This window comes from Mytilus californianus, unplaced genomic scaffold (assembly GCF_021869535.1).
Source record: "Mytilus californianus isolate M0D057914Y unplaced genomic scaffold, xbMytCali1.0.p SCAF_4, whole genome shotgun sequence".
In the NCBI taxonomy this organism is placed as follows: Eukaryota; Metazoa; Mollusca; class Bivalvia; order Mytilida; family Mytilidae; genus Mytilus; species Mytilus californianus.
Window position 1 is genome coordinate 50,242,103 of NW_026262690.1, and position 67,981 is coordinate 50,310,083.

At 33.7% G+C, this 67,981-nt stretch overlaps 1 protein-coding gene across 1 annotated transcript; it reads right to left on the reverse strand.

Moving 5' to 3' along the window:
* Nucleotides 1-4,660: 4,660 nt before the first annotated feature.
* LOC127698384 (WD repeat and HMG-box DNA-binding protein 1-like) lies at nt 4,661-58,296 on the reverse strand. The gene is made up of 27 exons (XM_052201818.1): nt 58,177-58,296; nt 52,850-52,961; nt 48,858-49,009; nt 47,589-47,697; nt 46,670-46,767; nt 45,322-45,370; nt 43,898-43,990; nt 43,214-43,320; nt 41,957-42,041; nt 41,014-41,061; nt 39,473-39,650; nt 35,151-35,320; nt 30,011-30,195; nt 29,593-29,674; nt 28,820-28,985; nt 26,770-26,887; nt 24,418-24,526; nt 22,795-22,856; nt 22,056-22,170; nt 19,458-19,589; nt 18,570-18,790; nt 17,126-17,202; nt 11,190-11,272; nt 9,905-10,039; nt 8,400-8,485; nt 7,702-7,837; nt 4,661-6,737 (listed from the first exon to the last, which is right to left on the reverse strand). Exons 1-27 carry the CDS (start codon nt 58,248-58,250, stop codon nt 6,561-6,563), a joined length of 3,159 nt encoding a protein of 1,052 aa, XP_052057778.1. The 5' UTR covers nt 58,251-58,296; the 3' UTR covers nt 4,661-6,560.
* Nucleotides 58,297-67,981: the final 9,685 nt, after the last annotated feature.

Genomic DNA, 67,981 nt, shown 5'->3' on the forward strand with positions numbered 1-67,981 from the left:
AAAATTATTAATCAATGCTTATACTAAACCTCGATTGAGTTATTAATAATGATAACCTTGGAAATAAATTTCATTATGGTCTGAAGCAAAACATGTGCAAGAGCCCTCACAATGTTGATTTTCAATATTGCTTAATTTTTCAAAAAAGGCTAAACTCGTTCCAAAATATTTGATCTGGGCTCATTTTCTAACTTGTCAAAGATATTGCTGATTTCACATAAACATTGAAGCTTCAAACGTTAATTTGAAATGTAGAAGGAAATTTGGATACAATGTTGTTACTTTTTTATTTACATTTTCAAGGAGCATCAATTTCCCCAGAATTTATCTACCAAAGCTTATTTTCAAGCTCATCTTAGATATTGCTGTTGTCGCCCTTAAATATAAATTTCATGTAACTCTGATAAGGAATGTAGATGCAAGAGAGCTTACAATGCAACCTTTGACATAAATTTCATTAAAATCTAATGAGAACATTTTTGGGCTGGAGAACATTTACAATGTTAGACAGACATCAGCATGTCCATATCCCCCTACTTCACTCTGTAAAATCAAAATGATATTAGCCCTAATGTACTTTTTGGTGCTGAAGACAATTTGAAACATTATTGCAAATTTTATGTGTTTTTTGTTTAAATTTACTTAAATCATCCTTAATCAATATGACTTGATCTGTATCTGAAAGACAATACAAATCTTAACTTCTGTAACTGATTAAATTGTTCAGCTAAAATTATTGATTTAAGTGATTTCAAAAGATTGTCTCATAATTTTCCATTTTTCAAGCCATTAAATCTTAAATAAGTGATCCTGAAAGTAGTACCTTAGAATCCAATTCAGGAATTATACATATCACCTGGAAGTAAGTCATTTGCAATATTGGAATGAACAAGTCATGAGGAAAAACTTTGTTTTGATCAATAACGTTTTGATAAACTGACTTAGCAGTTACAACAATTGATAGGCCGAGGAAAAGATTTTGAAGAAATTTTCATAACAACATATGTGTCGGAGGTTAAACCCAATGTATTTACACGAAATATAATAGCCACATGCGCTACATCATCTTGTTTATTTTTTTTGTCACAATGAGTGACTGAGCAAGCAAGAATTTCCATCCCGGTAAGAACTTTAAATGGTCAAATAGCATACATGAAAGAAAACTAGAGGCTCTCAAGAGCCTGTGTCGCTCACCTGACTCTACTTTGGTTTTAGAAATCATGTGAAGATGGATAAAAATCATAACAGATACCCAAATAATGATTGAGGCCAAATTTGGTTTACTATTGGTCCCGTTATTTAATCAAATATTCTGGTGGCCCTCTTGAACAGTAAATCGGCAACAAAGTAGCAACACTTGGTCAACACCTCATAAGGAACATTCATGCCAAGTTTGGTTTCAATCCATTCAGTGGTACTCTAAAAGAAGACATTTGTATGTATTTCCCATAGGGTCCTATGTTAAACTAAGTCCCCCCTTGGCAGCCATCTTGGATGATGGATCGGCTGCACAGTACCAACACTTGGTCAGCACCTCATAAGGAACATTCATGCCATGTTTGGTTTCGTTCAATTCAGTGGTTCTCTAAAAGAAGACATTTGTATGTATTTCCCATTATAGGTCCTATGTTAAACTAAGTCCCCCTCTAGCGGCCATCTTGAATGATGGATCGGCTGCAAAGAAACAACACTTGGTCAACACCTCATAAGGAACATTCATGCCATGTTTGGTTCCATTCCATTCAGTGGTTCTCTAAAAGAAGACATTTGTATGTATTTCCCATAGGGTCCTATGTTAAACTAAGTTCCCCGCTGGCGGCCATCTTGGTTGATGGATTGACAGCAAAGTAACAACACTTGGTCAACACCTCATAAGTTACATTCATGCCATGTTTGGTTTCATTCCATTCAGTGGTTCTCTAAAAGAAGACATTTGTATGTATTTCCCAAAGGGTCCTATTTTAAACTAAGTCCCCCGCTGGTGCCATCTTGGATGATGGACCAACTGCAAGGTAACAAAATTTGGTCACCACCTCATAAAGAACATTCATGCCATGTTTGGTTTCATTCCATTCAGTGGTTCTCTAAAAGAAGACATTTGTATGTATTTCCCATAGGGTCCTATGTTAAACTAAGTCACCCACTGGCGGCCATCTTGGATTATGGATCGGCTGCAAAGTAACAACACTTGGTCAACACTTCATAAGGAACATTCATGCCATGTTTGGTTTCATTCCATTCACTGGTTCTCTAAAAGAAGACATTTGTATGTATTTCCCATAGGGTCCTATGTTAAACTAAGTCACCCGCTGTCAGCCATCTTGGATGATGGACCGACTGCAAAGTAACAACACTTGGTCAGCACCTCATAGAACTATTCATGCCATGTTTGGTTTCATTCAATTCACTGGTTCTCTAAAAGAAGACATTTGTATGTATTTCCCATAGGGTCCTATGTTAAACTAAGTCCCCCGCTGGCGGCCATCTTGGATGATGGACCGACTGCAAAGTAACAACACTTGGTCAGCACCTCACAAGGAATATTCATGCCATGTTTTGTTTCATTCCATTCAGTGGTTCTCTAAAAGAAGACATTTGTATGTATTTCCCATAGGGTCCTATGTTAAACTAAGTCCCCCGCTGGCAGCCATCTTGGATAATGGACCGACTGCAAAGAAACAACACTTGGTCAACACCTCATAAGGACTATTCATGCCATGTTTGGTTCCATTCCATTCAGTGGTTCTCTAAAAGAAGACATTTGTATGTATTTCCCATAGGGTCCTATGTTAAACTAAGTTCCCCGCTGGCGGCCATCTTGGTTGATGGATTGACAGCAAAGTAACAACACTTGGTCAACACCTCATAAGGAACATTCATGCCATGTTTAGTTCCATTCCATTCAGTGGTTCTCTAAAAGAAGACATTTGTATGTATTTCCCAAAGGGTCCTATTTTAAACTAAGTCCCCCGCTGGCACCATCTTGGATGATGGACCAACTGCAAGGTAACAACATTTGGTCACCACCTCATAAGGAACATTCATGCCATGTTTGGTTTCATTCCATTCAGTGGTTCTCTAAAAGAAGACATTTGTATGTATTTCCCATAAGGTCCTATGTTAAACGAAGTCCCCCGCTGGCGGCCATCTTGGATGATGGATAGGCTACAAAGTAACAACACTTGGTCAGCACCTCATAAGGAACATTCATGCCATGTTTGGTTTCATTCCATTCAGTGGTTCTCTAGAAGAAGTTCAAAATGTAAAAAGTTAACGACGGACGATGACGACGACGGACGACGGACGCCAAGTGATGAGAAAAGCTCACTTGGCCCTTTGGGCCAGGTGAGCTAAACTAGAGGCTCTAAAGAGCCTGTGTCGCTCACCTTGGTCTATGTGCATATTAAACAAAGGAACTAGATGGATTCATGACAAAATTGTGTTTTGGTGATGGTGATGGTGATGTGTTTGTAGATCTTACTTTACTGAACATTCTTGCTCCTTACTATTATCTCTATCTATAATGAACTTGGCCGGTAGTTACAGTGGAAAATATTTTGTAAAAATTTTCAAAAATTTACAAAATTTATGAAAATTGTAAAAAATTGACTATAAAGGGCAATAACTCCTTAAGGGGTCAATTGAAAATTTTGGTCATGTTGACTTATTTGTAGATCTAACTTTGCTGTACATTATTGCTGTTTACGTTTATCTCTATCTATAATAATATTCAAGATAATAACCAAAAGCTGCAAAATTTTCTTAAAATTACCAATTCAGGGGCAGCAACCCAACAACGTGTTGCCTGATTGGTCTGAAAATTTCAGGGCAGATAGATCTTGACCTAATGAACAATTTTATCATCATCAGATTTGCTCTAAATGCTTCGGTTTCAGAGATATGAGCCAAAAACTGCATTTTACCCTATGTACTATTTTTTAGCCATGTCGGCAATCTTGGTTCGCGGATGGGGTCATAGGACACATTTTTTAAACTAGATACCCTAATGATGATTGTGGACAAGTTTGGTTAAATTTGTCTTAGTAGTTTCAGAGGAGAAGATTTTTGTAAAAAATGATAAAAATTTACGAAAAATGGTTAAAAATTGACTATAAAGGGCAATAACTCCTTAAGGGGTCAACTGACCATTTTGGTCAAGTTGACTTATTTGTAGATCTTACTTTGCTGAACATTATTGCTGTTTACAGTTTATCTCTATCTATAATAATATTCAAGATAATAACCAAAAACGGCAAAATTTCCTTAAAATTACCAATTCAGGGGCAGCAACCCAACAATGGGTTGTCCGATTCATCTGAAAATTTCAGGGCAGATAGATCTTGACCTAATGAACAATTTTATCATCATCAGATTTGCTCTTAATGCTTTGGTTTCAGAGATATGAGCCAAAAACTGCATTTTACCCTATGTACTATTTTTTAGCCATGTTGGCCATCTTGGTTCGCGGGCAGGGTCATCGGACACATTTTTTAAACTAGATACCCTAATGATGATTGTGGACAAGTTTGGTTAAATTTGTCTTAGTAGTTTCAGAGGAGAAGATTTTTGTAAAAGATTACAAAAATTTACGAAAAATGGTTAAAAATTGACTATAAAGGGCAATAACTCCTTAAGGGGTCAACTGACCATTTTGGTCAAGTTGACTTATTTGTAGATCTTACTTTGCTGAACATTATTGCTGTTTACAGTTTATCTCTATCTATAATAATATTCAAGATAATAACCAAAAACAGCAAAATTTCCTTAAAATTACCAATTCAGGGGCAGCAACCCAACAACGGGTTGTCCGATTCATCTGAAAATTTCAGGGCAGATAGATCTTAACCTGATGAACATTTTTACCCAGTCAGATTTGCTCTAAATGCTTTAGTTTCAGAGATATAAGCCAAAAACTGCATTTTTACCCCTATGTTCTATTTTTAGCCATGTCAGCCATGTTGGTTGGCAGGTGGGGTCATCGGACACATTTTTTAAACTAGATACTTGAATGATGATTGTGTTTAAGTTTGGGTGCATTTGGCCCAGTAGTTTCAGAGGAGAAGATTTTTGTAAAAGTTTACGGACGACGGACGCCAAGTGATGAGAAAAGCTCACTTGACCTTTCAGGTCAGGTGAGCTAAAAATAGGATTCAAATGAATGTTTATTTTGTTAGCACATCTGATAGTACATGTATTGCAGCAATTTAAATAAATATATGCAGTAACACTGTCTGAACTTTACTCTACAGGATCTAGAATTCAATCTATAAAATTGAACATTTCTATAAAACATACTGTGGATTCATTTATTTTCGTGGGTACCAATTTTCGTGGATTGAGGAAAACTTGCATATTCGTGGATATTTAAATTCGTGGTTTTGGCAAAGTCTGCATACATTCCTAAAGAAAATTTGTAATTCGTTGAACATTTAAATTCGTGGTTCCCCTGTACCCACGAAATCCACGAAAATTAGTATCCAACGAATATTAATGAATCCACAGTATTCAATTTTGTTTTCATCAAAAAATGCCTCCAGTTCCCAAGGGTAATAGCCTTGACAGATTTAACAGAAGAATACTTACTTTAAATATATAAATGTAATCTTAAAAATATGTAATATAACAATATTCAAAAATAAATAATATATCAACATAGCAAAAATTGCAATTAATCTTTTGTCAATTCTTTGATGCAACAATAGTAGACATACTGATACAGCTTGCCTGTATAATTGATCATGACATATTATGTTGAAAGTCTAATTGATCACAGTTATCCTGTATGCCCATGTTTAAAAAATATGTACTGTGAGCATTTCCTCATAAAGTATAACACTGTCTAAAGCTTGGTGCCATGTATCAATAAGCTATGACATGTAGTTGCTATGATGATTGTTGGTTGCTTAACGTCCAGTCGCATAGTGACCAGATAAAAATAACTGACTATCCATATTATGTCTAACTTAAAATGGGGAATAAAAAACAATGCATGTGAATCAATGAACCATGAAAAAGATATCAAGGACAGGTGACACCTGTCAAACAGAAATTTAATTATACAATGATTCTATAAAACAAATACAGTTGAACTTAGTAACTGAAAAACTAACATAAGCAGAAAAAATAAATAGTGTTCAATGAACAATGAACCATGGGTCAAATCCTATCAAACCTACACATACAACTTATTCATAGTAATTGAAAATACAAATTAATTATAAAAATTTCAAATTAATCAAAGAACATGAAAATGGAGTTTTAAAACATATAACAAATAATTCTACAGGTTATATTATCAACAGAAAAGATAACCAAAACAACAAATAATCCAAGATTTAATGACATTTGTATAAAAGATATAGCTTATCAAAATTACGACCTTCTGAAATAAATAAAGCTTAAATCAAAGAATTAATGACATGGACACATATCTCATTTTCAGCCACATTAGTGTGGAAAAAAAATGACACACAAATACGGCTGCAAAGTATTATATTAGACAGTTTTGTACACAAATTTGTTTTATAATTTTTGTTAAAAAATCAGCTTTTATTCAAAAATCATTCTTTACTGAATGCAAACCCAGCTAGTTTAGTGTTAGAGTTTGATGATAAAGGCTTTGAGATTTCTTTTTTCTTTTTTGAAGCAGAGTCTGAATCTTCATCTCTTTTTCTCTTTTTATTGTCTGTGTTTTCTGTGTTCTCAGATTTTAACTGTTTTGCTTTCTGCAACCATTCCTATATTAGACAGGAAAGAACAATGGATTAATAGTATTAATTATTAATCAATGAAAATTACCTGAAACCATGTAACATTTAAAATCTTCTATATTTTGCAGTGGAACCATTCTGTAGAATCTTAACTTGTAAACAAATCACACCATACAATCCACCTTTTCGTTTGAAACCTGACACTACAATCATGCACCCTGTTGTAACAAAGCACAAGCAGTGATGGGAGGCACTAAAATTAATTAATTGTAAGTGGTTGCATTTTCCTTAGAATTTGCAAGAATTATAAGTAAAATGAAAAACTTTATATTATGGATTGTTGGGAGTCTAAAAAAAGTCTCCCTTGAGTTAAATTTTTTAATACAGGTCTGTTACACAGTGTGTTTATTTATAAAATATTACTTCAATGCCTGAAAAATATCAACTTTTTTGTTCAGGCTTAGAAACTTGTAACCAATGAGGTTTACCAAGCCCTTCAAAGTTTTCTTGTCGATAAAAATAAAGCTTATATTTTCTTTTGAAACTGATCTTAGTGTTTTTATACTCAAGCTAATGATGGCTATAATGATAGCAATTAAAATACTAAAACAGAAATAAAACTTATTTTCCATCCCAAAATGTGAAGAAATGTGACAGGACATGAAATTGACATTGCACAGAATATATCACTTTGTTATAATTTTTACAAAATTTGGACCAAAAAGAAATAAAATGTATTTTATGCTTAACTTTCTGCAATCAGGATTTATTGTATCTACTTTAACATGCACCCATGTGTAGCTTCCTCAACTTTTATATATTCTGATATTTGACATCAAGTACTTCTTCTCAGTTTAAATTTTTAAAGGCAAGTTATCTTTCCTGAAATAATTCAGGGAAAACTGCTTTAAGGTGCTATATTCCTAAATGTATTAAACTTGATTTTCTGCTTTAAATTGAAAAATCACAACAAAAAAAGTTTTGAAGCTACCTGTCTCTGCTCTTTTGATAATTCTCTAAATCTTTCGGTTGCTACTTGAGTTAGGTCTTCTTCAGACAAGTCTGGGAACTCATCTAATAATTCTGTCTTATTATCCTCATACCACAAATCAAATGCTGATGCTGTTCTATAAAAATATGAAAGACATATACAATAATCTCATAATCATGTGAAAGTTTCAAACCTTTTATGGGGTATAATCCCCATTAATCTCATTTCTCCACGTTTGTTCTGAAAGACAGCAACTATTCATAATATCTTATCTGCATAAATTTTCAATTTTGTCATTTCCCTCATTTTAAATTTACAAAATTTCCTAAAATGCTCTACAAAACTACCAAATTAAATATCAAGAAATAAGATAAAAAGTGCATCACTACACATTGTATAAAGTAATCCTGTCAAACTATTTAAAAATATGATTTGGCATTGAAAAAGTACGTTTGAAGAAATATCATTTATTGATACAAGAAACTAAAATCTTCCAAATATTTATTTTGGTATCACTACTTTAAAACTCAAATCATTCATTTAAATTTTGCCATGTGAAGTATGTTCAAGACCTAGATATAAGAAAACATGAATAGCTAAGAGAATCTAGTATACAATGTATCTTTCAATGATGATGTTAATATTTTACTTTGTATTTAGAACAGTGGCAGTTTTGCACATTTTTTAATATATCTTACTTTGTACTTGGAGCTGTAGGAGTTTTAGACATTTCTTCTTTTTCAGATTTCTTTGCTGTTAACAGCTTTTGTTGTGAAGATGAACTCTTAAAAAAAAAAGATTTTTTATTAGCATAATGTATTATTACTATTTCTACAATACTATCTTTTTTCCTTAATTTTTATCAACCAACAGGATAAATTATTGCTCAAATGCCCAATTTGAATAAAAATGGAAACGGTTCCTATTACAGCCAACAGATAAAATTGAGAATGTAAATGGCGAATGTGTCAAAGAGACAACAACCCGACCATAGAGCAGACAACAGCTGAAGGCCACCAATGGGTCTTCAATAAAGCGAGAAACTCCCGCACCCGGAGGCGTCCTTCAGCTGGCCCCTAAACAAATAAGTATACTAGTTGAGTGATAATGGAGTCATACTAAACTCCAAATTATACACAGGAAACTAAAATTAAAAATGATACAAGACTAACAAAGGCCAGAGGCTCCTGACTTGGGACAGGCGCAAAAATGCAGCGGGGTTATACATGTTTGATGAGATCTCAACCCTCCCCCTATACCTCTAGCCAATGTAGAAAAAACAAACGCACAACAGTACGCACAGTAAAACTCAGTATAAGAGAAGTCAGAGTCCGATGCCAGAATAGGAAACAAAAGAAAATAAACAAAATGACAATAATACATAAATAACAACAGACTACTAGCAGTTACTGACATGTCAGCTCCAGATCTCAATTAAACTGATTGAAAGATTATGTCTTCATCATATGAATATCAGGCACAATCCCTCCTGTTAGGGGTTTAGTATTATACCGTCATAAAATATATGAGAAGAACATAACCCGTGTCATGCCAACAACTGGTTTTAGAATAAATGTGTTAATTCCGATGCAAAGACCCTATAAGTGAATCAATATTAAAGCATTATTACAGGGTCATTATGAAACAACAAAAAATTCAAAATGACTAACCGTTTTCACAGATCACTCTACTCAAATAACTGTGATTTCATAATGGCCCTATTATATGTCCCTCCTATTGCCCAGGTCTGTAATAATTGTCTGAGGGAGTCTGTAATTGTCCGAGTTAATGTCCAGGATCATTACAGTTTCCAAGGCCATTAATACTGACCTTGGACATATAACAGGGTCATTATGAAAACACCTATTAATTATTACTATAATAATATATGTAATTTTTATGAGATACTGTTTTTAATGCCAACAAAGAAAGGTTTAAGGTCCTCTACAAGCTCATATGAATAGCCTTTGACAAGTTCTTATTTTGAAATATTTCTAATCAGACAACATTAGGTGTAAATGAAGGCAATACAATGTAACGACCTATGTATGTGTATATGAAGTGCTCATTGTAGTGCCATTTTCTTACTGCAATATTTTTTCAATAGTAAAAAATTCATAATTTCTGTAAAAGCTACTCAATGTTAAAACTTACTCAGATATCTTTATCCCCCCCCCCTTTTTTTAAACTATTAAGAGCAAACCTTTTTCAGTACAGGTTTAGAATTTTTTATGATGACTTGCGGAGCAACTTTCTCTGGTTTCTTTTTACTCATAGCATCAAAGACTTGTGTTCCTCTACTGCTTCCTCCAGTTGACTTCTGTTGAGATGATGAAACCTATAAGAGATAACAAGTATAACACTGTTATTAATGATAGGCGCTTTTAAACATCAGCAATATAATTCCTTAGCACTTTTTGGTTAAAAGTGTGTCTTCCCAAGATTTATTCTTTACTTTTCTGCTTAGGACTGTTCCAGAATTAAACATATGTATGGGGTACATGGAAGGCACTTTTTTTAGGCCCTACCTACCCATACAATTTTTATTATACTTATAACTCTATAAAAGTTCTAAGGAAAATGCAACCACCCACAAATAATTATTTTGATTGCAACCCTACCATGGTCAGTTTTGGAACAGCCCTACTCAAAACAATGGATTTAAAATTCAAATTTGCTGCTTTCATGTAAGCTGTTTTTGGAGTAAGAGCAAAAAACTGGTAAGCTGAAAATAAAAAAAATGTCCTGGTAGGGTAATAAGTTTTGTTGCAGACTGTTAGATAGCTTATCTAATCAAAGTGCACAAGAGTATTGAAAAGTAAAGATTGCTTTCATTTGCAATATGACCTTAAAATTAATCATTGCATACATATTTAGGCAATATTTTGAATTTGAGTTATCCTCCTTAGATAGATTCATACACCATACAATACTTCTGTAAATTTCAAATTCTTGACAAGTATGATTATACACATACACATTATTTCATAACTTAAATATCTGAGCATATATAATTAATAATTACTTGACATGGACATGGATAGGATCTAAAGAATGTTCACCTCACTGCACTTTGTTCTTTCAGCTCTCAAAGGTAGAGATGAGGCATGGAAAATATACCTATCAAGTCAGTGATAATACGGTTTTGATTGCATTTCATTCTTTACCCAAAAATCTGGCTGAGCTTGTTGGTCTACTACTAAGCTGATTGTGTCAAATTCTGCATACAAGAGTTAGGAAAGATGGAATTTCCTTAAACACTTGAATTTGTGGTTCATTAAAACCAACAAAAATTAGTACCCCTCAATAATAGTGAATCCACAGTAACTGAATACCAGAAATAAACTAAATTGGGGTATCAAATTATCACTGATTTCTGTTAATTTCATATATACTGGTCACTGTTTTTTTTATAATAGATCAATTAAACTATAAAATACATATAGGATTCTAAGAATGTTTAGAAATATTATATTTTCAAATATGACCTTGAAAGGATTTGATCTTCCTTGAGACAAAAATGAAGGTCTTGCAGGTTTTTCTTCTCTCTCTTTAATGTTCAACATCGGACCTGAAAATAAAAATGATAATATCTGTATATGAAGAAATCTTTTCCCTCTATCTATTCTAAATCATAAATGACATTAACAACCAAACTTCTTGTTTATAGAACTACAGCCGAACCTGTATTAAGCAGTCACTTTTCGGAAGTATCAAAAGTGACCATTCAAGAGAGGTGACCTTTAAAATGAGGTTCCGAAAAAAATTCTTATTCCAACATCACCTATGGTCAGGATCAGGCCAAATTGTTTTAGTGTTATCCATCTGTAGAGTTATGGTTCTTGCGTCAGTGAATTAAAAACTAGAGGCTCTCAAGAGCCTGTGTCGCTCACCTAATTCTACTTTGGTTTTGGAAATCATGTAAAAATAGATTAAAATCATAACAGATACCCTAATAATGAGTGAGGCCAAATTTGGTTCAATATTGGTCCTGTAATTTAATAAAAAAATCCTGGTGGCCATCTTGAACAGTAAATCGGCAACAAAGTAGCAACACTTAATCAGCACCTCATAAGAAACATTTATGCCATGTTTTGGTTTCATTCCATTCAGTGCACCTCTAGAAGAAGCATTTGTATGTATTTCCCATAGGGTCTTATGTTAAAGGAAGTCCCCCCATTGGCGGCCATCATGGATGAAGGATCAGCTTCAAAGTAACAAAACTTAGTCAGCACCTCATAAGGAACATTCATGCCATGTTTGGTTTCAATCCATTCAGTATGTGGTTCTCTAAAAGAAGACATTTGTATGTATTGTCCATAGGGTCCTTTGTTAAACATTGTCCCCATCTGGCGGCCATCTTAGATTATGGATCGGCTTCATAGTAACAACACTTGGTCAGCACCTCATAAGGAACATTCATGCCATGTTTGGTTTCATTGCATTCAGTGGTTCTCTAAAAGAAGACATTTGTATGTATTTCTCATAGGGTCCTATGTTACACTAAGTCCCCCGCTGGCTGCCATCTTGGATGATGGATCAGCTTCAAAGTAACAACACTTGGTCAGCACCTCATAAGGAACATTCTTGCCATGTTTGGTTTCATTCCATTCAGTGGTTCTCTAAAAGAAGACGTTTGTATGTATTTCCCATAGGGTCCCATGTTAAACTAAGTCCCCTGTTGGCGGCCATCTTGGATTATGGATCAGCTTCATAGTAACAACACTTGGTCAGCACCTCATAAGAAACATTCATGCCATGTTTGGTTTCATTCCATGCAGTGGTTCTCTAAAAGAAGACATTTGTATGTATTTCCCATAGGGTCCCATGTTAAACTAAGTCCCCCGCTGGCGGCCATCTTGGATTATGGATCAGCTTCAAAGTAACAACACTCAGTCAGCACCTCATAAGAAACATTCATGCCATGTTTGGTTTCATTCCATTCAGTGGTTCTCTAAAAGAAGACATTTGTATGTATTTCCTATAGGGTCCAATGTTAAACTAAGCCCCCTGCTGGCGGCCATCTTGGATTATGGATCGGCTTCAAAGTAACAACACTCGGTCAGCACCTCATAAGAAACATTCATGCCATGTTTGGTTTCATTCCATTCAGTGGTTCTCTAAAAGAAGACATTTGTATGTATTTCCTATAGGGTCCAATGTTAAACTAAGCCCCCTGCTGGCGGCCATCTTGGATTATGGATCAGCTTCATAGTAACAACACTTGGTCAGCACCTCATAAGGAACATTCATGCCATGTTTGGTTTCATTCCATTCAGTGGTTCTCTAAAAGAAGACATTTGTATGTATTTCCCGTAGGGTCCTATGTTAAACTAAGTCCCCCGCTGGCGGCCATCTTGGATTATGGATCGGCTTCAAAGTAACAACACTCGGTCAGCACCTCATAAGAAACATTCATGCCATGTTTGGTTTCATTCCATTCAGTGGTTCTCTAAAAGAAGACATTTGTATGTATTTCCCATAGGGTCCAATGTTAAACTAAGTCCCCTGTTGGCGGCCATCTTGGATTATGGATCAGCTTCATAGTAACAACACTTGGTCAGCACCTCATAAGGAACATTCATGCCATGTTTGGTTTCATTCCATTCAGTGGTTCTCTAAAAGAAGACATTTGTATGTATTTCTCATAGGGTCCCATGTTAAACTAAGTCCCCTGCAGGCGGCCATCTTGGATTATGGATCGGCTTCAAAGTAACAACACTCGGTCAGCACCTCATAAGAAACATTCATGCCATGTTTGGTTTCATTCCATTCAGTGGTTCTCTAAAAGAAGACATTTGTATGTATTTCCCATAGGGTCCTATGTTAAACTAAGTCCCCTGCTGGCGGCCATCTTGGATTATGGATCAGCTTCATAGTAACAACACTTGGTCAGCACCTCATAAGAAACATTCATGCCATGTTTGGTTTCATTCCATGCAGTGGTTCTCTAAAAGAAGACATTTGTATGTATTTCCCATAGGGTCCCATGTTAAACTAAGTCCCCTGCTGGCGGCCATCTTGGATTATGGATCAGCTTCAAAGTAACAACACTCGGTCAGCACCTCATAAGGAACATTCATGCCATGTTTGGTTTCATTCCATTCAGTGGTTCTCTAAAAGAAGACATTTGTATGTATTTCCCATAGGGTCCAATGTTAAACTAAGTCCCCCGCTGGCGGCCATCTTGGATTATGGATCGGCTTCAAAGTAACAACACTCGGTCAGCACCTCATAAGAAACATTCATGCCATGTTTGGTTTCATTCCATTCAGTGGTTCTCTAAAAGAAGACATTTGTATGTATTTCCTATAGGGTCCAATGTTAAACTAAGTCCCCTGCTGGCGGCCATCTTGGATTATGGATCAGCTTCATAGTAACAACACTTGGTCAGCACCTCATAAGGAACATTCATGCCATGTTTGGTTTCATTCCATTCAGTGGTTCTCTAAAAGAAGACATTTGTATGTATTTCCCGTAGGGTCCTATGTTAAACTAAGTCCCCCGCTGGCGGCCATCTTGGATTATGGATCGGCTTCAAAGTAACAACACTCGGTCAGCACCTCATAAGAAACATTCATGCCATGTTTGGTTTCATTCCATTCAGTGGTTCTCTAAAAGAAGACATTTGTATGTATTTCCCATAGGGTCCAATGTTAAACTAAGTCCCCTGCTGGTGGCCATCTTGGATTATGGATCAGCTTCATAGTAACAACACTTGGTCAGCACCTCATAAGGAACATTCATGCCATGTTTGGTTTCATTCCATTCAGTGGTTCTCTAAAAGAAGACATTTGTATGTATTTCCCATAGGGTCCCATGTTAAACTAAGTCCCCCGCTGGCGGCCATCTTGGATTATGGATCAGCTTCAAAGTAACAACACTCGGTCAGCACCTCATAAGGAACATTCATGCCATGTTTGGTTTCATTCCATTCAGTGGTTCTCTAAAAGAAGACATTTGTATGTATTTCCCATAGGGTCCTATGTTAAACTAAGTCCCCCGCTGGCGGCCATCTTGGATTATGGATCAGCTTAAAAGTAACAACACTCGGTCAGCACCTCATAAGAAACATTCATGCCATGTTTGGTTTCATTCTATTCAGTGGTTCTCTAAAAGAAGACATTTGTATGTATTTCCCATAGGGTCCTATGTTAAACTAAGTCCCCCGCTGGCGGCCATCTTGGATGATGGATCCGCTACAAAGTAACAACACTTGGTCAGCACCTCATAAGGAACATTCATGCCATGTTTGGTTTCATTCCATTCAGTGGTTCTCTAGAAGAAGTTCAAAATGTAAAAAGTTTACGCCGACGACGGACGACGGACACCAAGTGATGAGAAAAGCTCACTTGGCCCTTCGGGCCAGGTGAGCTAAAAATGGCAGATTCCAGCTGTAAATTTGAAGAAAACATTTGAAATATTTTAATATTCTTGGAGAAATAAGTCGGTGACATGGTTTTCAATGGAAACAGAAGGGAGTAGGACACGAGGAATTCATGAATTCACCTCATATTGCTCAATCTCGGTTGCAAACAGATTTCGATACTGAAGACATTTATTTTTTGTCATGATTATTTCGGTAGTTGAAAAATTAAAATGACCTTTGTTAAAAGTTGAAATGGAGATTTCGTGCTACAAATAGGTGACCGCTGATTTGAGTTAAATTATATAGAGAAAACGTTTGAGAGGGTATGAAAGTGGCCGTTGGAGGCAGGTGACCGCTGAAACGAGGTGACCGTTATTGCAGGGTTGACTGTATGTTTAACTATTTACGAGGAATATAGAGATGAAATATTAATTAACTATGGTGCTTTTCTAAAGAATGTACTTCAAAGGCAAAACCAAACCAAGGTAGGTTATGGTGACTTAATATCTGGAGGATGAAATATGAAGATATGTTGTGAAGTTCACCTTTGACCTCAAAATTAATTTTGGTAAAAAGTTGGACATGGGTTCAAAATATAATATTTGGAAACTATGTCTCTAAATTTCAGTCTATCAATAGCTGCTGTGATCTAAACTTTTGACCCTAATTCAGTTGCAGTCTACCTCAGCCAATTGGGGCATTGTCCAACCTAGTTTCGTAAAGATATTGTCAACAACTCAAAGGATTTTGTTCAGCAACTGTAATGTTGATGTCAGGATACCCAGATGCCATTTATCATACTATATTCCTAGTTTGAATTCATCGCAACTCAGCCCAAATAAATATCATTATACTTATCTTAATGAAGAGTAAAAACCTTTTTACAAACATTTGAAGGTTTGAAAGAGTTTGGCAATCTTAAATTGCTAATAAATTTTCCTTTTTATATTTTTTAGTTTTAGTTTTTGCACTGCCTTTATGTTTAGGAAAAATCGTTTCTATGTAGGACTGGACTTATATTAATAATCTTTGAGAATATTCTTCAAATGTGTATATTGTCCTGAACATGCAGGAAATATTTGGAACTAGGCATTAAACAACAAACAATCAATCAAATAGGTATATAAAGTGAGACTTAAAACTTCATTGTATACAAACAAATTCTACAACGTTTGAAGGCTCAAGAATGAAAATTGTAAGATAATACCTTTAGACAAAATGAATACCTTTCAAAAAAAAATATGCAAAAAAATGAAATAAGTTTCACTATTTGGAAAATCTGCAATAATTCTCCAAATGTGTACACAAAGTGATATTCATTGTGGCAAGTTTAAACACTCTCTATTATGAAAACTGTTGCAGGAGTTAATTACACCAAAGTTCTCCCGGCATGTGCACCCAACTAATATTTCACACCATGCTGCACAGTGGACAGAGTTCAACTTGACCAATAAACAGCTGCGCCATGAGTGCATGATACGCCCGTCGCTTTTTCAAAGAATGAAGTTCAATAACTCCTAGCTGTCATATCAGAAATTTATAAAAAACTAAAGGGAGGTTGTTTTAATAGATATAAACCAGTCACCAAAGTTTCATGAAAACTGCTCAAAGCACTTTTGAGTTATTGTCCGAAAACTGGAAAATCACCCCTTTTTATAAATAAAATCCCATAACTCGGAAACATAAAATCTAAAATTTATAAAAATCTTAAGGGAGCTTATGTCAATAGGTATAAACAATTCACTGAAGTTTCATGAAAACTGCTCAAAGCCTTTATGAGTTATTGTCCGAAAACTGTAAAATACCCCCTTTTTAATGAAAAAAAAACATAACTCGGAAACTTAAAATCTAAAATTCATAAAAATTGAAAGGGAGCTCAAGTCAATAGATATAAACAATTCACCAAAGTTTCATATAAATTGGATTAAGCGTTTTTGAGTTATTGTCCGACATGTTGACAACTGACGGACGGACAGACGGATGGACGGACAACAGTATACCATAATAGGTCCTGTTAATGGGCATATAAAAATTACTTAAAAATATAAAATATACCAGATATGGCAGGCTCTTCCTCTTCATCTTGTGTATTACCATTGGTATGTGACCATTCTGTTTCAACATGGTTATGTCTACAATAATCAACACATAAACAACAATTTGAAGCATTAATTTGTTTCTTTAAAAATAAAAGATTGTGTCCATGGGACACAGATGCCCTCGCTTGTAAATATACAGCTAATTCAGCATTTTTTTAATTTATAAAGGGTTATAAGTTTCATAACATTTGGTAAAAGCAAAGCATACAAATTACAAGTGAAACTGCAAGCTACTGCTCACTGATGATACCCCGCCGCAACTGGATAATTTTAATAGTGTAAAAATATGCAAGTTCTCAGTAAACAGGAAGTTGTTGAGTGATGAATCTGAAAACACATCACACACTATAGCTGACTTATATAAACCCTGAAACCAAATTTCAGAAATCCTTATGATGTATTTCCTGAGAAAGATGCAAGGAAAAATATTCATGGGAAGGATGGACGGACGAACAGAGAGGTAAAATAGTATACCCCACTTTTTTAAAGCGGGGTTATAATAAGTTAAAGGAAAGGAATTAAAATTGTAGCTTGAAAAAGTGTGTTGCCATTGAATTTTAGTGTGTCAAATGTTTTACAGTAAATGTAATTAATCATGATAACAATACAAGAACAGCCTATATAATTTAATAAATGCTATATTATTATATATATTAGTGTTGTCAAATAGAAGTTTTGCCCAACCAGCTACTTGGATAATCTTTCGACCGATTAACCGGTTAGGAGATAGTAAAGTTGATGTTAAAAAGCCTGATCTACAGTACTCTACAAATGCAAGGTTTTTGGTACGATTAATTGAAGTTTATCCTTGGGCATTATAAGGCTTGGCTTTGAGCATTCCTGGTTAAGTTTTACTTTTAATAATCCAATACTACCATTTTTGAGTCAGTACTTCGTTTAAAGTATGAAAATGTCTTTGAAAATAGAGATGGCATATTTGAATGTAGGTCTACACAATATTAAATCAAAGTGAAATTATTCAGCTTATAACTGTTCAAAATACATGTATGCTAATTATGTTTACTTAAGGTTTTGCCCAAAGCTGATAGACAAGTTGTCTTTGTGCTAATTAATTTTGTAATGTTTTCTAGATTAACAATGGTAATCAAAATACTGGACAATTGATCTATCTAATTTAGTAGCAAGACGATCATTTTAAAATTCAACAAAATGCATTATTGATTTTAATACACTTTAATATCAAATCTATTTAAATGGAAAATAGTCCAGTTAACCGGTTAGCTTTTTGGGTATTCCATATTTGGTCCTTCTGACGGTTAACTGGTTAACCTTTGACAACACTAATATATATCAATTCAAATATACCCCCTTCCAAACAAATGACTCCATTAAACTAAAATTTCTATGTGAATATCTAATTATTATAAAATATTCCTCACTGATTGTACATTTCTGTTCTGAAATCTTCTTGCTCTTCTTCGATGTCTTCTTCTTGTGCTGTTTCCTCAGACTTTCTCATTGCCAACTCACTGATTCTCTCTGCCAATTGTATGTGTTTAAGTCGACTTGCATATTTAATGGCTAACTGTAGAGTGTGCTCGTCTGGCATCATCTCACATACTTCCAATGCTCGGAATTCTCGCTCTGATCTGGCTGACAGCTAAAATCAAAATTATTTATGATTATTATACTATAGTATGAAGAATAGCAAATAAACTGCTCTTTCCATCACACACAACTATTTATTTGTATTTGACATGACAATAGGGTTTTCAGTCCTGTTTTTATCGTATGTTCTCCCTTGTAATTTTTGTTGATCCACTGATCGAGAAAAAAATTTGAAGGGTTGAGTACAAAAAAAAAAGCTTCTTTAACTCTGCGATTTGCTAATGTATCTGTTTCACTTCTTTGTCAGTGGTTGTCTAAGCATTTTCTGTCTCTGTTGGTGGTAATGGCAATTCTTTTATAATCTTTTAAATAATACTAAATATGACTGTACTTTTCACAAGTCAGGGGATATTTAAAGCTTGATATATGTTATAGACTCTTGTCAAATTTTGAAGACAGTATGGTGTCCTCTTAATTTTTTTGCATTGTTTTGATGCTATGCTCCACAACTCCTTTTATTCATAAGCTTAAAGAATGATTCCTCATGTCATTATTTCTATATTGACCAACTAAAAGTAAATGATTCAATGAAGGCTGCTTGAGTGGAGTATGTTTCACATCTCACTATTGGTTAGAAAATTGCTGGAAAATAAATATTTGTGCCAATATTAATAAAATAAGTTCCATTCACAATACATGTACACCACTGAATTACTTACAGCAAACAATTTCATTAGAGCCTCTTGTGAAGGTTTTAATGCTTCATGTTTCAATCCACCATCAAACTCAAATCCCTGTGATGTCCAGTGGTCAAAATGGTTGGCAAATAGATGAGTTCTGAAGAAGGTTTCCTTTAAAAAAAAAATTAGATATATAACTATCAATTAAATCTTCTGGCAAGTAAACAATATATATATACATATGTCATGGCATCTGTTTGATGTGTTCTCATTCTTATCAGTGTTGTATGTAATTATAATATTTAAAGGAACAGGCAGTAATAATGGAAAAATATATATGCAGTTTTTAAAACGATGTGTTAATTTTCTCAAACACTACAAACAGTATTAACAGATTATTTCTTTACATATAACATGCTATGCACACAGAAGCTAAATAATCATTAAAAAGAATGACTTCAGCTGTTTAAATACAGCAAACAATGAGATATATACTGCACAAATGGCAATAGAATAAACTGTTGACACAGAGATATGTCTTGCCTATCGGCATAAAATAAAACTAGAGGCTCTAAAGAGCCTGTGTCGCTCACCTTGGTCTATGTGCATATTAAACAAAGGACACAGATGGATTCATGACAAAGTTGTGTTTTGGTGATGGTGATGTGTTTGTAGATCTTACTTTACTGAACATTCTTGTTCCTTACTATTATCTCTATCTATAATGAACTTGGCCCAGTAGTTACAGTGGAAAATATTTTGTAAAAATTTACAAAAATTTACAAAATACATGAAAATTGTAAAAAATTTACTATAAAGGGCAATAACTCCTTAAGGGGTCAATTGACAATTTTGGTCATGTTGACTTATTTGTAGATCTTACTTTGCTGTACATTATTGCTGTTTACAGTTTATCTCTATCTATAATAATATTCTAGATACTAACCAAAAGCTGCAAAATTTTCTTAAAATTACCAATTCAGGGGCAGCAACCCAACAACGTGTTGCCTGATTGGTCTAAAAATTTCAGGGCAGATAGATCTTGACCTGATAAACAATTTTACCCCATGTCAGATTTGCTCTAAATGCTTTGGTTTCAGAGATATAAGCCAAAATCTACATTTTACCCCTATGTTCTATTTTTAGCCATGGCGGCCATCTTGGTTGGTTGGTCGGGTCACCGGACACATTTTTTAAACTAGATACCCCAATGATGATTGTGGCCAAGTTTGGTCAAATTTGGCCCAGTAGTTTCAGAGGAGAAGATTTTTGTAAAAGTTTACGGACGACGGACGCCAAGTGATGAGAAAAGCTCACTTGGCCCTTTGGGCCAGGTGAGCTAAAAAAGAAACAATCTGATGGACAGCAACATTGCTAATTAATTCCAAGTCGCTGGACCAACTAGTGGGTAGGATCTCGAAATGGTTGACAAACTGAGATGTACAGACAGTAATGTAACTTTATAGAAAAATATTGTCTATTGAAGTAATTCCTATCAAACTGACTTAATCAGAAAACTTAACATTGAAAATCGTTAATTGATTGAAAGACCCTGGACAATAACCTAGGGGGCAGGGCCTTGAAGTAGTCGTTAAACTGATATGTACTGATAGTAATGCAACTTTATAAAAAATATCATTGATCTATCGCAAGTAGTTCATATCAAATTAACTTAAGCAGAAAACTTTATCATTGAAAACTGCTAATTAATTGAAAGTCACTGAACCATGGCCTAGGGGGCAGGGCCTCAAAATAGTCTTCAAACTGATATGTACTGATAGTAATGCAACTTTACACAAAATATCATTTATCTATCACCAGTAGTTCCTATCAATCTAACTTAAGCAGAAAACTTAACATTTAAAATGGCTAATTAATTCAAAGTCACTGGACCATGGCCTAGGGGGCAGGGCCTCAAAATTGTTGTCAAACTGGTATGTACTGATAGTAATACATCTTCGTAAAAAATATCAATGATCTATCACAAGTAGTTCCTATCAAACTAACTTAAGCAGAAAACTTAACAATAGTTGACGCAGTTGCTGCAGCCAGCGATGTAACAGCAATCCCTATGTCTCACTTTTTTGCCACTTCCGTTCTTACACAAAGACTTAATTCATACCATACTTATTACACCACTGTCCAATGGTGGAATGCTCACAAACATGTTTAACCCCACCACATACTCAATGTGCCTGTCCAAAGTAAGGAGCCTGTAATTCAGTGTTTGCCGTTGGTTCATGTCTGTCATATTTGTTTGCCAAATTGAATTGTTTGGCTGTTATTATTTTTTCGTTTGAATTGTTTGACATTTTTCATGTCAGGGTCTTTTATAGCCAACTATACAGTATGGGTTTTTCTTGTTGTTGAAGACCTTAAAATGACCTATAATTGCTTTCATTCTCGTAACTTGAACTCTGGTGAATAGATGTCTCATTGGCAATCATACCACATCTCCTTATTCTTACGTTGTAATTGTTGTGTGTTACATTTTTACATAGAACACATGTTGCTATGTGCTACAAGTTTACATATTTTTGTGTTACCATTTTACTCACATGGTTTTGCATGTTACACATTTTCTAGACAACACTTTGCAAAGAACTTTTTTTTATTACAAAATTGAATACAACTTACTTCATATTGACTTTTTTCTGTATGCATTTCACACAATGGTAACTGGAAAGGTAGAACTGAGACTGCAGGACGAGGTAGAGTAGGTGGGTATCTAGATCCTTTACATGGTATACATCTACAATAAATCAGGATACTGCAATAATAGTTTTTCAAGGATGTTATAACTTTCACCAAACATACATCTGTTATCCCCATCTGGAAATTTCTATTTCAATTATGCAATAAATGGTGTCAATGATGACTCAAAACTTCAATAAATATGTGATGAATGAATTTCTATAATATGGCTGTTGATCAATGAGCTGTGATAAGTATTTTTATTTTAATACTGTGGATTCATCTATATTCGTGGGCATCAATTTTCATGGATTGGGTAAACAATGCATATTCGTGGATATTGGATTTCGTGGTTTTGCTAAAGTCTGTATACTATCATTTAAAATATTTGCACTTTGTTGAAAATTTAAATTCATGGTTCACTTTTTACCACAAAATCAACGAATCATAATGAATCCACAGTATATTTGATATAAAAATTGTCTGTCTTTGTTCCTAACTTACTTCAGAGACAATTGTGAAGCCTCATTGTGATATTATTTCACTTAAGATTACTGAAGGTATAATACCAGGACTCCACTTCAATGACAATCATCATTACCTGTTGGATGTGTGGCAGTCCATTAATAAACTATTTAATTGAATGAAGTCTTATAGTAATAATTTCATCAATGAGACCAACCTGAGCTGTTGTGGATTTTCATTAACTCCTACGATCCAGTAGTGATCTGACTTGCCTTTTGTCTGAAAATACAAAATTCCAATAAAATTAGTACACTAATTATTTGAGTATTTCCCATTCAGAACAAAGATAAACCATTTATCTTGCTGGATCTGCATGTTAAATTTGCTGCAGGACGTTAAGCTTTCTTAAATAAGTCAAAACCAATTACCCTAATTCCCAGATACAGCATTAATAAATTACTAATACATCATTTTCTATTTGCTATAATCATTAAACTTTTGCTTGAGATTTGGGCGAAAAGTAACATAAACTGCATTGCAATCAGTCTAATCTTACTTTTATCCATATCGTGTATGTAAGCAAACAACAAGAGCACGTCTCACTACATATGGATAATTAAAAATGTATGTAACTTTTATACTTTGTGAGCTATAGCTAACTGATTATTTTATATAGTTGTGTTCGTTATAGGTCTGTTTTGTTTTTGATGCTTTTTAACATGTTTAATGGTTGTCTACATAATGTTAAGTCTTGGGCATATCTGGGTCAATATCCATTATGTGCCTCAAAGTGAAAAACTAAATTATAATATGTAATAAAAAATTCAAGTGCATTGATATTGGAATTGATGCCATTTTAAACTGATTTTAACCATTTGTACTGTTTTGAAGAGTAGAGAACCATTGAAAAACTATGATTATTAAATTAAACTGAATTTCAGGAGACTTTTGGTTTGAAAATAGGGTTTTTTAAGCTCAAAAAGCTGAATAAAATAAGTCCCTTCTTGGTTTGCAAAAATTGTATATCCAACGTATATCCAATTTATAAAGTCTAAAATAAACAATTTACAATGCATTGGCTCGATAATATGTATCAGCATTTCGTGTGTATTTTAGTCTAGACGCCATCTAATTAACCATCAAGGTGACCTCCCAAGACTGCCAACGGTCATATAATCCGATGTAAACATATATATAGATATAAATAGATAGCGAACTCGTTAATCATCATGTTTTCCTGTATAAGAATGAGTTTTTGTGGATATAATCAGTCAATCAAATGGTTTACCCCTGTTTCACTTTCAATGTTGACATTCTTTTCCTTTTATTAACTGAACACGCCTAATTCATGTGTAACCCAACTCTAGCTAAGGGGTTAAATTGAAGGTCACATGAATACGGATTCAATGAGGTCCAATTATTCACTTGCAAATGAATAATTCATCAGCAAAGTTTCTTTGCTTATTTTGATAAAATTGAACCAAAACTGGCTTCTAAAAGTGAATTATTTTTCACTTTTTCACTTTCATTAAAGATTGAAAAAAAAAAAAAATCAAATTTAATTTTTTTCATATCTCATAGCTAATGCCCCTTTAATAAGCTATCATAAATATCCAAGTTTACAATATGGGCAAAGGAATTGAAGAAAATTTTGCTTTTACCGCCTACCTGAAAATTGAGCATATTGAAGAATGCTGAAGAATGAAGTGCCATGCACACTAGAAACAGTAGCAGACATTTAGTACATAGTTGATTACTATTTCCATCTTACAACCATACAAACTATAATTATATTGCTATAGTTTTTTGTATATAAAATCAATGTTTCTGCTTTACTTACATGTGACTTTGTGTTGGCAACCTGTATCCAGTTGGGTCCAAAATTTCTGTTGAACATTCTAACAATACCTAATGAGTCCATATGAAAAGGAGTTCCCTCTGCAGAAAATCTGAAAATAAATTTAACTTATGAAACACACACACAAAAACCTATGAGAAATTAGAACTCTATATAACAAGTTTACACCCCACAAGCATCTACAAACTCAGAACAAAATGTCCCTTCATTGTTCTTTCCATAGTACTGAACATTTGTAGTAATTTTTACCATTTTATAGCTTAAATATTATACTACAGAAATTTCTTGGATAATCAAATGAATTCATTGATTAATAAGGATATGAGATGTACGTATGCTAATACAATTGCATACCAAATATTCTTGTCTGACCATTAGTGGTTAATCTTAAACTGACCTAATACAACCTTGATCAAATTGTGGATGCTGCCACTGGAAACAACACGCATAAGTCTCACCTCTGTTACTTGTCGAGGTGGACAAAAAAATAAAAGTACTTTCAAGAGAAGGACCATTTACCGTTTATAATGATACTTTGCCCATCCTTGAAAAAGTTGACAGTAAAGAAACAGGTAGAGAGGTTTGAAATTTATAAATAGAAAACAGACATATAAGTAACAGTTTTTGCAAATATAAGAGCTTACTTTGAAGCATTTTTAGTTGAATCTCAGTAAACAAGTGAAACTGCGAGCTACTGCTCACTGATGATACTCCGTCGCAACTGGATAATTTTAATAGTGTAAAAATATGTAAGTGTTTGGTAAACAGGAAGTTGTTGAGTGATGAATCTGAAAACGCATCACACGGTATAGCTGACTTATATAAACCCTGAAACCAAATTTCAGAAATCCTTATGATGTAGTTCCTGAGAAAGATGCGACAAAAAATATTCATGGGACGGATGGACAGACTGACATATGGATGGACAGACAGAGGTAAAACAGTATACCCCCACTTTTTTAAAGCAGGGGTATAAAAAGCTATCCTGAATTAAACAGGGTGGGTTCCACAGGTTCAGGCAAACATATCTGGTAAGCATATGTTAAATAGTGAAAATATGAACTGACAGTCTGATGGACAGATATGAGAAGTGAAAATATAACTTCAATATCAGTCCAGAACTAATCTGGAACTCATTAAAAAGGTAAGTATATCTCTTACATGATGGTATTGGTAAGCAATTGTTTCATTCTATTTCAAAGCATAATATAAGATAACATAATTGTTGACAATTTCCTGACAAGTTAAATTCAATAACTCAAGAAAAACAAATCTACACATTTCTAAATAATGCTAAACAACTGTGAAATGTCTTTTGCATTTCAAAACATACTGTAGGAGAGATGGTGCATGCAAATAATTATCGACAGACAAAATGAAAACCATAGGGCTTCTGCATCTTTGATGTGGGTCCTAAATGAGTCTCCCCATCCACTAATAATAAGTCTTACCAAAACCATATCCATGTTAATTTTGGAGAAAAGGGAAGATGCTCACCATTTGCAGTGTCACTTACTTCGTCGATGCAAGACTTGACTTTTAAGGTTCACCATCTTAAAAGTATTTCCAATCAAGGAAGAGTTTAAAGAGACATGTGTACAGGTTCATAATTAATGATTCTTGACCCTTACATGCCAGAATTGACTAGAATTGACTGAGAAAGAGGTTCTTTTTTAAGGTGATGCTTATCCCATCCATGCCAGAGTTGTCTACACAGGGATAGGCTTATTCAATATGATACTTACCCCATCCATGCTAGGGTTGACTTTGGAGACAGAGGGATAGGCTCTTATTCAATGCGATACTTACACTATCCATGCTAGAATTGACTTTGGAGACAAGAGGGAGAGGCTGTTATTCAATATAATACTTACCCCATCCATACTCGAGTTGTCTTTGGAGACAGAGCCAAAGACAGAGGGAGAGGCTCTTATTTAATATGATACTTATCCCATCCATGCTAAAGTTGACTTTGGAGACAGAGGGAGAGGCTCTTATTTAATATGATACTTACCCCATCCATGCTAAAGTTGACTTTGGAGACAGAGGGATAGGCTCTTATTTAATATGATACTTATCCCATCCATGCTAAAGTTGACTTTGGAGACAGAGGGAGAGGCTCTTATTTAATACGATACTTACCCCATCCATGCTAAAGTTGACTTTGGAGACAGAGAGAGAGGCTCTTATTCAATGCAATACACACACTATCCATGCTAGAGTTGACTTTGGAGACAGAAGGAGAGGCTGTTATTCAATATGATACTTATCCCATCCATGCTCGAGTTGACTTTGGAGACAGAGGGAGAGGCTCTTATTTAATATGATACTTACCCCATCCATGCTAGAGTTGACTTTGGAGACAGAGGAAGAGGTTTACCATTAAGAATGTTACGTCTTTTCCCCTCAACAGTCATTAATATTGTACCAAGACACTGGTCTCCTGGAATAGCTGCAAAAAAATAATATGATGAAATGTACTTAAGAAATTCTTATTCACTCGAGTATGGTTAGTATTGTCTGTTGTACTATATATTTGCTAGTATTTCCTGTTATCCTTTTTATGTATCTAATATCAGAAAATGTTATATGCATTGCAGTCATGACCTCCTATTTATCATAAGTGACATAAATATTGGAATTTAAGAGAGTATATAAGTACACACACATTTGTTCAGCAGGGGTAGGTAGGCAGAAATCATGAAGTCAATAATGAAAGAAATATGTTTATGAGATTATAACCTTATTTAATATGAAACCATAGAATCTTGTGGCATGTGGTCACTCCAATAACTTTCCAGAAACCCAAATTCAAACCTTTGTTGTCTTGTTTCTTCAAAGTATCACAAGATTTTCATCTAAGCCTTTTCAAGTTATCGCATGGTCAAGATATCTAAATTTGAAAAGATTTCATCAAAGTGTTTTCAAGTTATTGCACGGACAACACTCTAAGTATCACTTTTGGCTACTTAAAGGTCTACAACTCAACAACAATAAATGCTTAAATTGGGAAAATTGAACTTGACCTTTATTTAGTCACAGGAAACAATATATCTAAATATGAAAAGATTTCGTCAAAGCGTTTTCAAGTTATTACACGGACACTGTTTGGCAGCCACCTGCCAGGCCTACCGCCCACCGTACATTACCAGAATAATAACCGAAATTTTCCTTTGGAAATCTGGTTAATAAAAGAAATATGTGTCCACGGGAAACAGATGCTCCTGCTTTAAAATATAAGACAAATTCAGCAATATTTCCATTTATTAAGGGACATAAATAAAGAACGAGGAAAGTAACACCTGCCAAATTAGAAATTTATCTGTTTTTGGTGGTTATAAGCATTGTGTATAAGTTTCATAACATTTGTTTAAGGTAAACTGAAGTTAGAGAACGGAAACCAATTACAGACAAGAGCAAATCTTAATGCCCCTGTCGCCTAGCAGCGGGGACATAGAAATAATTAAAGAACCTTAGTGAGCGCGCTCACATACCCCACATCCCCACATTGTCATTGGAGAAATAAAATATGTGTAAGAAAAAAAAATTGAATCATAATTTCCTGTCAATATGCACATCTACATAGTATGTCCTTATTATTTACAAAGTTTTATGAAATTATGTTGTGTGGTTTCAGAGGAGTTGCGATGACAAACTGTTGCAGAAGTACATTGAAGCAAATAAGTTCAAAGGGACGTAACTCCTAGAAAAAAAATTGAATCATAATTTCCTGTCGATATGCACATCTACATAGTATGTCCTTATTATCTAAAAAGGTTTCATGAAATTCTGTTGTGTGGTATCAGAGGAGTTGCGATGACAAACTGTTGCAGTAGTTCATTAAAGTAAATAAGTTCAAAGGGGCGTAACTCCTAGAAAAAAAATTGAATCGCAATTTCCTGTCGATATGCACAACTACATAGTATGTCCTTATTATCTAAAAAGGTTTCATGAAATTCTGTTGTGTGGTTTGAGAGAAGTTGCGATGACAAGAAACAGGACTGACGGATGGACGGAGAAGACGGACGGGTCAAAAACATTATACCTGTTGCATGGGGTATAAAAAGCCTGAAATAATGGACAAAATGACAGAATATGTGGGTAAATTATAAACAAACAAAGTTAGTGAAAGAGACAATTCTTGGTGGAATCCATGCACAAAGGTCACATTGTTCCTTAGAATTGAAATCAAATACAAAAATAAACCAGTAAATGAAATTTGAAGTATAGGTCAGAGTGAACTTATTTGGGTAGGAGGTTGTTCAACTCCAATAAACTCAGCCTAAAACCCAAGTGGTATGTCCTAATAATTGAGAAGTGAACTCTATATAGTCACTTGAGCATGCAAGTCAAGACTCTATAATTAAGTAATAATTTAATATACCTAATCCTTTGTGATACACCACCATCAACTGATTGGTATGAGCAGTAATACATACAACAGGACCTGGTATACTAAACATCTCTTTCTGAACTCCTGCTATTGTAAACAGTCGTACATTTCTGGCATATGTTGCTACAGCAATCCAATCTTCCCCTATTGTAACTGCCTGCATTTAAAAAAAAAATCTTACTTGTACAATTTAGAAAAGCTGCTTCAGAATAGAGGTTGTGGCATAAATGCATACTGAATGATTTCAGATATATTTGCATGTACAGTAAATGAATTCTACACACTTCTGACAGTGTTTTCTCTCCATATCTTTTTTTAATTTCCTTTTAAAGGTTTAAAGATTTTTTTCTCTCAATATTCATAATCTCACAACCCAAAAGCATGTAAATTCAGTTATCTGTTTTAACTTATAGTTTATTTTATCGTTCACCAGGTAGTGTTCATTTTGTTTTCATATGTATCGGTCAGTCCTGTCCAGTATATCACTGCAATAACACTGAATAAAACTTTAAACCTTTTTTTCAAGGTGCCACTTGATTTAAAACAATTGAATGCTTTTATCTAATGGGCTGTACCTGTACCACCAAAACTCAACACAATTGAGTTGTAAAGCTTCTGGTCAGTTTGAACATCATTACGTTCAGAAAAAGAAAAAGTTTTATCATGAGTTATAAAGATTAATTAACAACTTTTGTAATCAATATTCTTTATCCTTTACTTTTAATAAGCTGTCATCAGTTTCTGTTTAATTACTATTCACCAACCTGTATATCTTCAGAATCTGGCATTTGTATTGACCATTCTTTACAGCTATCCCAGGAACCAAAATGTAAACATGTAAGTTTGCTGAAAAACAATGTATATCATTTCAAAAAAATTTACTTTTTCTGTACTTTCAGCGTTGTGTGTTAATGAGGGTAGCCCTATTTAGTACGCGGAAATCATAAGATAATACCAATATAAACAGTTTGGAGTCTTGCATTTTCCATTTTGTTTCTTTTCCTTACATTTTGTTTAAAATAAAATAAAATAGTTTTGGGTTTAAAAGATTGTGCAAAGTTTTTCAGGAACAAAAATTAGATTGTGTTACATTTGTGTTTTATAGGAAAACACTAAAATTGAGAACTATCTCTATGGTTAAAATCAGACCTTTTTACATGTTTTTATCATTGATCAACTAACCTTGGATTATCTGCATCACTTTCACTGGCTAGAATGACAGCTTCTGATGACATATCAGCCATGGTATAATTACTTGTATTTGTCACATGCATGGCATGATGTATTGCTGTATCATGAAATTCAATGTCAATAGAATTCTCTTCATCTGTATTGTACTGTTTTATAACACCAATAAAATTCCAGATCTAAAAAGAAATATACCATGTAAAAGAAGGATTCTTGCATATCTTTATTCATATTTCTTGTTAACAAAGGCAAATTCTCCAATTAATGGTTCTGTGCGTCTTGCAGCCTTTTTAGGAATTGCTTGGGCATGGGACGTCAGAGGGCAGTCCATAGAGACTTGGAAATTACCAACTAAGTCTTGAGGCAGCAAGTTTCTTTCTCAAAATATAATAGATCCATTTTATAGTAGAATAATCACACATAATTTTATTCTTTATTCATTTTACTCCATAAATAGGTAACTCCTACTGACACTCTGTAGCACAAACGAAAAACTCAATTTCCTAAACCCACCCTTTTCAGCAAAATACTTTCACTTTGAACAAGATATTGAGATCTTGTTTTATTTTCTCACATTATATGTAATTATGAATGCTATTTTATGCAAATAGCTTGACATGCTCTACATTTGCACAGGATGGATTGGATGAAGAGTCAAATTTCAGGGATTCAAAGGAAAAATGTTTCTGTTTGTGCTACAGGGTGTTAGTATATGTAAAAAGGTTATATATTTGTGGATTGAAATATATATGGAATCAAAGAATGTTTGATTAATCTACTTGAAAATAGATATATTATAATTTCGCCCAAAATCTGGGCCGGCAATTTCCATGTCGTTCTTAATTGACTGCATTCAGACTTCAAACAGTCTCAGCAAGTCCTAAAAAGGCTATAAGACCTCAGAGCAATCTTGGTCTATGGTTTTACATATAAAGAGAGAGAGTCTGTATTGCTCAATCAAATTTTCAAGGGTTGAAGGTTTTATTATTCTTTTTCCTTATAATTTTAATAATGGCAACAATCTTGGTTGGTCAGCAGTGATCTTGGACACTACCAAATCATTATTTCAACAATTTTTTTTTGTTCCAACATACTAAACTAGAGGCTCTCAAGAGCCTGTGTCGCTCACCTGATTCTACTTTGGTTTTGGAAATCATGTAAAAATAGATTAAAATCATAACAGATGCCCTAATAATGAGTGAGGCCAAATTTGGTTTAATATTGGTCCTGTAATTTAATAAAAAATCCTGGTGGCCATCTTGAACAGTAAATCGGCAACAAAGTAGCAACACTTAATCAGCACCTCATAAGAAACATTTATGCCATGTTTTGGTTTCATTCCATTCAGTGCACCTCTAGAAGAAGCATTTTATGTATTTCCCATAGGGTCTTATGTTAAAGGAAGTCCCCCCATTGGCGGCCATCATGGATGAAGGATCAGCTTCAAAGTAACAAAACTTAGTCAGCACCTCATAAGGAACATTCATGCCATGTTTGGTTTCAATCCATTCGGTATGTGGTTCTCTAAAAGAAGACATTTGTATGTATTGTCCATAGGGTCCTTTGTTAAACATTGTCCCCATCTGGCAGCCATCATGGATGAAGGATCAGCTTCAAAGTAACAACACTTTGTCTGAGCACCTCAAAAGGAACATGCATGCCATGTTTGGTTTCATTCCATTCAATGGTTCTCTAAAAGAAAACATTTGTACGTATTTCTCATAGGGTCCTATGTTAAACTAAGTCCTACGCTGGCGGCCATCTTAGATTATGGATCGGCTTCATAGTAACAACACTTGGTCAGCACCTCATAAGGAACATTCATGCCATGTTTGGTTTCATTGCATTCAGTGGTTCTCTAAAAGAAGGCATTTGTATGTATTTCCCATAGAGTCCTATGTTAAACTAAGTCCCCCGCTGGCTGCCATCTTGGATGATGGATCAGCTTCAAAGTAACAACACTTGGTCAGCACCTCATAAGGAACATTCTTGCCATGTTTGGTTTCATTCCATTCAGTGGTTCTCTAAAAGAAGACATTTGTATGTATTTCCCATAGGGTCCCATGTTAAACTAAGTCCCCTGCTGGCAGCCATCTTGGATTATGGATCGGCTTCAAAGTAACAACACTCGGTCAGCACCTCATAAGAAACATTCATGCCATGTTTGGTTTCATTCCATTCAGTGGTTCTCTGAAAGAAGACATTTGTATGTATTTCCCATAGGGTCCAATGTTAAACTAAGTCCCCTGCTGGCGGCCATCTTGGATTATGGATCAGCTTCATAGTAACAACACTTGGTCAACACCTCATAAGGAACATTCATACCATGTTTGGTTTCATTCCATTCAGTGGTTCTCTAAAAGAAGACTTTTGTATGTATTTCCTATAGGGTCCCATGTTAAACTAAGTCCCCCGCTGGCGGCCATCTTGGATTATGGATTGGCTTCAAAGTAACAACACTCAGTCAGCACCTCATAAGGAACATTCATACCATGTTTGGTTTCATTCCATTCATTGGTTCTCTAAAAGAAGACATTGGTATGTATTTCCCATAGGCTCCTATGTTAAACTAAGTCCCCCGCTGGCGGCCATCTTGGATTATGGATCAGCTTCAAAGAAACAACACTCGGTCAGCACCTCATAAGGAACATTCATACCATGTTTGGTTTCATTCCATTCAGTGGTTCTCTAAAAGAAGACATTTGTATGTATTTCCCATAGGGTCCTATGTTAAACTAAGTCCCCCGCTGGCGGCCATCTTGGATTATGGATCAGCTTCAAAGTAACAACACTCGCTCAGCACCTCATAAGAAACATTCATGCCATGTTTGGTTTCATTCCATTCAGTGGTTCTCTAAAAGAAAACATTTGTATGTATTTCCCATAGGGTCCAATGTTAAACTAAGTCCCCTGCTGGCGGCCATCTTGGATTATGGATCAGCTTCATAGTAACAACACTTGGTCAGCACCTCATAAGGAACATTCATGCCATGTTTGGTTTCATTCCATTCAGTGGTTCTCTAAAAGAAGACATTTGTATGTATTTCCCATAGGGTCCCATGTTAAACTAAGTCCCCCGCTGGCGGCCATCTTGGATTATGGATCGGCTTCAAAGTAACAACACTTGGTCAGCACCTCATAAGGAACATTCATGCCATGTTTGGTTTTATTCCATTCAGTGGTTCTCTAAAAGAAGACATTTGTATGTATTTCCCATAGGGTCCAATGTTAAACTAAGTCCCCTGCTGGCGGCCATCTTGGATTATGGATCAGCTTCATAGTAACAACACTTGGTCAGCACCTCATAAGGAACATTCATGCCATGTTTGGTTTCATTCCATTCAGTGGTTCTCTAAAAGAAGACATTTGTATGTATTTCCCATAGGGTCCCATGTTAAACTAAGTCCCCCGCTGGCGGCCATCTTGGATTATGGATCGGCTTCAAAGTAACAACACTTGGTCAGCACCTCATAAGGAACATTCATGCCATGTTTGGTTTTATTCCATTCAGTGGTTCTCTAAAAGAAGACATTTGTATGTATTTCCCATAGGGTCATATGTTAAACTAAGTCCCCCGCTGGCGGCCATCTTGGATTATGGATCGGCTTCAAAGTAACAACACTCGGTCAGCACCTCATAAAAAACATTCATGCCATGTTTGGTTTCATTCCATTCAGTGGTTCTCTAAAAGAAGGCATTTGTATGTATTTCCCATAGGGTCCCATGTTAAACTAAGTCCCCCGCTGGCGGCCATCTTGGATTATGGATCGTCTTCAAAGTAACAACACTCTGTCAGCACCTCATAAGGAACATTCATGCCATGTTTGGTTTCATTCCATTCAGTGGTTCTCTAAAAGAAGACATTTGTATGTATTTCCCATAGGGTCCTATGTTAAACTAAGTCCCCCGCTGGCGGCCATCTTGGATTATGGATCAGCTTCAAAGTAACAACACTCGGTCAGCACCTCATAAAAAACATTCATGCCATGTTTGGTTTCATTCCATTCAGTGGTTCTCTAAAAGAAGACATTTGTATGTATTTCCCATAGGGTCCTATGTTAAACTAAGTCCCCCGCTGGCGGCCATCTTGGATGATGGATCCGCTACAAAGTAACAACACTTGGTCAGCACCTCATAAGGAACATTCATGCCATGTTTGGTTTCATTCCATTCAGTGGTTCTCTAGAAGAAGTTCAAAATGTAAAAAGTTAACGCCGACGACGGACGCCAAGTGATGAGAAAAGCTCACTTGGCCCTTCGGGCCAGGTGAGCTAAAAAGCATCAATCTCGTTCCATCTAACATCACACTGAAAAGGACAGAGTTACCAGGTTGGTTAGCACTCAATTCTCCTGATATGAATTTTAAAACTACACAATTTTTAGAGACACTTCAAGTTACTTTGGAGAAGTTGAAGAATATGAAAACTAAAAACCTTATCATTCTTCGTGATCTATGGCCACTGTCAGGAATAGCACAAGCTCTCTTCAATCCTATTCAACTTCTTAAGGTAAGGAAACAAATCGAATTGCTCTATACCTAATTTTTCAGGATCTTATATAGCTTAAACAGTTTTTAAATTTCAAAAGATTTGGTCAAGCTGGTGCAATAATCATCTTATGGTGTAACAGATAGAAAAACAAGCAGACATGTACATCACTTTATATCCCTCTCATTTGTGGTCGGGCTATACCGGTTATAATTATGGAGCCACACAGAAGCTGGATGACAAGTCACAATAAATATCCTTCAGTTTGGTGAGCTAATAAATCATTTTGTGAATTTTCTTGCTATTCATTCTGACATCTATGAGACGCTGATTATATTATTATATTTAAGGTTTTTCCGTAATATTTCAGGACCTCCATTTTTTTTAATACAGGATATCCATAAATCATTGAGGACCTCCATAAAAATTCATGGATATTAAAAAATTAAATTTTGAAGGTATTGAAATATATAATTATGGAGCTCCATAAACATTAAAGACATCATGAAATATTTATGGACAATAAAGCAATTTTGATCAATCATTCGTGGAGGTCCTGAAATCAAATTATGAAATAAAATAATTTTGACTAAATCTGTGTCTCATAGACATCAATACTGAAGAAAATCCTTGTTAGTTTCATATACCATGTATCTGCTTGAAAGATGAACAGGTGTTGATCCAGACTGAAATGATCCTTGCATTGGAGTGGGTTTAAAGCCTTCCACATGTACAACAGGTTTAGGTAGTGTAAATGGTTCTGATACTGCACTTGAAGCATCATCATCATCTGAACCAGCCTTTCTTGAATCTTCATCTGCCAAAAAAAAGGAAAACATGTTGGTGTGTTAGGTTTTTAATTCAGGAGTGCTGTACATGTCTATAACAAATCAATGGAGAATATCTCCATATGAAATGATTGGATTTATATTTTAATCCATTTAAATACATTTGAGGTAGTTCATCGATTTAAATTATTTTCAATATAAAATCAAGGTTTTATACTCTGGTGGAGAGTTGTCTCATTGCAATCATACCACATATTCTTTTTATTAACCCCCTACCGACGAAGTCGAAGGGGACTTTAGGGTTGCACTCAGGGCTTCCAAAAAATATTTGAGCAAGCCGGACATTTTTGTCTTATCCCAATTTAATCCCTTAAAACTTAGTAACAAAAGGCAACCATAGTAATCAGTTGGGCATCATATGGATTATGATTGACACAAAAAGGTATTTGACTTGATTTTTTATATAAATTCAATGTTCTGACATTAACTGTTAAATTGACAGTGCACCATTTGCAGTGTGCAACATCAGAGTATTAATATCTGTCTAAGACTCTTTATTTGCGCAAAAATACGCTGTCAATAACTAAACTTTCGTTTTTAAAAAGTACTTTTCCTATTACCGGATGTTGACTTGATAATGGTAAAACACGGACCAGAGACGGATACGTAAAATCCGTGTACGTTTACAAAGCACGATTGAGTTTAAAAATAGGTCTTTCCACTTTTTTCTACAGGAAAAGACTCGAAAAGAATGTTAGATATAGGTATCAATGAAATTTTTAGCATTTTTGAAAATTCGGATGCATAATTTTATCTCATACCTGCGCACATGCGCAAGAGTGTACTACTAGTTCAAACAATGTGGTTCTGACGATTTTTCCTTTATTTCTTCCTTTTTAAATTTTCATCAAATCATATTTATGTACGTTTTCTGGTAATCAGAATCTTGTTGACTAAATTAATTAGATACAAACCGCTGAAATTTAAGAAAATAACTTTCAATACTAAACCGATCTATCTCCGGTACATAATAGTTTACCTGTCACCTGAACAGGTAACATCAGCTGTCAGAGAACTAATTAATCTTGATTGTAATGAGAGGGTATTATAGTAGGGTTTGTTTTGATAGTAATTATTAACCATGTCACTTATATGACCAGAAATGTGTGGCTGTTTAAGGGAAAAGGTCAGATAAAAAGATCGCATAAAGTTCAATTTTTTTCTGAATTATATTAAAATGTCTGGTTTTTTTCTAAACTATATCAAAATGACCGTTTCAGCCTTGGCACAACAAGTCATTTATATAATTAACGGACTTGTCCGTAAAATATGACGGTTTCGGAAGCCCTGGTTGCACTCTGTCCGTCTTGTCTGTCCATCCGTCAGTCCGGCAAATCAGTTTTCCACACTTTTTTCTTCGTGCTTGAAGACATTGATTTGATATTTGGTGTATTGTTTTATCATGACAAGTTACAGTTCAAGTTCGAATTTTGTTCGGGTCTGACGATTTTGTGCCGAGTAAAGGTCCTTGAACTTAGAAAATTCACTCAAATAATCAGTTTTTCACACTTTTTTTTGTTATGCTTGAAGATATTGATTTGATGATTGGTATATAGTTTTATCATGATAAGTTACAGATCAAGTTCGAATTTTGGTCCGGTCTAATGATTTTATGCAGAGTTATGGTCCTTGGACTTAGGGGACTATGTATTGCCAGGCAATACTCACAGAATACTTGTTATTTTGACTTTTTCTTAATTACACTTGAGTATAAAAGCAATAAAAATCGGAACTTGTTCACTCTGATTTCAAGTAATCAATCAAAAGGTCATTTATCATATGTCGTCCGACCACGGCAATTAGGGCAACACCCTCTAATAAAATGCTTCGCTGAGCACAGCCTGATACGACCGCTGAGGTTGAACCCTGAACAGTTGGTGCAAGTTTGGACACAATATTCAAGCTTGATACTGTCTGAATTTGGATTGTGATCAAATTTTTGACATAATATAGGTTTCTGACACAAAATAAATGTGAAAAATCTTAAAAATTTGAAATGGGTTGAAATATTTGTATTAATTTTCAATTGAAGATTTCTTGCAATTGCACAATACTGTGCAATTGGATATTTCTTGCTAATCTGCAATACTGTGCAATTGAAGATTTCTTGCTATTGCGCAATAATGTGCAATTGAAGATTTCTTGTTATTGCACAATACTGTGCAATTGAAGATTTCTTGATATTGTGCAATATTATGCTATTGCGCAATACTACTGTGGATTCATTTTTATTCGTGGTATACCAATTTTTCGTGGGTTTCGTGGGTCACACAGAACCACGAATTTAAGAATTCAACGAAGAATAATCCGAAGAAATGTGTATGGAGTCGGATGTTTATTTCCGGTTATGTTATGCAGTTCTAGTATAGTGTTGATTAGCGATAAACATTGTAACATAACACGTGTTTTTATTGAAAGAAGATACAAGTATTTTGATTAAATCAATAATAAATATATCGAATATCAGTGATAATTTACTTTTTAAAATTGATTAAAACTATTCATGGAAAAAACTGCCAGTTGTTAATTACTGTGTCATAGTTTGGTTTACTGGTGATTAAAAATCAATAGGATTAAGTACGGGAATATATTGCCCGTAGGTAATATTGTTTATGACAGGAACATTTATTTTCACACCTTTTATCATAGAGTTTTGAATGCCTTATAAAATTCCGACAAGAATTTATAAATTGTAAAACAAACAAATAATGAGTTGTCTCTGTCCATTATTGTAATAGAAGTTTTCAATAAACACTTTAACCTAGAATGACCAAGCGAGGATTTTGACAATTCAAAACTTTTTCAATGAATTCCTTCTTTTTTGTTTGTTTTATTATTATTGATCAATCCAAGGAGGTTATATGATCTCCTAAATCAAAAAGAAATCCACGAATTACGTATCTGTTTGATTTTTTTTGTAATCAGCGATCCACGAATTTACGTATACCACGAAACGTCTTTTTTTCTCTATCCACGAAAATTGATACCCACGAAAATAAATGAATCCACAGTATGCAATTGAAGATTTCTTGCTATTGCACAAAACTATGCAATTGAAGATTTCCTGCTATTGCGCAATAGTGTGCTGTTGCACAATAGTTCTGACATATAATAATTTACACGTCATGTTTGGTGTGTATCTCCTGCCATATCAGTATTTTTTTGCTTTTAAATATAAATCAGAAATAATAAATGCAAAAATGGACAATTTTAAGAAAAAAAACCCAAAAAATTATGAAACCCCCCCCCCCCCCCCCCCTCCCCCTTAATATTTTTTTACCCCCCTTTTAGTAATTACCCCCAAACTCAATCCCAGATTTCCCTTTGTGGTATGGTACCTACCAGTACAATTTCAAAAAGATCAATACACTTAAACACAATTTATTGTCTGGAAACTAGAAAAATTCTTGTTTTTTACCTCTATTTAGCCCCTAATTCCTGAACGTTTGGGGCAATAACCCCCAATCTCAATCCCAGCCTTTAATTTGTGGTATGGTACCTTGCAGTACAATTTCAGAGAGATCCATACACATAAACACAAGTTATTGTCTGGAAACTAGAAAAATGCTTGTTTTTGGCCCATTTTTAAGCCCCTTATTCCAGAACATTTAGGGCAATTACCCCCAAACTCAATCCCAGCCTTCCTTTTGTGATATGGAACCTTGTGGTACAATTTCAGAAAGATCCATACACTAACACACAAGTTATTGTCCGGAAACAACAAAAATGCTTGTTTTTGGCCCCTAATTCCTAAACTGTTGGTAACATAACCCCCAATATCAATCCCAACCTTCCTTTTGTGGTATTGAACCTTCTGGTAAAATCTCATAGAGATCCATTCACTTGAACTAAAGTTATTGTCAGGAAACCAAACTTGTCTTCGGATGACAACATCATACCAATATACGACGCAAAAAAAATTTTTTGCGGTCGTATAAAAATCAAGTTATAAAAGATTTTTAAACAGTCATTGAACCATCAAAATAAGATCAAGAACACTTGGCATATGCCAAACAGAAACCAGACCAGACTGAATAACTAGATTTTCAACTTCAGATATATGAAGTTGTATGTAATTTTGAGTATACATTCATCACTAAAAGACAAGATAGGCTATATACCATCTAAATCAGGAAGTGGTTTAGCTTTAGATATTGGTGTATCTACATCACTGTCATTGTCTTCATCCATTGGCTGGTCATCATCTGCCAACTTTTCATTGGTTGCTTGAATGAGAAAGTCATCATCTTCATCTTCAAATATTCCCATGGTTTCTTTTGCTCTTGTTTCAGACATGGTCTGGTAGTTTGTAAATAAACAATAAACAAAGTTGCAGCAACTGGTTTGATAAATAAAAGTACCATCGGCATTGCAAACTCAAATAATTGGGCAAGCTAAAAATACCTATTTTATTTGATAATTCAGAAACAGGATCAAAAATAAATTCTACTCACACCAAACAGCTTTTTTTATATTTTTCAAAGAATGTTTTAGAAACTGTTGTTTTATTCAGTTGTGTTATATAAATTTATGAAGACTTTTAAAACAATTTTGAAGAAGATTAAATCAGAAATATATACTTTCATAAAGTTCAAGACAAACTACAAACCAGTAATCAAAATTGGTAGAAACATAAAATTATTAGCTACCAATTAATTGTTAACTTCTATATTACATGTAAAAAAACAAAGGATATGGGGTATCCATCCATGACACAAAAACAGTACATGCACAGCAAAAAACACAAAAAAACAAAGGAACAGCACTTTCATTGCTAAATACACCATAACTTTAAAAATACAGAAGAGCATACATCAATTTGTAACTTGAGGCTCCAAGGACCATGTATTACTTATCTTTGATTTTTGTATAAAATTTCACAATTTTCATATCGGGGCCTTTTAAAGTTCACTATCCAGTATGGGTTTTACTCATTGTTGAAGGCCATACAGTGGCCTGTAATTGCTTTATACCACTTCATTTTAAATCTGGTGGATAGCTGTCTCATTGGCAATCATACCACATCTCATTTTCATGGTTGTCCTATTGCTTATAGTATTTGAAAACAGAACAAAACACATTAACTAATGAACCATGAAAATAAGGTCATGGTCAGATAAAACCTGCCAGACTGACATGTACACTTTACAATCATTCCATACACCACATAAAGTTGACCCTAATTTAAGTATCTGAGAAAAAGGTTTTAACCTTAAAAAACTCGACCCTGATCACTGATCCATAAAATGAGGTCGAGGTCAGATGAACCCTGTCTGACAGACATGTAGACCATGCAAGAAATCCATATACCAATTTTACTCGTGAGAAATTCACATGACAGAAAAAAAACTATACATTTTTTTATGCAGTTGCTGAACCATGAAAATGAGGTCAAGGACAATATTAATGAACACATGACAGATGGAAACTTAATATCATAAGGCATCTGTATACAAGGTATGTTGCATCCAGGTTTTCCTACCCTCTAAAATATAAAGTTTTATACAAATAGTTAACACAGCAGCCAGATTGTTATCCCTTAGTCTCTGATTCTTCAAATTTCATCGCAGGGAAGACAAAAAACATAATCTTCTCACTGTTCAAAGAAAAACATGAATTAAATTGTATTCTGTTTAGTATGAGAAAATATAAGAAAACTAACCTTCCCTGTACTGTCCAGTGACAAATCTTCTAGCATCCCCAGCTGGCCCTAAAATAAAAACCCATGAACTACATTATGTACTCTTAAGGCATACCCTCACAAAAAGGAAATAGCCATATACAAATAGTCTACTTTCATGATAAGGGAAAATTTCACTATTATAAAAAAACAGAAACAATAAAGTGGCAAATTTTTTTAGTGTATAATTAGACATCTTTTGATCAAAGTGAGGCCATGCAAAATAAATATTCTGGTTTTCAGGTACAGCTATTTCAGCCAGAAATTAACCTACAACTTGTAATGTTGGAAAACAAAAATAAAATTATAGGTAAATTGTCCACTTTGTTCCAATTTACCACCTTCAAACTGGCCAAAGGGAGATAACTGTAACTAAGTTGGACTCCTTGAATTACTGGAATAAAGCTATGAGCATTAACAAATTTTTTTTTTAGATATATCTAGATTATTAATACCAGGTTATTCATAAATTGTATTTGCATAACATCAATAACCAAATGTCAAAGCAACACCTGATTTGACTGTTAGAATGGAAAATTATGATTACAATGTACAAGGACCTTGTACCAATATCCCCTGTGAGTGTAGTAAATTTGTGTTTCCAATCTTAAGTACACTTTTCTAGTTTTTATTTTCAGTTTTATGGTTTCATAATAAAAATTGGCTTTTCTCTAGAGCTTGTTATTTGGTCTGCATGTTTGCTCATTGTTGATAGGTCAAATGATGACATCTCGAAATTCATTCATATATTTTTGTTGTTGGTTTGCTGTATCACTGACATTTACCTTTCATCTTCTTTGATTCAATATTATCTACTTAAGTTCAGCAATACCAAATAAATATAAGATAAAATCAAATGTTATTTGAATGGTTTAAAATAGCTGTTTCAAAAACAACAATAATTAGTAAAACTCCTGCTCTATACCTCCATATCACAGAATGCTATCTCTGGTTTACCATTTGGATTCCAAGCCAAAGCTGTAATAGTAAATCCATTATCATGTTTAAACCTGAAAAATATAACAATGTATATGGAAAATAATTCACATGGGCAGTTGTGAAATAATCAGATTTAAAGTTATATTCCTACAACCCCTATGAATCCTAAATTACTCAACTAGCATGTATATAATATTGACTATATGTCTTTTGGTCGGTTGTGTCTTTGGGTTGCTGTTTTATTGAATGATAGCCAACATCTTCTTTCACTTCTGTCCACTTTGATACATAATATAAGCTGGTTATCTGGCACCTATATTAATACTATGGCACAAATAAGTAATAACATTACTGTATTTGAAAAATTGCCACAGTCAAAACACAAACTGATGGCAGCAACTTTTCAAAAACAATACTGTTATTTCTATTCTGCTACATCTAAAAAAAAATGGAGAATGTGTCTATGGGCCACAGATGCCCTCGCTTGTAAATATGCATGAGTCAACTTCCACATACAGATGCAGGATTCACATAGACCATTTTGTGATTATAAGCATTGTGTAAAAGTTTCATAACATTTGGTTGAGGCAAACTAAACTTAGAGAACGGAAACGATAGATTTAGCAATTTTTATGTTTATAAAGGGGCATAACTCAAGAACGGTAAAAGTGACGACACCCAATTTCAAAATTGATCTGTGTTTTGTGGTAATAAGCATTGTGTATAAGTTTCATAACATTTGGTTGAGGCAAACTAAAGTTAGAGAACAGAAACGAAAAATTCAGCAATTTTTATGTTTATTAAGGGGTAAAAGTGACGCCACCCAATTTTGAACTTGATTTGTGTTTTGTTGTAATAAGCATTGTGTATAAGTTTTATAACATTTGGTTGAGGAACTAAAGTTAGAGAACGGAAACCAATTTTGGGAACAGACGGACATGGGTTACACTTAATGCCCTCTCCGCTACGATGGGGACATAATTAACTTAATGGTATTTTAAGTTCAATCATATTAAAAATCTTGATATTCACGCACTCTATCAGTTAAAGGTTACAAATTGTTGATTAGGATATGTATATATGGGCTCCATGTTTATCTGCAGTACTTCCACTGATACAGCTTTTGCAATTCTTTTTCTATATATTTGTGTCTAAATTTACACTATATCCCATACTGTACAACTTAGGAGTTGACAGTATAGGAAGCTTGTTTAACTGTACTAATCTTTATCTGTAAACAAACCTGTCAACACAAGTCTTTGAATTGATGTTGAATACAAGAATATTACCATCATAACAACCTGCTGCTAAGAACTGTCCATCAGGTGACATTGATAAAATGGAATAAATCTATAAGCAAACAGACGAACAGTTAATTAAAAAGTGACATGACCTTTTCCTTCAACTATAAATTGCAAAGTACTTTAAATTAAATAGGACAGTTTGAATAATTTTAAACCAACTTCTTTGTTTGTCTTATGCTTAACTCCAGTGTATAAGGTTGTGGGTTGTTTAACAAGACCCTCATAGGGAACATATATTAACATATAGGTTTGTATGAGGCGGGTATGAAATTTACATTTCATTTGTATCTCATAGAATTTTTATTTTGTTATGCTTCATTCTTTATATTTATTAAGATACTCTTAGTAGTTCTTTAATTCAGAGTTTATTTGTCAGTTATAATCTATGATCACATGGTATTTCATTTGTATTATAATCTTGACATATGTATATATTATTATGACTACCTGCAAAGCCAGATTGTTTTTTTTTTATGATAACTATTGTAATTAGGTTTGGGAGCGTAATTGTACAGTTTTCATTTTTAATGAATATAGATAAAGTTCACCAATTTCTTCATCTATTTGTACCATACATCAGACAAATTTATATAATATTCTAAGCATATTATACAATAACATACCCCTGAAAAATTGTCATCTGTAATGCTGCCAACTTTATTCCATGTGTTTCTTTCAATTATCTGTATTTCCTTTTCTACTGGTATATATAAAAACTAAAAAATTAAAATAAAACAGTATAAAAATAAGGATATATGGTGTGATTGTTAATTAGACAACTATCCATAAGATGTGAACAATTACAGGTCTGTAGGTTATGTAGACTCAAAAGCATCACATCTTTGGTGTCAATTTTGACAAGGTGTTTTTTTAAACAACAATATGCATACGAGCTAGATGGTAAAATATTCAAAAGCAGGTGAGTACCAGAGTTTTTGATGGAATTTTACCTATTAAAATGACACAAAATCTATCGCAATATTTTATTGAGGTGTAAAGAATGTTATGATACCTAACTTAGGGAATTTTTTAACTGTTTTATGACAAAGACTACTGTTGAAAGATTTATTACAATTTTTAATGTTTGTTCCTGATCATTCCAGTGAAATTGTTACCAAAGAGACTAAACACAAATGAATTATAGATTCTACACAAAAATGATTAAAATACTCAAGGATTCAAAGTGGTATACATTGAGTAATGTCAAACCAATGGAGGATGGTGTGCAATACAGATTTTGATGGTCACTATTACATTTATTTATAACTTATTTAAAATCAGGGCAATTTAGAGGTTGATATACTTGATATTTGGTATAGACACGTTTATTTGTTGAAGATCATATGCTGCCCTCTCAATGGCTTTTCTGTATTATTGCTATATAAATAAACTGAGAGTGATTTCCTGTCTCACTGATGTATTTCCCATATCTCTGAGTCAACTAAGTATATATGTTTTCCCAAAATCAAAAAAATGTCAAACCTTTTAAAATTTACCATGAAATAAATATCTTTTTTATTTTTAGGGCAGAAATAATTTCCACAGAATGACGAGATGGGTATAAATTGTAAAACTATACCAAATTATGAAATACACACTTTCATGATTTACTGTTTATGTTAACATTTATTCAAAATCTCATATGACTTGGTTGAAACCCTAAGGTCTATTTATTATATCAAATAAGTATCCAATGTCATATTGTTTCTTATTATGTTCCCAAGTCTGGAAAAATTGGTTAAATATCTTACATAATTCCATCATGGAGAAGATGCTCATCTTCAATATGCATACAAACTTTTTTGCATGAATCAAGTCTGGATTAAAAAATTTGGAGTCTACACTAAGCAGGTAATTTCTTTGGAAAATTTTGCAGAAAAAATTATGAAGTTTCTAAGTCTACAAGAAAAACAGCATGCCTGTCACATAGAATACATTTAATGCAAATAAATTGCAACAGAAAGTAGTTACTCTTTAAGTGACATTTTATCCAAGATTATTTCTTAACTAAAATCAAGTTCTGAGGAATCAGTCTTTAATAACTTACATCTCCCTTCTGTTTTTCCCAACACAAACGACACAAAGTCTTTGATAAACTGTAAGAAAAAAATCAATATTAGATCATTTACAATAGATATACCATTGCCACTGCTAAAGAAGCATACTGACACTTACATGTAAATATTCCAATACTGCCCAGTACTGAACTTGTATGAATTATTTCCTTCTTTACAGTTTGAAAAAAAAATAAAAATTAAAACATTTTAAGGTACAACTGAAATAAACAAAATAAACTGTTCCTTTTACAAAGTAGACACAACACTTTCTAAACAGTAAAACTACAATGATGAAATTTAATTGAATTTATATTTGATTGGGAATAGCTATAAACTTCCTGAATAATCAATTCAAACTGAAGTAATTCCATGAGTACCCCCAATTTGCTGAATTTCTCATTTTTCAAGGGCATGACTTCTAGTAAAAATTTGTAAGGGTTCCGCGGAACCCAGTGTCTCGCCTACTTTTGCTGTAAGTTGCAGACTCAACAAAAATGGGGAAAAAATTATTAAAATTTTTTCTCTAGATACTATCTTTTGATTGTAAGAAATTCTGTTCAAGTTTGGTAAAAATCCAAGATGGTTTATGAATCTAATAAATGTTTTAAAAACATTAACTGCAGACTGTACGTAATGTTAACTGGAATAAAGCTAAGTCAATTTATAAGTAATATACGGAAAAACAGGAAATAAATTTTTACAAAATTTCCTTCTAGATACTAGCTTTTGATCATAAACAAGCTTCTGTCCAAGTTTGGTACAAATCCAGGATAGTTTAAGAAAGTTATTAAAATCGGAAAAACTTTACAGCTCTTTTCATAATGCTAGTAAGACAAAGGTTTGTTTGGCTTGTTTGCTTTGTTTGTATCAATGTTTGCTCAAGCATTGTAATTGAGATTGACATCTGAAAACAACATAAAAAGGCGGATTTAAACTTGTATACATTATATTTAAATTTGATTGGACATTATCAAATAATAAAATTTACCTATACACATGTTTAACTCCGCCTACTTATATTGTTTGCAGATGTCAATCTTAATTACAATGCTTGAGCAAACATTTATACAAATAAAGCAAGCAAGTCAAACAAACCTTTGTCTTGCTAGCATTATGGACACCGCAGAAGGAATGTAGGATCGCTATGTCTCGCTTTTGCAACAAAAGTCGCAGGCTCGACAAAAATGTTTATATTTATATTGTCAACAATTGTTATTGTTATTGTTGTATATCAGATATATTAGCACACTAATGGTATTATATGTAATTAGTTCGTTTCATAAATTTTCAAACTGGATCATAAAAAATTTCAGGTTTACATAGGACAATCATGTTTACCTAACATCACTGCATTTAGATAAAATATTGAGAGATTTCACTACTTTTTGGTCATCAATTTTCCATATTTTGACAGTTCCATCACAACTTGATGATGCCTGAAAAATAATATGTAGGTACATGTAGTACATTTAAATACACATGTATCAATTATTCATATCTAAGAATTCAGGGTCCATGCTCAATTGAGTTTGAGTGCAATAAGAAGATATTAAAACTAAAACTTGTATGACAGAGACACCAATTACTGGAACAACCCTAATTTTTAACAGCCATCCATCATCATCCAATTTATCCCTGATTCAAATGTCTCTGTATTAAAATTCTAATCAGAAATCAGTGGAAAATATGTAGAATTCATACAAGTAAACAGCTCTGTAATCTTCAAATTTTCATCATGAAATAATTTTATACCAATTAACCAAGATTCAGTGATAAATTTGACAGTATCAAGAAACTTAAATTTTGAACACATTTCAGTATTTTAACTGCTATGAAATTGCCCTTAAAAATCCAGAATCAAGAGAGGATATCCATTCCCAAATGAAGTTTGTGAAAGATGTAATTTATGAGTAAACAGATGACACAAAGAAAATATATTTGCTGAATTAAAGGCATTAATTATAACAGGTCCATCTTTTCAAAATTATAAATTTTGATGCAAATAGATAATGAATACAACAAAATTTCCAAATGCATCTACATATGATATGCTTGTAACATAAAAATACCCAATTGAATTTATTCAACAAAATATAGACTGTTTCAATATTGATTTACCAGACATAAATACCAAGTTTTACCTAATTCATTACACAAAAAAAAAATATAACCATTATTATATTAAATGCACCATAAAAACTAAATTACTTATTCCCCATACAAACATGTTTACACTTATAACTGTATAAGACCTTACCAAGAATTGTTCTTTTGGATCAAGAGCTACACTAAGAACAGGTGCCTCATGTCCTGAATATGTCTTACTGCTACTTGTATCTGTATCAACAATCTTTATCACAAAATCACTGAAACACAAGTCAAAAGTGTAAGTAATTTTTACCTGACTTACAGTTACTTAATAGTTGCCTACATCTATGTAATTTGGTCTCTGGTGGATAGTTGTCTCATTGGCAAACATACCACATCTTCATGATCCTTATCTCTATATTATTATATATCATAAAGAAGTAATTTTAAAATAAAAAGTAATAATTGACTATGAAAACTATTTTTGTACCTTGTACATATCAGGAACTTTTTGCTATGTTCATGGTTGGCATATGTGTTTTACTGCAAAATGTACCCTTAACAAATATCTCAGTCCATAAAATGCATTTTTGAAGGCCATTAAAAGCAAATGATGGACAAAAAGAAGCCTTAATTAACCTCTCTAACACCAAAACTGAAAACAAAACACACTTAAAAACTAAAATTTGATATAGTTTATTTTTCTTAATTGTTAACAAGACCAATACTGGGCCTGGACCTGCATCACTGCATGCCATTGATTGAGGTAACATATGTGTTGATGAAGGTGATTTTAAAAACTTGATTCGACAGAGATATGTATCGCCTGACTACAGAAAATTCAGAAAAAGACAATCTGGCGAGACAAAAGATATGTTCAATTGGTACTTTTATTGAAGTAATGTTAAGGGATGAAAATGTTATAATATAACAATTTGATTGTTGTAAGATTTTAAACTTTCAGTAAACAGGAAGTGGCTGCAGGGCAGATGTGAAATTGCTTACAAGCTATAACTCAACATCATCAAGCTCCAGACTAAATATAAATTATTTCCTATCATAGAAGCAAAGAAAAGTTTGATGAAAGTTTTCTACCACAGGTATTTCAGACAGACGGAATGACAGAGTGGAGCAGTTGCTTAACCAGCTAACTTCAAAGTCTTTCCTATGGATGGAATGATAGACAAAGTCAAGCATCACCTAGGCCTGATTTAGCTGCTAGCAATGCAGGTAAAAAAAAATTTAAAATAAGGGAAAAATTGTTCAGTTCTCTATTTATCACCTCTATTTTATTCTTTCTTTCAAACTATAAGCTGATAAAGCAATTACCAATAGATAAGATTATAGGTTGTTCAAAAAAGAATAATTTTTGTTACTTTTGTAACTTCTACGTAGTGACATAAATTTGCATTGAATGTTCTGTCCAATTATTGGTTACCTTGCTCCTGCAACTAGTTTTTTCCCAGATTTATTTACAACCAAATGATTAGCAGGTGCAGTGAAGCGAGTCAATATTCCATCTGGAGCTCCTTCAGGGAAGGTATATGCCTGAACAGTGTTACAGTCAGATGCAGTAATGATACGATTATTCTGAAAAATAACATAATGCTAATTCAAGTATAACATGTTTATTTCAACATTTCATCTGTTCATTAAGATGTTTAAAAATTAAAGGGTACTACTATACGGCAGGGGTTCAAATTTACTTTATGCAATGGAAGGTCCTCAACCTTTGACCAAAAAGACTGAAAGGTCCTTTATTCTTAGGCTCAATTTTAATTGTACTTGAAAATTCAATTTATAAAAACAAAAAATGCTTACCCTTCCAAAGCACTCAATGCGTCTTTTATACATCAAACTCATGTTTTTTTTCTGAACTTCTAAAATAAATTCATAATCTAAAAATGCTTCTCCTTTTTCCCAGCACTATAGGCTGTGTTAAATAACACCTTGTACCCTTTTCACTATTCTGGCTTCAATTGCTGCTTTATATATATATATATATATATATAAAACACAATGGCCTAACTTTGTGTCAGATAACAGCTTAACTTTGTTTTCAAACTTCATATTTTTGGGCTTTAGTCAGATCCTGTCATTTGGACTTTGTATCACTCATTTCATCAGGTTCTCTTGGAAGAGGTCACCCCAAAACGAACAACTCATACCCTTTACTAGTTATGTTTAAATAATATATTCTCAAGTTTCCTTGTATCTTGTCACAACAACCAGCACGTGACTACACATCAAATTGATTGTGAAGAATTTAAGAAAACACAAAAGTTTCCTTTCAGTAATGTTACATATTTTAGGATCATTTTTATACTAGGTCGATAGATTTTACTCAAAATGTTAATGAAATTTTTTTAACCTGCAAAATACAAAAGTCCGTTGAGTGTAGCTAACTACCGGAAGGATGGTCCAAACCCGAAAATGGAAGGTAACGGACCTCGGACCACTGCTAATTTGAACCCCCGATACAGACAGGGGTGAAAAAAATCTATTTTAAGCCATTGTCAGCTACTGTGAAAGTACTTTAATTTGTGGGTATCAATTTTCATGGTTTGAACAAAAGTTAAATGTTCGTGGGTTCTTAAATTTGTGGATTTTACTTTTCTGAAAAAAAATTGTTACGCAGATTCTTGAAAATTATCATATGTTGTTTTATAATAATTTGTGGGACATTGCTAAATAATGTGTTCATTTTCACTTACTTGTTAGTCTTTCATTACTGACAACTTTCAATTTTTGTTGTTAAAATAATTGCATTCGTAAATAAGCTGATTAATCTATGCTTACAAATTGTCTCGATTGAAGGAAATTGCAAAGTAAACATTTTAATCATTGCACATGTGTAATCAGAAGTGATGACACTATTTAACCCAAATCAAATGATCAACAGATTAACGGTCATCAAAGGTGTTAATTGGCTAATAAACATGTCACTTAAACATTTTAAAGCAAACGATTACATAAACAAATGCCACAAATGTACTTTGAAATGTAGAATTAATTCTGAATGAAATAAACAAGAGTGCACACGCTGAAATGTCTTGCCTGTTTTACTGACCATTGATTTTATGTTGAAAGCCTTAAAGATAAAGGTTTTACTGCAAGTATCACAAAAACTTGACATTTTTTAAGATCCACGACAATAAGGTCAAGGTCAGATAAAAACTGTCACACAGACATGTACACCTTACAATTATTCCATACACCAAATATAGTTGACCCATTGCTTATGGTAATTGAAAAACAGACCAAAACACAAAAACTCAATGTTAACCAATGAACCATGAAAATGAGGTTAAGGTCAGATGATACTGGCTTGACAGACATGTACACCTTACAGTCATTCCATACACCAATTATAGCTGACCTGTTGCCATTAGTATTTGCAAAACAGACCAAAACACAAAAACTTAACATTGATTGACCAAGGAACCATGAAAATGAGGTCAAGGTCATAAGACACCAACTAGACAGACATGTACACCTTACAATCGTTCCATACACCAAATATAGTTGACCTATTGCTTACAGTACTTGAAAACCAGACCAAAACAAAAAAAATAAACAAGGTCAAGGTCAGATGAAACCTGCCAGTCTGACATGTACCCCTTGCAATCATTCCATACACCACATATAGTTGACCTGCTGCTTGTGTTATCTGAGAAATGGACCTAATCATGTAACTTTAACCTTGATGACTGATTCATGAATTGAGGTCGAGGTCAGGTTAACCCTGTCTGACAGACATGTAGACGTCGCAAGGAACCAATATACCAAATATAGTTATCCTATTACTCATAAGTGAGAAATTCACATGACAAAATTTATTTTTTTTTCAAGCAGTCACTGAACCATGAAAATGAGGTCAAGGACAATGGGCATATGACAGACGGAAACTTCGTAACATAAGGTATCTGCATACCAGGTATGAAGCATCCAGGTCTTCTACCTTCTGAAATATAAACCTTCATACAAATAGTTTACGCTGCCGCCAGATAGTAATACCTATGTCTCGCATACTGCAACTTTCGTCGCAGGCGAGACAAATAGCAAGCACAATATGATTTTTTTTTGTAAGAGAATTATGAGGGGAGAGATTCAATACCTCATCATTGGATATCATCACTGGAAGTTTGACTTTCTTTCATCAAAACTAATTTTTCATGACAATTAAAAGGTTAAAAGTCGTACAATTTAGGTTTGATAAAGATTAAATAGATAAAATCATGTCTGAAGTTGTATATATAGTTCATATTGCGTTTGCTTATATTTGATGTATTCTCTTGATATGCCGGTATCAATGTAGTCAAACCTACAAGGGGATCTTTCCATGTCTTGATTTGGACAACAGTTGTTATATTTCGTTGGACACTTAAATTCGTGGATGAAGCCATCCACGAAAACCACGAAAATTGGTACCCCACAAATTAAAGTACATTCAAAGTATAGGGAATAGTCTATCATCTCTATCTAAAAGTGAACTGTTCCATTAACAAATATATATCATCAAGCAGATTAAAGGATAAATAAAATGAAAAGAAAGAATATGGCTTTGACCAATTAATTTTCAAATAGGGGTCTTTTCTATTTCATTTATCTTTATTTGGATCATATTGAAAGGGGTATAAAATGTATGTGCATAATCAATAAAATCAAATAAACCTAAATTAATGAATTGTAAAATTGCATTTGCATTCGTATGCACATTATATTGTAAACAAACTTAAAAATATGCATCTCATTTGGATATTTTTCACTTTGAACCATTGATTCTCGGTCAACTGAGTCTTTTGTGTATCTACATGTGTATGCACCACTATCAGGTAAGGAAGGGCGTTGGTCGACAGCAATCTAGTTTAACCCTCCACATTCTGTATGTGTCTGTCCTAAAGTCAGGAGCCTGTAATTTAGTGGTTGTCGTTTTTGCTTTGTATCATATCTGTTTTTCATTCATTGTTTTCTACATAAATTAGGCCGTTATTTTTCTCGTTTGGATTGTTTACATTTGTGATTTTGGGGTCTTTTATAGCTGACTATGCAGTATGGGATGTGTTCTTTGTTGGACATACAGTGACCTATAGCTGTTAACTTCTATGTCATTTGGTCTCTGGTGGAGAGTTGTCTCACTGGCAATCAAACCAAATCTTCTTATTTTTATATGTATGTTACCATCATGCAAATACAGATTCCTCTCACAGTCAATCAAGCCATACTTAGTTTTTGCTAATGACAGATGACAGCTATCTTAACAACTGAACAGAAAACTTCTGACATCGTGACTTTTAATCATACGATCACTAGCTGAGCAACACAAAATTGCTTTTGACAGCCACAAAAAGCAGGAATGGACAGAATGGGAATTCGAACTTTCTTGCAATAAACGCCCAACAGCTTGTACCTTGATTATATGTATATTACCTTGAATACAATTGCAAATGCTTTGTCACCAACTTTGTGAGAAACAGCGTCATCATCATCAATTCCTTCCCAAACTCTTACATCTCCATCTTGACCACATGTCAGCATGTACCTATAAAAATTAAAATTACACATCCAACACAATTTAGAAGTGTGAGAGACCAAGATCAGAAATAAAAATAACCCCAATGGTTGACTAGGGCATAGAAATATAATCTAGAATACATACCAGTTGACTGCCACATACAGTATCTTCAAGATAAAAACATCTATGATATGAGCCCCATTAGAGAAATAGATCACTGGGCCACGGATCTCTTCACCTCGTTTTTTCTTTACTATTTTTTTTTGTGTGTTTGATCTTCTTTTAGTTTGAAAGGTTTCTTGTCTTTTTTAAAATTAAGGTGCCTGTAAACTTGGAAACTTCTCAGACTACATCAGCTGACTACATGATTTACTGCATTATATAAGAGTCTAGAGTAGAGGGCAATTGTTTAATTGTCTGACATCTACTTCCATTTGGCCAAAAAAAAATTATATGTCTGTTTAAGGTTACATCATCAAAAATAAATGGAGAATGTGTCCATGGGACAAAGATGATGCCCTGTTTGCATATAACGTTATAAAGTGACACAACTCAAGAATAGTAAAAGTGACGCAACCCAAATTTTGTTTTGAGGTAATAAGCATTGTGTATGTTTCATAACATTTGGTTGAGGTAAACTAAAGTTAGAGAACAGAAACAACAGATTTAACAATTTTTCAATTTATAAAGGGGCACAACTCAAGAACGGTAAAACTGATGCCACCCAATTTCAAATTTAATCTGTGTTTTGTAGTAATAAGCATTGTGTATAAGTTTCAGTTGAGGCAAACTAATGTTAGAAAACGGAAACGAAAAATTCAGCAATTTTTATGTTTATAAAAGGGGTACAACTCATGAACAGTAAAAGTGACGCCACCCAATTTCAAAATTGATCTGTGTTTTATGGTAATAAGCAGGCCATAATCTTGCCGGTGAAATGACGATTTAAGTCGCCAAAGAATTTTGAAAATCGCTAAATCTCGCCAGCCGACTGACTTCATGGCGAAGTCAAATCGCTATGAAAATCGGTAAAAGGGAGACAACTTGTGAATTACAAGTCGCCCAGGTAAAAAAAAATGGCGACGGACAAAGAAATTCGAGATTTTCGAAACGACCCAGGACTAATACTGTCGACGATCAAATTAAATAAATACAACGGCGACTTTGAACATCCTTGGATATAACATTCAAAACTATTCAAAAGTAAAACTGACCGTCTGTTAAAGTTATCATTTTACGATGATTTTTATCTGAGGATGTTGCGTAATCACTCAGCTGATTTGTTTTATTTTTATTTATTATGAGTCGATCAAATTGTACTATTCGGTGGGTTAAGGGTGGGAATTAGCGGTAGATTTATTATATTCATTGAATAAAAATTGAAATATAAAAGGTAGAAAGACAGCTGATGGATAATGTGATTGCAAACGTACGACGGTGATCAGCACTGCAGCAGTCAGTGGATTTTTTTTAACGACAATATTTCGTTGATAGGGAAGATATCTTTAAAAAATGATAAAAATTAGCTCTGTATCAGTTAATTAATATGTGATTGAAAGATATTTTCATTTATAGGCTTACAATCTTTGACGAAAATCTCAATTTACAACTACATGTAACATGATGTCCTGGAGATTCAATAATGTTTTACAAAATAATGATAAGTGGTGATATAAATTAAATTCCCAGTCATGTGAAATTCATCAGGTAAACTGGGAGTCATATTTTTCTGGACTTTAAAAAATAAATTGAGGCAGATGCACATGGATTTAATGCATCATAACATTACTAGCTATATATAGGCTACTCCCTCATGTCCCAAACAACAAATTTTATTTTAAACTTAAATTCAAGTTGACAATACAAATGGTATCAATGAATAAATAACAACTATATTGTCTAAACCTTTTTATTAAGAACTTTCTATTTATACATTTTGTGCAATAACATGAAAAAACTGCAAGTATATTTTTTATTGCATATAAAAAAATTTCCTTAGTGATAAGCACGAGAACACTATGCAACCGAATCGGTTATAGAATCTCTGTCACTTCTCCAAGAAATTGACCACTTCTCCCTTCTCTCTCATGGAAGGAGAAGTCACTTCTCCCTCTTCAAAATCCTAGATTAGGCCCTGGTAACAAGCATTGTGTATAAGTTTTATAACATTTGGTAGAGGCAAACTAAAGTTAGAGAAGAAACCAAATTTGGGGACGCATGCGATGGACGGACGGAACTGACAAAGGTCACACTTAATGCACCTTCACCTAGCGGCGGGGCATAAAAATAGGGTAGCTGGGTATGTCAGTATTTCCATTTTATTTTTTGCAACATGATTTTGAGTCATATGGTCCGTATTGCCGTGGTATGAGTTGTCCATGGGCTGAGTTTACCCGTATTTTTAATGCTAGATTTTCCCTTGGTTTTCGGTTGGAAAAAAATGCAGCAAAGTGTTTATTTTTTCACGAGTTGCAAGTTTCCTTAAAACAGCTTTCATATTCACGAGTGAACATTGGGATGTATCAGGCAATTGATTAAATTTATTGTCCACCCCAAATTAGCTTTTGACACGAGATAACTTAATTCTCCTTTTAGGACAGAAATAAAATGCCTAGGTCGGTGCTCAAATTAGGGACGGTCAGGTAACCTTAAACAAACAAATTTTTCTGGGCCTTGTCAGCAATGAAAATGAAGAAATTTAATCTAGAGGAGTGGAAAACTTAAAATTTCTGAACAGCTGAGCAATTGTAAATACAAACCACCAACAGAAACCAAAAGGTAAGTCTTTGGAGCTGATACGTGTTTTGATTTGCATGATTTAATGAATATATCAAATGGTGCATAAAAAGTTTTGGAAGCAAGCAGATGCCAAATATTTTAATTATAAATCTTTTCTGGCAAAGAAAGAATCCTACAAAGAAGTATAATCAAATGTAGATAATACATAGTAAGGTAGGGGCTATTTCAAGAGCTTGAAAGCCATTAACCCTAATCCTCCATCTGAACAAGTATGTCTAAATCACTTTGAGCAGCAGTATACCATATGATGAAACAAACAAGTACCATGAAACAAATCATGTTAAGTTTGACCTTAGGATCAGGATCTACCCACAGCTGCTTTGGGAAACTTTGTCACCTTTTAAAAAAAAAATTTGTGGACATTTTTATTTTATTAAAAATGATTAATTACTGAGAAAGAAATTTATATTTTTGCTAGAATTTTATTAATTTTCTGTTCCTAACAAAATTATTTATTTAATGCTACATTCTTTTCGTCATCCTGATTTTGTCATAACTTTTCTTATTGGATTATTAGTTGAATTCTACTCACTTTCGTTTACCTGTTACATTACATACCTTTTTACCTCACTCAAAGATTTGTTTTCACACGGTAAACACTTAGTTCTTATTATATTTTATTTTTGAAATTTGAGTTGAAGCGTCGATCAACAATTTTTGATAGTTTTGAGAACATTTTTTATTTTGGTGTTTATTTTTGTTTGCGTTTTTTCTTATGTGCCGAAAGTCTAATTTGGTAGGCACCGCTGATGACCCCTTGAAATGTCTAAAGAGGAAGGATATTTTTGTAAAACATAATGTATTGCTTGTGAATTTTAATTGGTCTAAAACTATACAATTTGGAGAAAGGAGTTTGCAAATTCCACTTGTTAGAAATATTTCTTCTCCTCTTTGTCCATTTACGGCCTATGTTTCCATGTGCGATAAATTTATTGTTCCTATACTCAGCCTCAGCTTTTGTTGTTAAAAAGAATGGTGTTTTAAAACCAGTTACTTACAATATGTTCAATTCTTTTTTGAAAAAATGCATTACAAGTATTGGCTTGGATGCAGGTAAATTTTCAACTCATAGTTTTAGAAGGGGTGGTGCAAGGTGGGCTTTCAAATGTGGTGTACCATCTGATTTAATTCAACTTCAAGGTGACTGGAAAAGTTCTGCATATAAACTTTATCTCCGTTATGGTTTGAATGAAAAGCTTACTGTGGCAAACAAAATGATGTATTGTTAATTGTTTTCTAATACTTTATTCTCGTTTTAGGAGGCAAAGCTTGGTGCAGAAGCACTTTGATATTAAGTGATTCGTTTTTTAAATACTTTCCTGATTTAAAGAATACAGAGATACAAGTGTTTCGTGGCATAACAAGTGAACGTTTGCTTTGGAAAATTAGACATGGCTATTTTAATATTAATGAATTTTGTAATGTTATAATTCATGTTGGCACTAATGATATTTTTGCAATAACAAGTGATCAATATAGGATTAATATTAATTTAATTATTCAGGAAATAAGGAGTGTAAACGCCTCCTGTAGAATTATTTTATCTTCCATTTTACCTAGACCAGTAGATTTTAAAATGTCTGACCGCCTAGTTCAGGATTTTAATTCACAACTTTTTGATTTTTCTCAAACAGGATGGGTGAAGGTTAGCTATATGTCCGCTTGCAATTCTTTCTATGACAGATTTTAGACCTATATACCCTTTATTTCACAAAACTGACCTATTGCATTTGAATCATGCTGGAATTCAAAAATTTGTTCATTTTATAGCCAATACTTTGGCTCATTTGAGTTGAGGGAACACTCCTTCATGAAAGGCTTCATTTATTTCTGACCCCTTTTATGCAGGAGGAGAGTTTTTGTAGCAGATTTCTCTCATTTAATTTTTCAGAAGGCTGATTTAAGCTTATCTCTAATTTGGTCCTTTTTTGGACGCTAGGGAGGCTTATCTGTTAGCAGATTCTGTTTATACTAAAATTAAGAGTGTACTCTTGGTTCAATTTTCTTTTTCACTGACTGTTTTTAATTTCTACAAGACCGGAAAGATCGAAAACTTCAAATGTCGTAATCTGCTCACCTCCGGCTCCAGTACATTATTTTGCACTGTATTTCTATTAAATCATATGGTTAGGACATGTTCTAATCAATAACAGATTTACCTTTTTGTTGCTGTTGGTTCTTTGTATGTACAATATTTAGAAATAGGGGGTCCATTTTAAGCGTTTGTGGATCTGCCTTGTGGATAATTAGAATAGATGGGTAGCATATACATAAACTAATGTTATTGTAATGGCATATGGATAAGAGCACACACATTAAATTTATCAAAATATTAAATACTAAACACAAAAAAAAGGAAAAGAAAAAAGGGGATCCATGCCCCTTGTGCCTGTCGGAGAGATCAAATGATGCACTTCATATAATACACATCTGTTGAGCTTACTTTCCACTTTCTTCAAAGCATACGTCAGTATGGCCATCGCTGTGGGCATAGCGCATAGGTTTTACAGTGGGCATGGTTTAGTTTCTTTTCATTGTTTACTTCCCGCAAATTGATTTTGGCGCCAATCTTATTCTAAATTATGTCATGAATAGTCCGACCTTCGATGGTTATAAAACTGGTATAACATATCCGGTCATATCAATTTAATTTCCAAGATATGAATGGTTTCGAGCAAAACACAAATGACATCAGGTTAGAGTTTATTCAATTTTTAAATTTTTTGTCCTTTTTTTCATCTTCAACTCGCCAAAGTTATATTTGTTGTGTGACGTATAACCTATACCCCCAGTTTTTTTGCTGGAATCCAAGTATTCTTACTGCCAAGCCACTGGTACTATTAATACAATGTACTGGTCCAAGGACTAAGCATAACTGTTTAAGTCACACATGTGTTATAGTAATCAGAGAATTCCGCGGCAAAGTTTTATTCAGTCGACATTCCGGCAGTAAACTACAAAAACACAATTTCTAGTGAGCTTTTCGAATCGACTAAATACCGTGACGGTATATACACACATACAAAAGTCATGAAAACAACACAATTTTAAACATGTTATGCATGGCAAGACAATATAGATAACACTGAGCATGGTTTCAGTCATATTTTAGAAGAAAAAAATTATGCATGCAAAATAAAGTATATATCTTAAAACATACGCTGCATAAGTAAGAATATTAAGTACAACAAATGATAGCAACAAAAACTTTTAAGGTATACAAAACAAGAAGTCAGCGGCAAAAAAAAAAAACAACACAAGCACTAAAGCACCGTGCACTGCACTGGCATGATCTGTTATTTGGATCCCATGTGTGTACCAGTTTTATCACTTGGTCAAAAGATGTTTCCATGCGACAGTAGTTAGGCAGTTCATTCCAGATTTGGTTAACATAACACGTATAATAGTCTCAGGTTGCATATTTAACAAAAATTGCAAGTCGATGGTCAAGTTTTGTATCTTTTTTTAATTTTTTTTCTAGCTTCGACTGTCAAGTATAATGAAATTGTGTGGGCTATGAAAAATCTCTACACCTTCATGAATTGATTCTGACTGGGACATACTATTATACTATTCACAGGACATACTATATTATACTATTCCCAGGTTCCATGTTCTGACTGCGGAAGTAAAGATGTAATCTGAGACTAATACATGAATATATATTGGTCCAAAGTGTAACTTATATATTATAGGCAAAAAAGTCACAATTCATCTGTATGCATGTCTTCGGTTCAATTAAACTCTAACACAGGAAGTTAGAACAAAAGTTACACTGCATATTTTCATAAGCCCTGTAATTCTTTTAGGCTCAAAGTTTCTGTATATTACAGCTTTCAGTCAAAACACTTGTCTGTCGTGGTGTCATCTTACTGAATTACGTTTACAGACCCCTTGGCTGGTTACAAACTCTTGTGTCATTTAATTATTTTTATTATGCTTGTGCGCATATATCTAGATGTTGTATATAGTCGGTTGTAAGAGCTTATTATTTCTCCTATGGCATTAAACTTTTAATTTGTATATATACGAGTGGACACTCAACTGCAGGGGCGGATCCAGCCATTTTAAAAAGAGGGGGTTCCCAACCCAGGATAAAGGGGTGTTCCAACCAAATATCCCCATTCAAATGCATTGATCGTCCAAAAAAAGGGGGGGTTCCAACCCCCGGAAACCCCCTGGATCCGCCACTGAACTGAGACTACTATAATAGAAGCTCTCAAATTTTTTTATTATAATATATACTTTCCTACTTACTTACACTTAATAAGTTCGGTCATTTTTAAACTGTTAAACTGAATTTCCAATTGTTCACTTTTTTTCATTTTTTCTATTAGATGTATGGAAACACTCCAATATATTGTAAACCGTGGTTATCGGTCCTCTTCCAAGCCGCTTCGATAAGTCTGCGTCTCCTATTTTCATTGATAAACATCCGATTGTGTCGGCGGATAAGCTAGGTGAAATTTTCCCATGATGTATGAAAAATTACTTTGATTAGAGCACTCTTCACATTTTATATGGTCAAAGAATAAAGATATTCCATATTGTATGCACAAGACAGAGTTGTTTCCTAACTTTAATCGTGGTTGGTGTTTTCGAATATAAATAAAAGGAGAAGTAAGGTAAACAACATTGAACGGTACAAAAAGCAACATATTTTCTTTTAGCTCGGTTGATTATTTTTGTCAATTTTGAAATTACTGACTTCACAAACAAAACGTAACCTTTTCCCGATAATAGAAAGACAACTCTATTAAAGTGCAAATTTTTCAAAAAAGAATTCTGTGATTAATACATGAATTTATGAATTGGTCCCGTCGTCGTATCATGACGTATTGGGTCATGGAAACTGTTTGGTCGTTGGTGGACAGTTGTCTCGTTGACAATCATAACACACCTTACTTCTATATAAATCAAAATATCACACTTAAGATGTCTGTTAGCCATTTTACGTATACAATTAGTACCATAATGAAACATGTTCAAAACAAGAGACTTTACATGATGCAGTAAATGTCATATATTTTACATGGGACAAGTATAACAGTCCCAGATTTTACGTGTTGATATCATATTTCTATCCTTTATGTTAAGTTTATTCATATCAAAATATCCGAGAAACCGACTTTACCACGAAAAGTTACCATCGACTAATGAACCATGAAAATAAGGTCAAGTTTAGATACTAAGGAAGAAAACTTAACATTGACCAATGAACGATGAAAATGAGTTCAAGGTCAGATGAACCATGTAAGAAGGACATGTATACCTTATACAATCAATTCATATCAAATATAGTTTACATACTGCTTATGGTATCCGACATATGAACTTGACCAATAAAATTAAACATTGAGAATGAATCATGAAAATGAGATCAAGATCAAATGAATCTCGTTTAACGGAAATGTACACCTTACAATCATTCCATACATCAAATATAATTGAACTTTTGCTAACAATAACAGACTTATATATGTTTAAAAAATCTGATTGCAAATATGTTTGCTGCAACTCATTTAAAGCCTTCTCCTCTAATGAGAAAGGTAAATATGCTAGACATACTTACTGGAGGTGTGCTTAGATAATCGAACCTGTTAATTTTCTCCTTGACAACATTTATGTACGTTTCTGCAATAAAGTTTATCGACAGGTTGTAGGTATTCCTATGGGCACCAATTGTGTCTCTAATAAAAGAATTGTTCTTGTACTGTTATGATTCACAGTTTATGGTCAAACTCAGTAAAGACCCGTCTTAATTCCATTTAATTAATAAATTCAACAACACTTACCGTTATCTTAATGATATTTTTTCCTTAAATAATCAAGAATTTTCTAAATGTACTGCCGAAATTTAACCAAAGGAGGTTACTTTAAATAAGTCAGATATAAATGGTAATAACTGTCCTATCCTAGATTTAGATATTTCAGTTTTACATGGGAAACTCTACACAAAAATTTACGATTTTTCGTTCCCTATTGTTAATTTTCCTTTTTTTTTGTGTGTGGGGGGGGGGGGGGGGGGTGGGGGTGTATTACTTTGGCACCATCTTACGGTGTTTAGGATTGTCAGTTTTCCTACCGAAGGTCGGTGGTTCTCTCCGGGCACTCCGGCTTCCTCCATCAATAAAAACTGACCGCCAAGAAATAGCACAATAGTGTTGAAAGTGGCGTTAAACACCAATCAATCAATCAATCAATCGTTATCACAAATTACTTTATCAAATTCTTTGATAGATACAAAGATTTGGTTTGCACGTTTGGCTGTATCTGTAGAAAACTTAATTTTATGGTGGCCGGTTGAGGCCATTTCGCGTTTTCGCCCTTCATATTCTGTAGGACGAAAACGCGAAATCACGAAGTCGAAAACACGAAAACGCGAAGTCGAAAACACGAAAACGCGAAAACGCGAAATATTTTTTCTTTCCAATTTCGCGTTTTCGCGTTTCCGCGTTTTCGTGTTTTCGACTTCGCGTTTTCGTGTTTTCGACTTCGTGATTTCGCGTTTTCGACTTCGTGATTTCTCGCATATTAATTATTTTAAGGTTTGTAGTCAACAATTGTAAGTTCCCGCTTCTTTTATAAGAAATTATTGGTTTCCTCTGAAACAGATTTGTGCAGCCAGGTTTTTGTGAAATTAAGCCCCAGTGTTTTGGTAATCTTGTTTTTAGTTTTTTTTTCCCCGTTGTTTATGTTGCGAATTTAGTAAGTCAGTTAGTTCTGTTTAGTATAAAAATAAAGAGATGTGGTATGATTGCCAATAAGACAACTATCCACCAAAGTTCAAATGAAGTGGACGTAAGAAATTATAGGCAACCGTTCGGCCTTCAACAATGAGAAAACCCAATACCGTATAGTCGGGCATAAAAGCCCCCGACATGAAAAATATGAAACAATTCAATTTAGAAAGCTAACGGCCTAATTTATAACAAAACATATTACGAAAAACAAATATGACAGACATGAACCAACGACAATTACTGAACTACAGGCTTTTGATTTGGGACAGACACATATAGAATGTGGCGGGATTAAACCCTAACCTGGGACACCGGTGTTACATCACAACATAGTGTACGAACAAACTATAAAAATCAGTTGAAAAGGGCTTTACTCATCAGATCGATACAAAGAAGAAAAACAGCTTACAAAAACACAGACCGGACGTGGCAGGGTAACAACAACAAAAAGACACAAAGTATAGATGTGAGAGTACTCTCAGTTACTGACAGTTAGTTCAAAGGCAATAACAACAAATAAAAAAATTGCATATTTTGTATTTTCAAATATTTGTCTATTTCGTCTTTTTACGAGACGTTTTTTGAAAGATTGCTAGTATTTCTTATGTACCGCGCCTTGCATATATCCTTTAAATACATTTATTTTATATGAGCATTTTGGTCCGTGTAACATATATCAATTCAAAATATTTTGAAATTTTAGATTTTTGAAGTTTTAAAATATCAAAATTCCAAATTTTTTAAAAGTTTTGAAATTTTGAAATTTTTACCAAATAATTAAAATTTTTAAATTCTAAATATCGTTTTTAAATTTGATAATTTAGATATTTGATCAAACTTTAAAAGTACCAAACTTAACGTGCAGTTTTGATTATTTCGCTTTTTGAAAGTTTGATTTTTTAAATTTTTGATTAACATATATATGAGACTACTTAAAATGAATAGAGATGGAATATTATATAGTGCGTTAACTGCAGATCAAGAATTACGCAAAATATGGGACCATTACTAAAATGCATCAGTTTACTGTCCACAGCTCCAGATTTTATTTTTTGTAATTGTGAGTCAGATTGCTGATTATAGTATCAATTTTAGACTATTTTTTAAGCGCTATTATCTGTCAAATCTGTTGTATTTAAGTTTAAGTACTTTAAATATTTTATTTAGGGTAGAAAGGCAGAATTTTCAGTTTTTTTTTAGATAAATTCTTGATACGAGTTAACGCACTATATAATGTTCTATCTCTATTCATTTTAATTAGTCTCATATAATTATTATACATTAAACACTATGAGACAATCATCATCGGACTCATGTTACATTCAAATCTTCTAGTCATATTTGATGACTGTCTTTTGACACCAAAAGAAGTTTTCAACATCATAAATCACAAAACGCCAAACGCGAAAAAGGCGAAAACGCGAAATCGCGAAATCGGAAAGAAAAAATATTTCGCGTTTTCACGTTTTCGACTTCGCGTTTTCGCGTTTTCGCCCTATAGAATATGAAGGGCGAAAACGCGAAATGGCCTTAACCGGCCACCATATAATTTAGAAAAGGCCAGGGTAAGCTTATCGATCCTTTAGATACAATTATAAATAAGGCCGTTAGTTTTCTCAATTGAATTGTTTCATATTTTTCATGTCGGGGCCGATTATACGGTATGTGTTTTTCCACAGGCAGTTTTATCTGAAAAAAAAATTATACTTTAATATAACACAAAGTACCTAACTCGTATATTTGAGAATGTCACTCGGTCGCGAACTTCCGTTATAATCCGATTCTGTGGTTGTCTATCCCACTGAAACCGACCCTCATTGTCAATTTCTAGATGTATGTCAAGATATGAGGCAGACTTTGGAAGGCCTATTACGAATGATTCCGACAACAGAAATGGGCGTGTTATACACCATTTTGCAGATAATTCAGTTAATGTAGATTTACGACATAACAAGTTTCAGTGGGATAGATAACCGCAGAATCGAAATATAACGGAAGTTCGCGACCGGGTGACATTTCTCAAATATACGAGCGAGTTAGGTACCTTCTTTTATATTAAAGTACTAGTATATAGGTAATTTTTTTTACAGAGACAAGTGCCTGTGGGTTTATCTCATCGCTGAAGGCCGTACGGTTACCTATAATTGCTAACATCCACTTCATTTGAACTTTGCATGTTGGTGGATAGTTGTCTCATTGGCAATAATACCACAACTCCTTATTTTCATATAATTCTAAAAGGTTACCAATTCAACACTGTAATTAGATCTTTGAATATCGTTTTTATTCGTATAAATATTGATTTTGTTATCAGTAAATTATAATCTTAAACTAACCTACATATCATTGTTATATACGTATGCACGTTCACGGTTCTACAATATGTGAGCCTTCTCATGGGGTTTTTGATTATGTGATTACTTGGACGTTTTTATAGTGATTATTTGATTACCAAACCAAATATTTCATGATTATTTGATTATTTTATAATCTAGGACTGTATTTTTGATTATTTGATTATCTTGTTTAAAAAAATAATTAATGATTATGTGATTATATTGGCAACAAATTTGATGTTATGTGTTTACTTGGACACCCCCATGAGGGGCCTCATATGCCGATACCTGGTTTTTTTTTTGGCATTGCACAAGGTCGTATTTTTCTCAGACGGTTAATGACGTCTTTACATTAAATCCATTAGGTGTTGGATGTGTACTGATTGATATTTTAGTCTTAGATACATGATATTTTTATTAGTTGTTATTGGCTTTGACCTAGCCGACATGCGAGTACTAATATGAGAAAGAACCAATTCTCCATGATATCAGGAGAACTTTGGTTAGCACCTAGTGTAAAAATTTGCATGTAAAGTATTATCAGTTTTTGAATACCGTACATCTGGATGTCATTTTTTTGTTCCACTGTGTTGTTGAGTTGCTGTCTAATTGATGTACTAGTACACCCTATAATTCGTTTTATCCACTACTTTAAAAAAAAGTTTAAACATTGTTTATAATCAAATTATTATTACAACTAAATATCCTGACTCACTTGAGACTGTCGTCACCATTTAAGTGACTATTAATACTCATTGTCATCAACAAGATTTTGTATTGCTCCTTTAGCTTTTGACTTTTATTTAATTATTCTACGCATTTTTACAACCTTCTTAGTCTTCACAGTTAAGATGAAAGTCCCTGAACAGTTCAGGATAAGAAGACGAAAGTAGACACTAGCTACTTACAACTTGATTCAGTTTTTCTTTTATTTCATACTGAATTGGATTTTAGTTCACTGATATCGTTAGAGACAAAATCTCTCAAGATTGTTCTTCCGAAATCCTGGCAAAATCCTTGGCATATATCTTGGTTAGGGAAATTAAGTTCATCTTGTAACGAACTGGAAATGATTGAAGATATCATACGGTTAACATTAAATGTTTCTTTTTGTTATATTTGCAGAAATCTGATCAGTAAAAGAGTGTTTTTTTTTGTTTAATTTGAACTTAGTATGCATATGCTCATTTTGATATGCAATTATTAAATTATATGCCAAATTGGGGTTTTGACTCCAATTCACTATTTTTGGACATTAAAATTAAGTAAGTCCTATGAACACAGATTTTTATTTCCAAATGAATTAAAGATGTCAATAAGACAGCAACATAACAAGACACAAAAACGAGTGCACACACTGAAATGTCTTACATGCTTCGCTGATTATGATCAATTTCTTTTTTGAATCTGTAAGATCAAGGTCAAATTTCTGGAATCATGTATTTAAAAATTATGAATTATACACCATGAAATTGGAGTTAAGGTCTGACAAACCATGTAAGACAGATATGTACATCTCACAATCAGTCAAATGAAGACATGTTAACCTGCAATGATTTTAAACACCAAAAAAAGTTCTTATAACATTTAATAACTGAAATCAAAGTGCTTGTGAGCACTGAAGGGTAAAGATTGCTTTCATTTTGCAATTTTGCTAATTTCTAAATAAAACTCAGACTTTATAAAACGTCACCAGTGTCTGAGCAGAAAGTTGATGAACCAGGGTTATGTCAAAGAACGTCTCGTCCTTTTTTTAAAGATACCAAGACTTAGTTGATAGATATTCTGTATCAACTTCACAAATAATACATGATGGTCTTAAAGTATAGATTCTAGGTACTGACGTTGTTTATCATCTTAATTACGTGTTGTAGTGTTCTTTTATTTGTCTTTGTAAAATATTAACCTTTACTGTTTAGTCCATTTTTGGTAATATCCTTTTGGTGTGGCTCGGTACTTATGCATCCCGCCAATGTGTTGTTGTGCTGTGGTTATTTTTTGTATTCTTGTCTTTCATTTTTGCTTATGTGCTTTGTCTATATGCCATTTTGTTTTTCTTTGTTGATATATTTGTTTGTTTTTATAGTGATTAAGATTATAACACAGTGTTGACTGCTGTACCCCTATTTTTGACGTTTTTACCTATTTTGTCTGTTTGTTTTGTTCACACGTTGTTGTCAATATAATGGAATTTTATGCGACTGTCATACAAGTGAGAGGTTTAGCTAGCTATAAAACCAGGTTTAATCCACCATTTTCTACATAAGGAAATGCCTGTACCAAGTCAGGTATGTGACAGTTGTTTCCATTCGTTTGGTGTGTTTGAGCTTTTGATTTTGCCATCTGATAAGGGACTTTCCGATTTGAATTTTCCTTCGAGTTCGGTATTTTTGTTATTTTACTTTTTTTCATTGTTTATGATTGTACATTGTAGTTGAACTTATTTTTATAACAGATTCATACACCATGCATTACTTATGTAATTTTTGATAAAACAAGCATTCTGAGAGTATTGCATGGCAATACATAGTCCGCTACTGGTTAAAAATTCATTGTACTGGAACAAAATGCTATCTTGATTTATAACTTGTCATGGTGTAAACTATATACCAGTTATCAAATAAATATCTTCAAGCATGACGAAAAAAAAAGTGCGGAAAACTGATTATTTGAGTGAATTTTCTAAGTCCAAGGACCATAACTCTGCACAAAATCATCAGACCAGAAAAAAATTCGAAATTGATCTGTAACTTGTCATGATATAACTATATAACAAATATTAAGTAAATATCTTGAAGCATGACGAAAAAAAAGTGTGGAAAACTGATTATTAAAGTGAATATTTTCTAAGTCCAAGGACCATAACTCTGCACAAAATCATCAGACCGGAACACAATTTGAACTTGATCTGTAACTTGTCATGATAAAACTATATACCAATTATCAAATCAATATCTTCAAGCATGACGAAAAAAAATGCGGAAAACTGATTATATGAGTGAATTTTCTAAGTCCAAGGACCATAACTGCACAAAATCATCAGACCGGAACAAAATTCGAACTTGATCTGTAACTTGTCATGATTAAATAATACACCAAATATCAAATCAATATCTTCACGCATGAAGAAAAAAAATGTGGCAAACTGATTTGCCGGACTGACGGATGG

Coding starts and splice junctions, on each gene's coding strand:
- LOC127698384 (XM_052201818.1), bottom strand. CDS start 58,250: ATGCCCACTGTAAAACCTATGCGCTATGCCCACAGCGATGGCCATACT. Junction 43,321..43,897: donor CAGATGACAATTTTTCAGGG/GTATGTTATTGT, acceptor GTTTGCTTATAG/ATTTATTCCATTTTATCAAT. Junction 6,738..7,701: donor TATCAAAAGAGCAGAGACAG/GTAGCTTCAAAA, acceptor TGTCTAATATAG/GAATGGTTGCAGAAAGCAAA.